Source organism: Phascolarctos cinereus, unplaced genomic scaffold, assembly GCF_003287225.1.
Source record: "Phascolarctos cinereus isolate Bilbo 61053 unplaced genomic scaffold, phaCin_HiC Scaffold_726;HRSCAF=1367, whole genome shotgun sequence".
NCBI lineage: Eukaryota > Metazoa > Chordata > Mammalia > Diprotodontia > Phascolarctidae > Phascolarctos > Phascolarctos cinereus.
Window position 1 is genome coordinate 8031769 of NW_027556098.1, and position 57548 is coordinate 8089316.

General features: G+C 39.8%; 1 protein-coding gene across 6 annotated transcripts; it reads right to left on the reverse strand.

The window, feature by feature from the left end:
- Positions 1 to 1464: 1464 nt before the first annotated feature.
- Positions 1465 to 25395, reverse strand: TLR7 (toll like receptor 7). 6 transcript variants are annotated; one of them, XM_021007481.2, is made up of 3 exons: positions 25313 to 25395; positions 24651 to 24753; positions 1465 to 7029 (listed from the first exon to the last, which is right to left on the reverse strand). In XM_021007481.2, the coding sequence occupies exons 2-3, from the start codon at positions 24708 to 24710 to the stop codon at positions 3880 to 3882; spliced, it is 3210 nt and encodes a 1069-aa protein (XP_020863140.1). In that variant the 5' UTR covers positions 24711 to 24753; positions 25313 to 25395; the 3' UTR covers positions 1465 to 3879. The 6 variants fall into 6 exon arrangements, with proteins under 6 accessions (XP_020863140.1, XP_020863138.1, XP_020863143.1 ...); XM_021007479.2 differs by having other exon boundaries at positions 25208 to 25321; XM_021007484.2 differs by lacking the exon at positions 25313 to 25395 and adding an exon at positions 25208 to 25306 and having other exon boundaries at positions 24607 to 24753.
- Between the last annotated feature and the right edge of the window lie 32153 nt (positions 25396 to 57548).

The following is a 57548-nucleotide window of genomic DNA, read 5'->3' on the forward strand; positions in this document are numbered from 1 at the left end:
CACAAGATCTCGGGATGCCACTGAGCTACAGGGACTTCTGACCAAAGCTAATACATTAATGAAAACATCACAGGTTTTGCTCATTAGCCCCAAAATAAGTATTTAAAAAATCCTCTGTATTTGTATTTTTAAATGTCTTTGTATTTTATTTGTAAATTAACATTTGAAAATATATTAATTGAATACTACTAGTAGCAAAAATAAAGTGTATGAGAGGGTGATTTTTTTTTCTTTCACTCCTTTCCATCATCTATGCATCTTCTTATGGTCTGGGCAGCTGGGTGGTTCAGTGGCTAGAGCTCCAGGCTTGAGTCAGGAAGACCTGAGTTCAAATGTAGCCTAAGGCACTCATTAGCTATGTGACTCTGGGCAAATCACTTAACCTCTGTTTGTCTTAATCCAAAGGAGAAGGAAATGGTAAACCACTCCAGTATCTTTGCCAAGAAAACCCCACGGACATCACTGGTGTACTAGGGTCCACGAGGTCATGAAATGTCAGAAACGTCTGAATGATTGAACAACAACAACCACTTATAATAAAATGATCTGTTTTGTCTACAGCCTCTCTAGTCATTTCTGAGGGAGGGTTTTGTGTGGTCTTTCCCTTGCTGGTACCATCAGGATTAATCTTTAATGTTCCAAGAAGAAGATAGTGGGCCAAATGTTGATATCTAGTGTTTTAACAATAACTCTCACTTGGTTATTACACACACACACACACACACACACACACACACACACACACACACACATACATATGTATGTATAGACAATATAATTGAATGCCACTATCTATAGGCATTTACTGAACTTAGACAGGACTCATTTTGGGTCCTCAGCCACTTTGATGTTCATTTTCACAACAGTCAAAAGAGCCTTTGTTGGCTTAGCAAGAATTCTAATGATTCAACCAGGGGTCTACTTTGTAAAATTAAAACAGTATTCTTTTCTTTTTCTTTTTCTACCAGTTCATGAAGATTATGCAGTTTGCAACTATTTGACAGTGGCAATAAAAAGAATTAAGCTTCCAAAAATTAAAATCTTATTGAATGGCATGTGTTTTGGAAGTATTACTGTCCCCAGAATGTTAAAAGCAAGGTGTATAAATGTCAATTTGCCTTTGAAGTTAATTTGTTCCTCCATCTGTCTCATATACTTGGTGTTGCTCTGAGGAATGGGTTTGATGCCACTCAAATATGCCTGTCCTGTTTTTGTTACCATACTAATTCTTCCAAAGAGGTCAGGACATTTGTTTTAAAGGTTCTGGCTTCTGACATAAAATTTGTATTCTTCAGATTGTTTGAATTTTTCTGACCACATTGAAGTATCCATATTGAAGTGTTGATTTTATTTTGTCATGTTGGGTCAATTTATCAGCTACAGCCAAATTCTTCACTTTGTATGGACTTGATAATGGCTGGAATTTAAATTGTGTTCTGAAGTTTATAAAGCACTTTATATGTGTTATTTTGTTACATACATTTATTTTTATTTCATATTCACAATTACCCTGTGAGAAAAGTACAACACGGGAAAATTAGATAAGAATCACACAGAATAGTAAGCTCCTCGTTGCAATCCCCATTTTACAGATAAAGAAACAAAGGTTCCAAATGATTAAGTCATGTGCCCTGGTCACAAAATTTGCTGGTACCATAGGCAATATTCATTCTGTTCTACTGTACTGCCTTCCCATAGTTCTCAGATGGTGTCTTTCAATTTTCTTCCTTAATAATCAGTCTCCATCAGATCATGAGTGTTCGATTAATCAGCCATAGAATATAAGCTTCTGGAGGACAGGGACTATTTTTCATTTTATCTTTGTCATCCCAGTGTGCCTTGTACATAGTAGCACTTAAATAAATATTGATCAGATTGGATTTGAACAACACTGCAAACTAATTTTGTTTATTTGTATAATTTCTTAGAAAAATATTTTAAAATTATACATAATTAGCTTGGGACTAGAACCCAGGTATTTACTGTAACATTCTTTCGTCTTCAGAGCCTGATTAAGACTGAGAGTTTTTCCACTTTTACTTAACTTCTGTATCCAAAGCACTAGACCTATCTAGGAGCATACAGTGAAAAACTTTGTTTTATAGAAAGAGCTAAACCCAGAGTTCAAAATATTCTTTTATTTTGTCATTAACAAGGTTACTAGATTTCTGTTGTTTTGAACTGAATTTTTAAAAATTCATGGGCTTGGGCATCTTGGTATTTTACCTATTACAATGTCCTTGGCCTCCCACTCAGGGTTGGCAAACTAAAAGAGTCCATTTCCATTTGCCAGAATCCTTGGTACTCACAGATGCACCACATTAGTTATCTAAACAATACTGATAATAGGCCTTTGGAGAGAGCAGTTTTTACTATGTGTATGTGGCAGCCCAGATAAAAATAATTGACAGGCAGATTCATCAAAGATGAAGTACATTACTTTGAGAAACAGCTGAACAGTGTCAGAAAATTTTCCATTTTAGCTAAGGCTGCCTCCATTAAGCATAGGACATCATTATATTCCCATGAAACTCTTCATCAGGTCATGAGGCAAAAGAAGATAGAAAAATAGAGCCACTCAGGCCTTTGGGACCAGAGGCCATATCTGCACGAAACAGACTGGGTGTCTATAGAATGCAGAATCAACTGGTCAAGAAAGCATTGAACCAAGGGGGCTATTTAGGGATAAATGTCTCTTTGGTTGACTTCTTTTTTTAAAAATGAATTTCTGGAGCTTCATGATTTCGGTATCAGGTAGACACAGCCAAGGTGGCAGAGTAATTACAGCACTGGAGCTAGAGTCAGAAAGACCTGAGTTCAAATCCAACTTTAGACACTTTCAGCGCATAGCACAGTGCTTGATAGGTAGTAGACATTTAATAAATGTTTACTGATTGACTGGTTTTATGACCGTGGACAAGTCACTTAATCTTTTTTTTTTTTGCCACAGTTTCCTCATCTGTACACCGACCTCACAGTGTTGTTTTAAGGATAAAATGAGCTATGATTTATAAAGCTCTTTGCAATATTCAAGCTAGCTTTAATTTAAACTCTGTGGATTCAAGTACATATTGGGTAGAGAGTAAAAGTCTTCCCAATTTGTCGAGTCAGCAATGTAATTTGATTCCCAGCAGAATCATCATTGTTGTGGAAGGAACAGAACTCTGGATTTCTGAGTCTTCCCTCCTCATAATATTTTGTGTAGGGTCATTGGATCGTAGGGTCACAGAGGTAGAGCCAGAAGGAGACTGAGAAACTATCTAGCCCAATCCCTTCAGTTGTTACAGATGAGGAAACTGAGGCCCAGGAGGTTAAGAGAGTTGCACCGAGTCACAGAGATCACCATTGGAGGTGCAATTTTTAACTCAGGATCTCTGACCAAAGGCAGTGTTCTCTTCCTCATAGGCCTTGAGGAATTGGGATGATTTGGAGATGAAGTGTGACTGACGAGCCAAAAGTTCAGGACAAAAATTGTGACAAAGGATCAAGAAGTAAAAGAAAATGCAAGATGGAAGATTGGAAAGTGACAGGGAATGCTGTTTATTCACTTACGTCCCCTGTGCCTTCCTAGGAGCTCCCAAGTAGCTTAGACAGTACATTCATGTGATCTTATGTTTTTAGGAGATGCCTCAACACTGTCTGGGTACAACTTTCTTGATAAGAGGTTGGCAAAGGGGGAGCTAGGTGGTGCAGTAGATAGAGTACTCACCCTGGAGTCAGCAGGACCTGAGTTCAAATCTGATCTCAGACCAGACACTTGACACCTACTAGCTGTGTGACCCTGGGCAGGTCACTTAACCCCAATTGCCTTGCAAACCAAAAAAAATTGCAATGGGGCATTCTCCCATATGAAACTCTGAAAACCTTTTCCACAGAGAGCTAGAGAGTCTCTTTAAACACCTTACTGTAGACTGTGTCATTGTCTGTGGCTATGGCATTTTTCAGACACTGCCAGAAATAAGGATGAGCCTGTGGGTTGGTGGGCCATTCGAGCACAGAGCCCTTGCACAATCTTTTTCTGAGTTGGAGGTACTTCGATCTCTGAAGAGCTTTTTCAAGAAATATCAGAATAATCACATCTAATTTTTCATCCATAAGCCTTTGATGTGACAAGTAAAATGCTGTCTTAAAGTTCCCTGACTTGACATAGGCATTCGTCATCACAAATACCGTTTTTTTGCTTAGTTGTATGCTCTGGGAAAGGTTTTCCAAAACTGGCTTTCCCGGCAACCAATCTCGTTCTTCAAGACATAAGTTAAATTGCTTATCTCCTTGGCTTTCAATGTTTACCATCAGTTCTTTGATAACCCATTCCCCCACCTTTGGATCACTGGTGTCGTAAATAATAAAAGCATCATAGCAAAAATCTGTTGAAGAGAGACGTTGATATCCCCTCAATTTGGCTTTACAGAAATGATAGCTGTACCACATATCCCAGAAATACAGGTGGTTCGTGACTGGAAAAACAATCAGGCAAAGAATAATGAATACTGAGGTACAGTACAGAACAAAATTAGTCAAATCTAACTCACACGTATATAAATTGAGAGAAATCAAGCTCTGGCCTTTGTGTGCTCCTGGTCCTGCACAGGTCACTTCAGTGGCCAAATAAGGAATAGTGACCTCTGTTTGGTTAATCCACCACACCAACCACACAGCATCACAATCACACAAAAAGTGATTGCCATGTAAAAGCAGCATATCAAGCTGGTCAAGGACATTTTCTGGGAAGCTAGACTTCTGAATGACACGAAGATTATTTGAACTAAGGTCCAGATATCTCAACTGAAAAGCATCCTGGAGAAAATTCTTTGTCAGGTGATGGATGTGGTTATGGCTAAGTATCAGTTTCTTGAGACTTTTGGAACAATTGGATAGTACTTGAGGAACAGTGGTCAGATGGTTATAACTGAGATCCAGTGTTTCTAGATTCTTAAGACAGATGAGCTTTCCCCAGTTGAAAGACTTAAGATTATTTTTGGACAAGAAGAGAGTTGTCAGATTCGGAGGCATGCCCTCAAAAACTTCAGGAGGCAAAAAACTGAGGAAATTTTCAGAAATATCCAATTCCTCCAGCTTGATCAGATTCCTGAAGAGTCGCAAATATCGGTTATCACCATCTCTCCATAAGATATCTAAGTGGTTTCCTCGGAATTCTAGAATCCTTAAAGATTCACTTTCCATTTCTGTGCTGGTGGAGGTGGAGATATCATTCCCATTCATCATCAATTTCTTCAACACAGGTAGGTTCTTGGTGAAATTAAGCATGTGAGTAATCCCTTCTGATTGAAAGTAGTGACTATTACCACTAATATCTAGAACCTCTAGCTCCCGTAGCTCCTGAAAAGCCGTTGGATTGAGCAAATCAAGTCTGTTGTTAGAGAAATCCAGGTATTTCAATTTTGCTAAAGGTTGGAATTCACTGCCATTGAGAGTCTGGCTAATGCTATTTCCTGATAAATTCAAGCACTTCAGGAAAAAAAGATCCTGGAAATCACTGGACTTGATAAAAAATATGTTGTTTCTACTTAAATCCAGGGTGTTTCCATAGGACTCACAGTTATTGCTGGTCAATGAGAGAGAAGGCTTCTCTTTGGTTTTGAACATGCAAGTTCGGGCAGACTCGTCGTATTTGAAATAATGCATGGAGTCATATACTTGGGAAGCACGGAACTCTGTCGAAGTCATGGCCATTGAACAAAATCCGTTTTGACTTGATTCTCCAGAAGGAGATATTTTATTAACAGAAAGATCAATGTTTTTCAGAGCTTGGAATTCTTTGAACACACCCAGGTCAGCAATTTTGATAAAGTTGGTGCCAAGATCTAACACTTCAAGCTGTGAGAGATTCCGTAAGGGTAAGAGGTTGGTACTTCTCAATTCCTTAAAGACATACCCTTTGAGCCTCAAGATTTTCAGATTTTTCAGTGAAGCAAATGCTTTTGACAAGTTCAAATAAGCACGATAGGACTGCGGTTCGTAATTAAAAGACAAGTCCAGTTGTATGAGATTGTCAAGAGAGTACAAAAACTTGGCATCTCCAATTTCATTGGCCAGGAAGTTTTGGGAAAGGTCAAGTTCTTCAAGTTTGTTAGTGTTTTTAAACCAACTCTTGGGTATATCCCGGAGTGAATTACTATGGAGACGCAAATATTTTAATTCAGTTAATGAATCAAAAGCATCTGGATGGATCTTTAATTGGCTATTATTTGGACAAGGGATACAAGGAAAGGGGACATTGAAACACCGAGGGCAATTTCCACTTAAGTCAAGAATTTGTAATTGGTAGAGGTTTTGAAAATCATCCTTTTCAATGCTTTGGATAACATTGTTATAAAGGTAGAGCTCCGTTAAACTGGATGGTAAAGTAGTGGGAACAGTAGTTAAATTGTTAGCCTTTAGGGATAATACTGTTAAATTCCTCAGACTCTGGAAGGCATCTTTTTCTATAAAAAAAGAAACATTGCAAGGATTACGGAAATAACAATTTTGGCCCAGATAGAGCATTTCTAGGTTGTCCAACTCAGTCAGGTTCTCTTTGGTGATAGAAAAGATGTGGTTTGCTTCAAGACTCAGCAGCTGTAAGCTGGAAGGAAGGCCCAAAGGTATTTCGGAGAGCTGATTTGCATCCAAGTACAATGACTTCAACTTAGTGAGATTTCTAAAGCTTCCAAAACTGATATTTGGCTTCTTGGTGCATACGTGGTCTTTTGGCCCTAGTCTGACAGGAACACAATTGCATCGGAAATCAATTTCCACCAGGTTTTTCAGGCCATCAAAGGAGTTTGGGGAAATTTTGGGGATGTGATTGATGGTGAGGGTCAGGTTGGTTGTATTGTAAGGAATTCCTTTGGGGATTTCTGTGAGATGTTTATTAGTGCAATTGACCATCACACTGGCTTCCATAATGTTCTGGGTGACGTTACAAGGCAAGGTTTTAGGAAACCATCTGGCTCCAGGAAGTTTGTACCATAGGAACAGATGAAAGAGAATAAGGAACGGTCTGTATAATTCTCGCATGAAGAATATCTGAAAGAACAACAGAAAGAGAGAGCTAACAAAGAATGGATTCTGTGCAGATCCTGGAGAGATGTCAAATTAATTTCCATTTATTACATCCATTTTAACAATAAAGATTTTAACCAAACACTTCCCATCTTCAAACCATCTAAGCCTTCATGGTGATAGCACATTCACATTTTAAACTTCTTGATCATTCTATCTTCCTTGATACTCACTTCTCTCTAGTTTTTGGAACACCACTCTTTCCTCGTTCTTCTCCTACCTGTCTGACTGCTACTTCTCTGTCTCTTTTGCTGCATTCTCTTCCAGATCATGTCTTCTAACCATAGCTGTCCCTCACGGTTCTGTTCTAGGCTCTCTTCTCTTCTCCCTCTACATTACTTCACTTGAAGAGCTCATCTTTAATGGATTTAATTATCATCTCTGTGATGAAGATTCTCAAATCTACCTATCCTAGTCTAGATGCTCTGCTGACCTCCAGTCTCACATCTCCAACTGCCTTTTTGACCTCTTGAAATGGATGTCTGGTAAACATCTTAAACTCAATATGTACAAAATGGAAATCATTATCTTTCCCCCTAAATCATCCTCATCTTCTACTTTCCTTGTTACTGTAGAGGGCAGCATCATATGCCTAGTTCTCTAGGCTCTCAACCTAGGAGTCATCCTGGGTTCCTCACCATGTTTCACCCCACCCATACCCAATCTTTTGCCAAGACCCATTTATTTCACTTTTGCAACATCTCTTGTATATTCTCTCTTCTGACTCTACCACCACTCCACTGCTGTCCTTCATCACCTCACACCTGGACTATTGCAATAACTGGTATATCTACCTTCTCTAAGTTCCCCCCCAAACCAATTCATCTTTCATTCAGCCTCTAAAGGGATTTTACTAAAACACAGATCTGACCATCTCACCTCCCTATTCGATAAACTCCAATGGCTCCCTTTCACTTCCAGGATCGAATACAAGATTTTCTGTTTGGCATTCAAAGCCCTCCATACTTAGCCCCTTCTCCCTTTCCAGTCTTCTCACATCTTTCTGTCTGCCACATACTCTTCAATCTAGTGACACTGGCTTTTTAGCTGTTCCACAAGCAAGACACTCCATCTCTCAGTTCCAGGTATTTTCCCTGACTGTCCCCAATCCTTGGAACACTGTCCCTCTGCTTTCCCTCCTCATCTTGGCCTCCTGGCTTCCCTGGTTTCCTAAGTCTGAACTAAAATCCCACCTTATGCAATAAGCCTTTCCCAACACCTCTTAATTCCAGTGCCTTCACTTTATTAATTATTCCCATTTTAATCCTGTATATAGCTTCTTTTGTATATATTTTTGCATGTTGCCTCCCCCATTAGATTGTGAGCTCTTGAGGGCAGGTACTATCTTTTGTCTCTTTTCGTGTCTTCAGAGCTCAGCACAGTGCCTGACATATAGTAGCCACTTAATAAATGTATATTGTTGCTTGAGTCAGGCCTTACAAATGGATAGTCTCAGATAATTCCATTGTGTGATTTTAGGTACATCACCACCAGTCTATTATTAATATGGCTGGGTCCCTATTAGTGCAGTTAATTAATGGGGTTAAGTGATAGCAAGATTTGAATTTTCATTACATATTTCCATTGGGCTGGAACCAATTACCATATTCCATACCTATATCTATATCTATATCTATATCTATATCTATATCTATATCTATATCTATATCTATATCTATATCTATATCTATATCTATATCTATATCTATGTCTATGTCTATGTCTATGTCTATGTCTATGTCTATGTCTATGTCTACGTCTACGTCTACATCTACATCTACATCTATATCTATATCTATATCTATATCTATATCTATATCTATATCTATATCTATATCTATATCTATATCTATATCTATATCTATCTTCAAAAAGTATAAATTCAAATAACACGACCTCTTCATGGCATTCATTTTTTTCTTTTTTCCTAGGTAATGGGGTTAAGTGACTTGCCCAGGGTCACACAGCTAGTAAGTGTCAAGTGTCTGGTCTGAGGCTGGATTTGAACTGAGGTCCTCCTGACTCCAGGCCCAGTGCTGTGTCCACTGGGCCACCTAGCTGCCCAAGCAACTCTTTCCCAAGAAGTAAGTGTATATAGCAGAAAATGAGAGAGGCAATAGCAGATCATTATTGATAAGGAGTGAGGTAGAAGGGAAAGCCAAGGAAGCGCCTAATGAGGAGGGAACGTCTAAATAGATGGAGACAGTCCAAAAGTGGGTGTAAACGTTGGGGAAGGAACAGAGATTAGGCAAGAAGAAGCTAAGAAGGGAAGCTCGATGAAAACAAAACTGCCTCCTTCGTGACTTTTCCAGGGCTCTCCCTGACTTGAGATTGGTTCAAAGTTCTATTTTGTCATTTAATATCATGATGTTCATAGGTATTTTACTTCCAAATAGTATCCGGAAAGGTAAAAGTTGTGACTACCCAAGATTTTTGGTTTGATTGATTCCTGTCGTTCTAAATGACTGAAATTAGCCAATTAGACAAAGCTAGGGATTCCTTGAAGCAGGGCTGAGAGGCAGTGTGTTCCAAAAGTAGGAGGAAGCCAGAGGTAGGAGATGGAATGGAGAGTAAAGGAAATGAGAATACTATGAAATGTGACCAGCAAAGCTGTGGTTGTTTGGTCAACTAGTCAGACAGCAGTAGTGTACGGCTCTCTGTGATTCCACGGACTTTGGCCATGGGGTTTTCTGGTCAGTGATACTAGAGTGATTTGCCACTTCCTTCTCTAATGAGTCTCCATCTTACAGATGAGGAACTGAGGCAAATAGGGGTTAAATGACTTGCCATGGGTCACCCAGCAAGTAAGTGTCAGCCTTGGTTTGAACTTAGATCTTCCTGACTCCAGGCCCGGTGCTGTATCCACTGTGCCACCTCGCTGCCCGACTGGCAAGGTAGTGAGAACCATATAGTGGAGGGCTTCGAATGTCATGTTGAGGTATTGGAATTTTGTTCTAGAAGTAAGAAGGAAGTACTGAAGTTTTTGGCTTGAGTTTCCAGAGAAAACTCTCTATTACCTTTCAAATCTACCTACCTAAACAGGGTCAGGATCAACCAGTCACTTGAAACACCCTTTTTGCTCCCCGATGCAAGGTTAGTAATTACAATAGCGTTTCCCTTGTTTTGCCACAGACAAAAGTATCCTACAAATACGAATTTTAAAATGTACTTTAGGGTTGCAAATTTTTGTGATGACTTTTAATTACTTTTGCAATTTATTGATGACAATGTGATAATTCAGTCTGGTAGAAGTGGGGGTGGTAAGTAAAATAAAATAAAATTCAATTGAGAAAACAAGAATTAGAAAGGTTGATTTAAGTCAGGCTGGGTATGATATTGTGAGAAACAGGGAAGATTTCACTGGTCCAGGGAAGTTACTCAAAAAGAAGACTTAATCACTGGGAGAAAGGGGCATTTTCCTGGTAAAGAAGGCCTTCAGAAAGGAAATTGGTTAAAAGAGCTTCTAGAAGGGGCAGCTAGGTGGCGCAGTGGATAGAGCACCGGCCCTGAAGTCAGGAGGACCTGAGTTCAAATCCGACCTCACACCAAACACTTGACACTAGCTGTGTGACCCTGGGCAAGTCACTTAACCCCAATTGCCTTAAAAAAAAAAAAGAGCTTCTAGAAAGATTCCAGGGCAGCTAGGTAGCACAGTGGATAGAGTGCAGGGCCTGGGGTCAGGAAGACTCAGATGCTTACTGGCTATGTGACCATGGGCAGGTCACTTAACCCTGTTTGCCTCAGTTTCTTCATCTGTAAAATGAGCTGGAGGAGGAAATGGCAAACCACTCTAGCACCTTTGTCAAGAAAACCCCAAATGGGGTCATGAAGAGTAGGACAGGACTGAAAGACAACACTGAGAAAGGCATTGTAAGATTACTTAGCTGCAGTTCTTCTGTGGCTCTGCATTGGAATCCTTTACAATGTGATAGGCCTGGGAGGAACTATATTCTTTAGGAAACCCAGGATCCACCTGTATGCCATAAGGGAGATCAGAGTAAGACTCTAGTGGAGGAGGTTTAAAATAATGAAAAAAGAAATAAGATGGTCTCCAGCCTTATTTCTAGCTTTATGACCCCAAATGTGAGAACAGGAATGGATCTAAAAAATCATCCAATCTGGGGGGGCAGAACCAAGATGGCGGGTTGGGGGCAGCCACCCAGTTCTACCAACATGCCCCTCCGAACAACTTTAATGCCTCAAATACAATTTTGGAGCGGCAGAACCAACAAAAGGTGAGGGTGAGACCTTTTTCCAGCCTAAGAAAAGTTAGGGAGTTGATAGGAGAGGTCTCTAACACCAGGATGGTGGCCTGTCTAGAGTGTATGTGGCAGCAGCAAGAGTAGCAGCTCCAGGAACTGTCAGCCTAGAGATGATAAGGGGGTCAGATAACTGCTCAGAAAGAGATTGGAGGGGACCCTTTGCTGGCACTGGGTACAGCTGGAGCTGATTGGCAGCTCTGTTGCTAATATTCTGGATTGTGGTCCCAGGTCTAAGAGGAGTTCTAGAGTTTGTGTCTGCAAGGGACCAGGGGCCTTTCCTGGATAAAAACCAGAGTGCAGACCAGGAGAGCAGCAACCACACCTCCAACCAGGTCACACCATCATGGGAACACCAAAAACTTGCAGACCCACAGAACTAGCTCTGAAAAAGCAGCTGGAAAAAGCCTGACTCTTGGGACAGTGCCTCCCACCCTTAGGTGAGCAGAGCCCAACTTTAATATCAAGTTCAAAGTCAAGAAATAGACTGAAAAAATGAGCAAATAACAACAACAAAAAAGAACCTGACCATACAAAGCTACTCTGGTGGCAGGGAAGATGCAAACTCAAAAGAAGATAACAATGTCATATCTATCTTTGGTGCCTTACGTGTGATGGATGGTTAATACATTTTTATTGGCTTTAATGGAATAAATTTTTGTTGATTTTAATTGAATTTACTGGTCCTGGCTTGTTCTCAAGTGTCTTAGCCCAACCAAAATGGCCTCAGAAATGTGATAAGCCAAACAGAAGCTGGATGGATGGCATTGTATCAGAAACCATGCTGAAAAATTAGCATTCAAAAGCTAATATAAGAAGGAAATCTGTCTAAAAAGGATGAAAGAGCCATGCAAGGAACTCAATCCAATTGACTACCAACAGTAAGATGAGTAAAACAAAATTTTTTAAAAAAGAGATTTTTAGATTTAAAGATCCTTTCTCAAATCTTGTTACTTTAAAAAAAGAATATAACTGAGGATTTAGCATTTGTCTCTAAGGAGATGTTTTGGGCTTAAGAATATAAACTTTTTCCTTTGTTCCACTGGGGATTTCTATATCTGAACATTCTGTCCTTTTCCTTTTCCATTTCAACCATCTGGTTGTTCACCTACTTCAGATAAGCCCCAAACTCTTAGTTTTAATTTACTTTTGGGGGGTAAATCAACTTTGAGACACTCCTTTTTTTTCTTTTCCTTTTCCTTTTTCCTTTTTTTCCCTTTAGTACAAATGATGCATGTTTTCTCAATAATTGCCAAATGACATTCATCTTGCGGTAATTTGATTTGTAAGAAAAGAACACACCATTACATAGGGAAGGCTTTGGTAATGAATCATAGCTAATTCCACATGCAAATACACTGACTAAATTTGGATGCTCAATTAGAGAATTAATTATGTTGAAAATAGGATTGCTCCCTTTGAATGCACAGGTGTTTCTGTCCCTACTCTTAAGCCCTGGATCCTTTCATCCTGGGAAAGCAGAAAATGAAAGTGCCTATTGTGAAACCACTTAGCCCAGTCATCTCTATGCTGTCTTATACATATCTATCTACAAGATAAGTGTTTATGGTGAAGAAAGGCCTGCTTCTTGTTAATTTATATTCCCTTGCAAGGTGATGTTTCCCGAAACTCTCTTATTTTAATGTTTAGGGTTTTTTTCCCCCTGTTTTTCATTTTGTTTTGGCTATTGTTTATATTAATAGATTCACAAATATTGAAAAAGAGTAGGAGAAGCTTATGTTTGGTACCTGGGCACTGTGAAAGACCTAAATGTTTTATGCATGTTATTTAATACTTAAACACTGAAAAAATGAATGTTTCCACATATGAAACAACAGAAAAAGAGGATTATATGCAAAACTGTGAGTGTAAGTTCAGCTTGCTTTAAAAAAAAAAAAGGTATGCAAGATGTGGGTTGGTAAGCTCAGTGTGTCAGCCCTGATGTGGCCCGCAGCTCCCTCTTTCTATCCCAATATCTAAAGCAGGGCTCCGCATATAGCAGGCATTTAATTCATACTTGTTGCCTTAGGCTGCATCAATGTAGGCATAGTGTCTAAAGAGGGAGGTAATGAGGTGATCAGATCACATCTAGGGTAATGTATTCAATTCTACTTGGCCCATTTTGAGGAGTTGCTAAGTGCTTTATGGATGCTTTTTGACTTATTGATAGACACACATATGTCTCCCCACAACCTCTTTTTTTTACATCACAGTAATTTCCTGGCAACCCTCCCCCCATGCACACACCTTAAACCCTCCCTTGACACACATACACACAAAAAAAATTATGCACAACTGACTGATAAAGCAAGTGTGTTTGACAGTGTAATAAGTGTGTGATATTCAATACCATAGTCACCTACTTCTCTTCTGAGAGGTGTTTCATTCTCTCCTCTCTGAAACTAAAATTGTTCATTGTATTTAATCAGAGTTCAGCTGCCATTCAATGTTGTTTTCATTGTAATTATAGTCATTGTGCATGTTACTGCCTAGGTTTTGCTTTCTTTGCTTTTAACTCTCCTCTTTTCATGTTTCTTTAAATTCCTTATACCAATAATTTCTTTCGGAATAATATTATTCTCTTACCTTTGTGTACCACAGTTTGTTTAGCTATTACCTATTTGATGGGTGAATCAATTTGTGTGTGTGTGTGTGTGTGTGTGTGTATGCGAATACATCTCTGTGTGAATCTTTAACTAGTACAAAAACTGCTCCTGTGGTAATTTGGTAACGCAGTAGAACTTTCTTTCTGTCACTGACCTCCTTGGGGCATATACCAAGTAATGAATAATTTAGTGACATCATTTATAAAAAGGCCAAGTTGTTTTCCAGGATGATTGTACCACTTTACAACTTCTCAAACAGCATATTAGCATACCTGTCTTCCCACAACCCCTTGATTGACTGTTTTACATTTTTTTTAATCCTCTTCCAATTTGATGTTTTTGTGGTAAAAACCTTCAAGTTGTTTTACTTGGCATATTTTTTTTATTAGTGACTTAGAGTCATTTTTCATATGGTTATTGGTCAGACTATCTTGGGAAAGATATTGAGAAACTGGGATATATGCAGAAGATAGTAACGAGGATGTGGTGAGGGGACTGAGATTGTGCCAGAGCATCAGTGGAAGAGAGTGGGGAGTGTTTAGCCTTGGAAATATAAGACTGGATGTGGAAGGTTGGAGGTGACATGTCTTCAAGTATTTAAAAGACTGTTCTGTCAATAAGGCATTGGTTTTATTCTGCCTGACCCCAGAGTGGTGGACTAATAACATTCAGAGGGAAATTCAGAAGCAGACTTGGGCTTAATACAAAAGCAAACACACACACACACACACACACACACACACACACACACACACACACTAATAAGGGGCAGCTAGGTGGTGCAATGTCTAGCTCGCAGTCAGGAGGACCTGTGTTCAAATCCAACCTCAGATACGTACTAGCTGTGTGACCCTAGGCAAGTCACTTAACGTGATAGCCTCCAAGCTAACAAAAAAAGAAACCAAACTGAAAACAACAACAACAACAACAACAACAAAACGTGGACTACTTGGGGAGGTAGTGAGTTCCCCTCTGTGAGAACTCTTCAAGCAAAGGCTTGTTCATAAGATCATAGATGTGGTGTTGGAAAGTATCTCCATAGCTTCTATTTTCCAACTCCCTTATTTTACAGATCAGAAAACTGAGTTCCTCAAAGTGAAATGACCTGACCAAGGTCATACAAATAGCACTTGGCAAATCTAGGATTTAAACCCAGGTCTCTTTGATTCCTTTCCAACTGCACCACGGTGTCCTTTCTCTACCCTGACTGTTGGGATTCTTGTCTGGGTATGGGTTGGGCTAGAAGACCACCCATGTCCCTTCTGTCTTTGGCATTCTGTGCTCCTCAGCACATGGAGTTCCTACTTGTGAGAGTGGTGTACATCTTCCCACAAATTCTGATATTGGGGTGAAATCACTTATTTGATATAAGTCCTATATCTCTTTTAAAGCCCTTCACAATCTAGCTCCAGCTCCCCTTCCATGTTTATTATATATTATTCTCTTTCATACTGTCTACATTCTAGCCAAAATGACCTGTTTGCAATACTCTAGACACTAGGACTCATCTCTTGTCTCCATACCTTCGTACTGGCAAAGGAATATGCTTCATTTTTACCTCTACCTCACAGCACCTCGTGGTAGAGTGGTTAGAGCATTTGATCTAATGCTCAGGAAAGGCCTGAGTTCAAATCTAGCCTCAAATGTATACTGTGCGACCTTGGGCAATTCACTTAACCTCTGTCTACCTCAATTGTAAAATTAGATCATTTAAAAAATGGGATCAGTTTGCAGCACCTACCTCCCAGGGTTTGTATGAGGATTAAATGAGGTGACATTTGTTAAAGTACTTAGCTCAGTGCCTGGTACACAGTAGGTGCTACAAAAATGCTAGCCATTATTATTATTAATAAACCCCAGTTTACTTCAAAGCTCACCCCAAGTGCCACATCCTACAGGAATCCTGTCCTAATACCCCTAGTTTGTTATACCTTTTCTCTGGAAAATGCTTTGTATTTTGCATTCGATTTTCTACATACATGTTTTTTCTCCAGTAGAATATTGGCCCCTTAAGGGCAGAGGCTATTAGATTTTTGTCTTTATATCCCCAGCATCTAGTACAGTGCCTGACACATAGGAGGTAGTTAATAATTATTTGCTGAATTTCACTGATATTTCAATTTATTAATTACTTTTTTTCCCCCCTGAGAAATGTTTAGAACTATTCTCTAGAACATAGATAAGTATTCCAGCATTAACTGGAGATCAGTATTAGGGGATTTTTCTACACTGTCTCATGCAAGCTAATCTTTCTTTCAAGCACTAATCATCTGCTCTCCTTGATTAAGTGCTTTTTCCCATTATTACTGCCACCATTTATTTTTGAGGCCAGCTGTCTTATTTATTGCTCAGGAGGAAAGGACTTTGAAACCAAACCATGAGAAGTAATGGGGTTTTACTCCTCCTTCATGAAAGGGAACAACACGGGACAAGCAGGGGAGTTTCTTCATGGGGTGGCTTTATTATTTTGTTTCCAAACAACAGCAACAAAAGCATTAGGGATAGAGAAACCTGGATCAACTCGTGGTCTTGATTTCAATTCCAACGTACCCTGCCACTTGGAACATACATAAATGGTTGTTGTGTTGATGTGAATTGGCGCTCATTCAAAGCATTCTTCCTACTGTAATCGGAATTGAAGGTGCATTAAAAAAAGGGTAAGCTAAGCAGAGAAATGAATACATTTTGTCAGAGTTCTGTAACAAATACTCATTGATTTATCTGTTCCAGGAGATTTTACGCAGCTGAGGGGTGGGGGTTCAGGCAATAGAGAGCTGGACCCAAATCAGGGAGGTGGGAGTTTGAATCCTACCTCAGACATTAGCTGAGTGATCATGGGCAAGTCATTTAACCGAAGTCTGCCTCAGTTTCCTCATCTGTAAAATGTGGATAATTATAGTACCTTCCTCCCAGGGTTGTTATAAGGATCAAATGAGTTAACACATGTAAAGTACTTTGCAGACCTTGAAGTGCTTTGTAAATGCAAGGTAATTATTATTTCAAAATTTTATTCCCTGTAAATGGGAAAATGCTTAGCAGTAAGCATTTTCCAGTAATGATATATCATCAGACTCTAAATATTTTTTATTAACTCCATATCGTTTTTCCTTTTTTTTTTTTTTTTGGCTAAGCAATGGGGTTAAGTGACTTGCCCGGGGTCACACAGCTAGTAAGTGTTATGTGTCTGAGGCTGGATTTGGACTCTGGTCCTCCTGAATCCAGGGCCCATGCTCTTATCCACTGCACCACCTAGCTGCCCCCTCCATACTGTTTTTCTAACTAAAGCTACACACACACACACACACACACACACACACACACACACACACACACACACACACACACACACAAAATCTTAGAGATAAAACAGGTGAAAGTCTGACCAGGTGGGGTCCATTAGTGCCCAATCAGGAGACTTTAGTGTGAACCACCTTTCCCATTATATAAACTAACAAACTTGTGACAGGACATTACCCAGTGGATAAATGTATTTCCTATGGTAGTATTTATTTCCATGGGCTCGCAGAAGGGACTTTACATATTGCCTAGTCTAACTGGTCATTTTACAGATCAGGAAACTGAGGCCTAGAGAGGGGAAAGTGACTTCCCTATATCACAGTCTTAGTACAAAGCCAAGATTGAAATCCACATCTTCTGCCATGTTGTGTGATGACTAATGTTGATAGACTTAGCCCTTCTCAGCAATGCATGGGTCTAAGACAGCTCCAAAAGTCTCATGATGGAAAATGCTACTCCATCCAAATGGCGTTTGAATGCAGATTGAAGCATACTATTTGCCTTTTTTCTCCTTCTGTTTTGTTTTGTTTCCTCTTTCTTGTGGTTCCTCCTATTGGTTCTAATTCTTCCTTACAACATGACTAATGTGAAAATATGTTTAATAAGAATGTATATGTAAAGCCTATATCAGATTGCGAGCTATCTTGGGGAAGGAGGGGGAGAAAAATTTTAAACTCAAAAGCTTATGGAAGTGATTGTTGATAAATCAAAATAAATTAATAAAAAATTAAAAAAAAGAAATCCACATCTTCTGACTCCAAATCTAGTGCTTTTCACTAGACTTCTTTGCTCTTTAGAAATTAATGCTCTTGTGGAACATGGTAGTGGCGTGTCTATAATCCCTGCTGCTGGGGAGGCTGATGCAGGTGGATCCCTTGAGTTCAGGAGTTCTGAGCAGCAGTAAGGCTAAAGCCAATTAGCTGACTACTGTAAGTCTGGCACCAATATGATGAGCTCCCTGGGAGCAGAAAGCTGTCAAGCTGCCTAAGGATGTGGGAACCAGCCCAGTTTTTTAAAAAATGGAGCAAATTAAAACTTTTGTGCTGATCATTATTGGAGTTGGGCTCATGAGTGGCTGCTGCATTTCTAACCTGAGTGAGGAAAGAAGGAAGGAAGGAAGGAAGGAAGGAAGGAAGGAAGGAAGGAAGGAAGGAAGGAAGGAAGGAAGGAGGAAAAGAATTGAGAAAGAAAAGAAGGTAAGCAAGGAAGGAAAGAAGAAAGTAAAGGAAGGAAGGAAGAAATGAAGGAAGGAAGGAAGGAAGGAAGGAAGGAAGGAAGGAAGGAAGGAAGGAAGGAAGAAAGAAAGAAAGAAAGATGGAGGGAGGAAGGACATTAATGCTCTCATCTATAAGCCCCACTAACTTATTTTGTTTGCCAATTCATAGAGACATCATCAAGCTCCTGACCTATTGCTTTATAATTGTTATATTGTTTATCAGTAAAGTCTCACAAGTGTGGGTCGCCTCAGATCTATAGATACAGAGGATATAAGTTGAAGATCTTTCTGAGCTATAACCTAGTCAACAGATGGTAAAAGTGAAATGAGGTTAAGCGATCAGGGACATGAACCATGTTAGAGGAAGAACAAGGGTGAGCCAATTTGTCTTCTTATTTGTTCCTTGTGTTTATAGGTTTATAGCTCTAGGCCTGGAAGGGGCCTCAGGGATCATCTAGTCCATCTTCCTCATTTTTTAGATGAGGGAGCCAAGGCCTGGCATAGTTAAATGACACATGTACAAAGTTTGCTCACCAATAATTGGAGCACCTGCTCCCAAATCATGTGTATTACGACGTATAAAACTATGTAAAAAGTTCAACTTTTATCAATTACCAATGTAAGTGAGTTTATGTCTGATAAACACCCATGTCTGGCCCAGATCAGGTCCTAGAAAGATCATTGCTAAGTACTGTACTTGGCTGTAAGCTGATATCCTTGACCCTGACTTGGACCAACCCCAGGGCCACCTGGTATCTGGCCCAAGGTCTGCACACTGACAATCCCTCCATTGTGGTTTGCAACCTCAGCTTTAAGCATCTGGTTTCCCAAGCATGGGTTCAGAATGAGGTTGCTAAGGGTTCCTTCCATCTGATAAGCAAAATGAACCCAGTATATGGCTATCTTCTCTATAAAGTAATTCTCTGGAAAACCAAAATGCTCTCTCTCACTTGAAATTACTTTATATTATTATTTACACTCTGAATTTATCAGTTTTATACTAGTGAACATAAACTCCGTGAGGGCCAGGACTGTTCTGTCACTATCTTCCTGTTTTCAGCCTGGCACAAAGTAGGCTCTTTAATAAAGAAAACCAATGGTACAAGAATGTGGACAACTTCTTGTGCTGTTTAAGAAGCTAGACAGGCCCAATGCTGGTTAACAGCTAAAAAAAAAAAACTGCGGTCAACTCATGAATGCAGTGGGATATTACATAAGGAAAAGAGTAATATTGGAAGATTTATATGAAGTAATACAGAGTGAGCAAAGCAGAATCAAACGACCATTATACACTACTATACACCATTATAACTAGATGCTTAATGATATGGTTGTTGATTGATTACAACTCTGTAACTTTTGAAGGCAACAAAACTCAGGCTAAAAACATCAGATAGGGTCAGCTAGGTGGCGCAGTGGATAGTGTAATGGACCTGAGTTCAAATCCAGCCTCAGACCAAACACTTGACACTCATAGCTGTGTGACCCTGGGCAAGTCACTTAACCCGAATTGCCTAAAAAAAAAAGATGCTTGAAAACATTAGGTGACACTGGTATTAACTCAGTCATCCACATGTCCTTTAAATATATTTTGCATATATATATGTATATATGTGTGCAAATAAAAACTGCTAAAGTATAAGGACGCAAAACTAATGGTCATGCTCTTTCTTTTATCTTGTTTTGCTTAACTATTTGGGAGGACTTACATGGAGGTGATTTCATCGGAAGTATACTGGGAGTCTTTTGATGTGTTGGAAAAATTATCAATAAAATTAAGGAAAGGATGAGAAGAAAGTATGGAGGAAAGGATAGGAAGGCAAGGAAGTAAGGAAGCAAAAGGAGAAGGGATGGAAGAAGCAAGTATTTATTAATACTTGTGCTAGGTACCAAGCAAAGTACTTCACAAAAATCTTATTTGATTTTCACAACAACTCTGAGAAACAGATACTATTATTAGTCCTATTTTACAGTTGAGGAAACTGAGGCACAGTGACTTGCCCAGGGTCGCACAAGTTAGTATGTGTCTAGAGGCTAGATTTAACTTAGATCTTCCTGACTCTAGGCCTAGCACTTTAGCCTTTGTACCACCTAGCCACCTAGGATGGAAAGGAAGGAAGGAGGGAAGGAAAGAAGGAAGGAAGGAAGGAAGAAGAGTCAAACAACAACAAAAAAAAGATAGCAGCCCAGCATAGGGAGCATTTGCTTATGCTGGAGGGTTAAAGGGAGAATTTTCCTTCCAGCTCATGGGCACAAGAACCCAGCACATGGTAGTACTGCTCCTTGAGACATGTACCCCTTTATTTCTCAGGTCATAAAGGTGATAGGGCTTTCAGGAGTAAGGCTGTTGAAGTAGAAAGAGCACTGGATTATAGACAGAAGGCCTGGGTTCAAGTCTCATTCTTTCGCTATGTGACCTTAGAAAAGTCACCTAACTTTTCGGCATCTCAGAATATGATACTTGCACTACCTTCCTCACTGTGTTGCTGTGAAACCATAAAACATTGCATAAATTTGAGCAATTCTTATTACTGGAGAATGGAAAGTATTTTAGGTTGCATTAATGGCAAAATATAGCCACAGGATTAGTGACTGCATGGGGAATAGTTGAGACGCATTTGAAAATCAGAAGACCTGTTTTTGAATCCTGACTCCACTGGATAATTGTGTGACTTTGGATAAGTCATTTCTCTGCTTGGATCCTCTGTTTTTTCATTTGTAATATGAAGATAATAATACATACACAGCTGTGGTGAGGAAAACATTTTGTAAAACTTAAAGTCTTCTAGAATTATGGATATTCTTAGAATACATGAAGTAGAAAATAGCAGATAAGGTAGTAAAAGTACCAGGTGGACAATGGGTAGAAAGCTGTGAATGTTCTGCCATTTAGACATTTTACACAGGCTGATTAGAATTCAGGGGTGGGGAACCTGGGGCCTGAAGGCCACATGTGGCCTTCTAAATCCTTAAGTGTGGTCAAAAGGCTGCATGTAAGGATTTAGAAGGCCACACGTGGCAAAGCCCCAGGATCCCCACCCCTGGATTTCATAAATACACATTCTTTTCATCGCTAAGTAAGCACTTTGAATAAGAGAAGAGGCTATATATGTGATATTTTTATATTTCTCTGTTGTGACTAATAGATTTCCCTAAAAGAGAAAAGCAACTGCTATTCTTTCTCTGATGGAGGAAAAAAAATACAGAACGGAAGCCAGTCCTCTTCCCTTTTCACAAACATTGAAATATATCTAAGTGCATGTTAAGTTCTCTGGCAAGAAATACCACAAAACTGTAAGACTTATTACACCATAGATTTGTGTACTATTTATATAATCATTGAATCTCAGAATGGATAAGGATCTTAGAGGTCATCTGTCCCAACCTTTAACATTAACAAAATTATCTAGGGTCTGCTTGAATACTTTGGGGGCAGGGATCTTACTATCTCATAAATAAATGTATTTAATTTTTGCAATGACAGTTGGTTAAAAAAAAAGTCTTTTACTCACTTTAGGTTGGAATCTGCTTTTCTGTAACTCCCAGCTGTTGAATTTTTTACTCTTACTTTGGAGCCAAATAAAATAAATTTAACTAACCCACTTTTATATGACAGCCCTTAAAATATCTGAAAATTACTACCATTTTTTTAAGATAACTTTTTTTTTCTAAACTAACTAGCTTCCCTTCCCTCAAAGAGGCCACTACGTAGTGCCATGAATAGAGATCCAGATTTGGAATCAGAAAAACTAGTTCAAATCTTGCCTCAAAATGCCCATTATCTCTATGACTTTGGGCAAGTCACTTAACTTGTAGATTAAACTTAAAAAGTGTAGCATGATTATACTTTTTTGCCTCCAGAGAACTGGTTGTTAAATATTTAACTTTTTTTAGGCAATTGGAGTTAAGTGGCTTGCCCAGGGTCACACAGCTAGTAAGTGACAAATGTTTGGTCTGAGGTCAGATTTCAACTCAGGTCCTCCTGACTTCAGGGCCAGTACTCTATCCACTGCACCAACTAGCTGCCCCTGGTTATTAAATATTTAACAGCAGTCTGGCTAGTCTGGTCTTCAGGTAGAGACACACACAAAATTTTTTTGAAGAAGGCCGCTTAAAAAGTCAGAGTCCAAACTTAATATTGTGATTTAATATAGTAAGAGTATGTGTTAGTAATATGCAAGTCTGGAGGGGAAAATCCAGACCAAAATTGAATAGCCCTTGTAATAAACTTTACAAAATTTTTAAAATTCAAATTACTTTATTTAAAATAAGCTATGTTTACTTAATTTCACCCCACTTGTGTGTGTGTGTAAAGATCATCTTTAACTGTAAACTTTTATCAGTCATTGCCTAGGCATAGGGTACTGTGCTAGGTATTAAGCATACCTTAACAGGTAAAAAGAGGTTAAAAAAAAGTTTTAAAAAAGAGGTAAAAAGCATGATTCCAACCACCTGTATCTTAAATGCTTGCCTAATAGTATCCATCTATCCACACACCTATACATACACACATATCTACCCATACATACATACATACATATATCTAGACACATGTAAAATAATTTTTCAGACACAAATATGAGATTATATCTACATTTTGGAGAGGAAGGAGTGCCAGAATTGGCATACAAAACTTCTGATAAGGAAATTCCCTCTACCAATATAGATTAATACATGCTCTGCAACTTTCAGTCTTAGAGATTTGCTTGGGCCACTGAAAGGTTATGAGACTTGCCTGTGGTCATATGTTCTGTATCAGAGGTGGGATTTGAACCCAACTCTTCATGATTCCAAAGCTAGTTGATAGAGCTATTCATTATACCATGATTCCAAGAGAGAAGGAGTCAGAGACAGACAAAGAGACAGAAACAGAGACAGAGATAAAGAGATGTGTGTTTGAGAGAAAAAGAGAGAGAGATGACTGTTTTCATCTAAATTTGTGTGTCATTGCTAACAAAGTAAGACATCTGTATTTATACAGAGATTATGTTAGCAGTTTCTAAATAGATTTGATAGTCTTTTTTTTTTTGGTTTTGGTTTTGTTTTTTTCTTTTGCTAGGCAATGGGGTTAAGCGACTTACCCAGAGTCACACAGCCAGTACCTGTTATGTGTCTGAGGCTGGATTTAAACTCAGGTCCTCCTGAATCCAGGGCCGGTGCTCTATCCACTGTGCCACCTAGCTGCCCCCTAGCTTTGATATTCTTTCAAAAACCTTTGGGACCCTCTCTTTTAGAGTAAAATGGAGCATTGACCAATATCTGTAATACATGAATTCTTGTTTACAAATCAGAATACTTTTTCTATATATCCTTATATATGTCTAATACATAGGTAACAAAAAGATGATCAAATATTTGACTTGCTGCATGGTAAAAAAAAATAGATGAAACAAAGATCACTGCCATTTTTTTTTTTGCCATTCTTGATCTGTGTTGTGTATATGTATATACATGTGTGTATATACACATGTATGTCCTAGGTGTGTCCCCAAAGTTTTAGTCCAGTTTTAAACTATTCAACTATATATAGTTATTAAAACTATATAATTATATTAAACTTATTTTATATCCATATTTGTGTGAATATTTATAGATATGTACATCTACATATGTATATGTGTATGTGTATATGTGTGTGTTTAGTTTGTCACACACAATATTGCAAAAGTGTGTAGTTTTGAAATATTAAAACTATGCATAGTAAGTCACTTAACCCCAATTGCCTCACAAAAAACAAAAACTATATGTAAGTATATTAAAACTGAATATATGTATATACATTATATATGTATGTAAATTAAAGCTTACAACTGAACTAAGATTTTGGGGCACACCATATCCCACATACACACATACAGAATAGAGATGCCACACATTTTGACCAGGTATCAGACTAAATTCTCAGACTCACCGAGCAACAATATTATTTTAAGAGCTAAAGGGTTAAAAACAAGAAGGAGGGAACATGGTCATTCATAAAGGTCATTTCTCCTACTCCAAACTCTATTCTTAAGCTAAATTCACATTCATTCTAGCAGAGATTTAGAATAAGCAACTATTCTCTGCCTCTTGATTCTCAGATTAAAAAAAAAAGAGCAAATCACATTCAAGCCATTTTATATAACACTCAACCAAATTACAAAGTATTGAACAAGGCGTTTACCAAAACATTTTCTTTTTTCTTAGGAAGCCAGAGTTTGATCCTACCATTTTTGGTCTTGTTTTCAAAGTGGGATGTAGCAGTCTGGCTGGAAGAGAGCTGGACATCAAAGAAGCAGAGATCAGACTGACATCGGTCCAGTAGCTTCAGCTGAAATAAAGAAAAGGAAAAGCATCAGGTTGTACCGCCCCTGGGGGAGAAAAAAAAAAAGCTTTGTTGTCTTCACTAAAATTTTTCAAAAAGTACTACTGAGAGTAACTATTAATAGTATGAACTTCCTCACAGTCATTATAGACTAGAAACATTTTCTTTCAGAACACCATTTAAAGAGATTATAAAAAGTCTTACTTCTCCTCTGCTGTTCTTTCTAGGAATTTTCATTATAGATATTTTTTTCCCTCATTAGCTTTCATTCTACTCTAATATCATTTTGGTGTATATAAAATATATATATACACACACACATACATGCACATTATATATATATGTGTGTGTATATATACATATATATATATATATATATATATATATATATATATTTCCAGTTTACAGATTGACAATTCAAATGAAAAGTAATATTCATCCATATCAATGCTGTAAATACCTTTTGAGTTTTTTCTCTGCTTCTGCTCGAATAAAGAAAAATCGGTGCTACATGGGGAGGAAGTGAAAGAAAGATTAAATAAAATAGGAGGAAGTATCCACTTACTGAGCAAAGAGCAGACAGTCTGAGACACAAAGTTTTGCAGAAGTATAAAAGTTTCCTTTGTTTTCTGCTAATTTAATTGTGGCTCAGGAAAAACAAACAAACTCCACCACTTAAAACAATTGAAAAACATCAGTTCAAAAGAATGCCCATTGGAATATGGTATCCTGCTCTTCTTTCCTGAGGTTACTTTTATACATTCCTGTTCTGTCTCCTTCTCTTGCTTTCTAATTGATATTGTAGGTCCTGCTGGTCTGGACAAACAAAACAAAACAAGAAAACACCAAGACCCAAAAGAAAGAAATCAGTTAGTTCAGTCAATTCAGTGAAGAAATACAGACACTCAGAACTTTTCTGAAAAAGGAGGTTAGGTTGTAGGGCAGTATCTTTTATTTGGCACTTAGCACATACTCCCTGTAGTGTTATTTATGATTTTATGTCTCCACCCTGAACTCCCTCTGGAGAGTGTAAATCTTTCCAAGTCTTCTACTTCTTTGTATCCCAGGTACTGACCCAGCATCCTACTTACTTATCCATTTGAAAAACAAAACAAACAACACATTAATGACTGACTACTTTAACATTTTGTGAGGCACCAGAGGAGAAAAGGTGCTCAGTAAATGTTGGTGCTGATGGTAATCAGTACTAGTAATGGGGTACTGGATAACCACTGTCAGGAGAACAGCATTCTAGTCCCAGTCATACTAGGGTTGCTACGTGACTATGAGTAATTCACTTTATCTGTCTGGGGTCCTCAGTTGCTTCATCTATCAAATAAAGAACTAGTGGACTAGGGCAGAGGTTCTGAACCTGGGGTCTTGAGCTTTTTTTTTTTCACATTATTTGATAACTATATTTAAATATAATTAATTTCCTTTGTAATTTTGTGCATTTTATTTGATGCTTAAAAAACAAAACTAGCTATTATTCTGAAAAGTAGTTCATAGGCTTCACCAGACTGCCAAAGCTGCTCTTGACAAAAAAAGTTTGGAATCCCTGGACCAGTGGTTTCTACTTCTGATGTTACATGGTGATAATTAATCAGATATCTGATCAATTCAGGGACTAGGGGCAGGGGAGAATATTTTAAAAAGCAAATCAATTGAACTGACTTACTGTTTGGTCTCAAGTGATTTTTAAATGGACTAATTAATTGATTAGAAAAATATCAATCCAACAGCCCAGGAAATACAGCCTAAATTTTTTTGACTCAGAAAGAGTTATCCCTCTTTTTTAGATGAATTCAGCAAACTCATTAGCATCATGGAGTAACACAGCACTCTCCTATGTGTGAGATGTTATATTATTTCACTTTTCATTATAGATGAATGAATGAATAAAGACATTTGTTAAGCACCTACTATATACAAAGCACTCTGCTAAGCTCTGGTGATACAAATAGAAAAGTAAGACAGTCCCAATTCTTAAGAAGCTTACATTGTAATGACAGAGATAATACATATGGAAAATTTCATCTACAAGGCAGATGGAAAAGTCCCATGGTCCTTTAGGGAACAGAAGTGAAGCAGACAGTAATGTCATTGCCATTGATAAAAAAAAAAACCCAAAAAACAAATGGCTCTGATGTTGAACCATTTAATAGCGCTAAGGACCTTGGTGCAATAACTTTTTTTTAAGTCTTCAAAAGATGTAGTTGTATCATCTATAGGATCAGCTGCTGGACCATGATTACACAAGATGCAACTTCCCAGGATGATGGCTTTGGGGACTGGGATAGAAGCATGTCTATTCCCAAGGCTCTGGGGTTCAAAGTCTTGAGCTATCTGTGTCAGAGTCTGAGGGAACATAGCAGTCAAAGTTGTAGTGGTGGTTTCATTTGCTTGGCTTGTCCTTCCATCCCTCCCACCCTCCCCCCAAACTCCCCACCTCAACCCTTCACCCTTCCCTATACCCACACTTTGCTTCTTAGACTGGCTTAGACTACCTTGTGGGTAGTCAGTTAGTAGTTGATGAGGATGATGAGTGGCCCCTCCCTTCACAGGAATTGCTACCCTAGATGATGGCTGTGAGGGCTAGGTTGGAAGTAGAATGGTTAGACTAGGGGATGCTGCTACACTCTGGGCTCCTGGGACCATCTGCCTGGTGGTTGTAGTTAGGCAGCAGTTGCTGCTGGTGGTAGGAGGAAGATAGCCCTTCCTGGCCCCTCCCACCTCTTTGCAATGATTTCTTTGCTCAATAATGTCTGTAGGGGTTGGGCTAGAAGCAGGTAAAAAAAAGTATACAGTTTTAAAAAATCTGATTGTGATGTTAAGAGGCCTGTTTTTAACATTAAAAAAACATGTTAGTGAGATGACTAATGTTGATAGACCTGGAAAGATTTGTATGGACTGCTGCTGAGTGAAGTGAGCAGAACCAGGAGAATGTTGTACACAGTAACTGCCACAATGGGCAACGACTGACTTTGATAGACTTGGCTCTTCTCAGCAATGTGAGTATCTAAGACATCTCCAAAGGCCTCATGATGGAAAATGCTATCCATATCCAAAGAAGGAACTAAGGAGTTTGAATGCAGATAGAAGCATACTATTTGCTGTTTTTTTCTTCTGTTTTGTTTTGTTTCCTCTTTCTGGTGTTCCCTCCTATTGGTTCTAATTCTTCCCTACAACATGACTAACATGAAAATATGTTTAATAGGAATATATATGTATAACTTACATCAGATTGTGCACCATCTTGGGGAGGCAGGCGGAAAGAGAAGGGGAGAAAAATTTTAAACTCAAATGCTTATGGAAGTGATTGTTGATAAATTAAAACAAATTAATTTAAAAAACCATGTTATTTAGAAAATGCAAAGAAAAAAGGGTTATTTGTGTTTTAAAACTTTATATCACAAGTTTTCAAGGTGCCAACAAATATACAGCAGCTATGGAACCTATATTAATATTAATTTTTAATTTTAATTACTATTTAATGCTGTTATTCTAATCATATGTTGCTACTGTTTCCCATTTCATGACACTGTCTAAAAGAACTTCCTTCTGGTGACCTTTAAGAAATAAAGGAACTTTTTAGTTCCTCAAAGCATCTTTGAAATAAGTGGAGCTAGCCGGGCAGACAGTGTGATTTCCAAATTTCTATATTTGAGGGACCCGGGCCTTAGTTGGTATCATATCTCCCCACATGCCCAGACTGCACCTCTGAACCCTATACTTCCAAATGACAAGAAGGAGCAGAAAAGAAGAGCAGCTTTAGTTAGTATGCCCAGGGAGAAGAAGGTCCATTACACTAATTTTTAAAAAATTTGCCGTTTAAGGCAGACGAAACAAAAAACCAAAGCCTTTTGAAGCAAGCCTCTATAATCAAAGCAATTATCTGGGCAATTCTGGTCTGAAAATCAGTACCTGGCTTGGTCACACATTACTTGTGCATCTCCGGGCAGTGACTAAACTCTGGAGCTCAGTTTCCTCATCTGTAAAATGTTGAGTTTGAACTAGATGGCCTTTGAGCTCCTTCTGACAATATAGACTTAGAGCCAGAAGGAGCTCAAAGGCGGTCTCTGCTCATACGAGTTCATCTATCCTCACCACTCCTTCCTTTTTGCTGTGTCAACTCAGTCTGAGAGAAGACTTACAGTATAATTTACAATGATGATAAATCTCAATTCTTTCCTCTCTTGCATATCTAGCCTGCAAGGAAAGACATAGGAATGTAACCTCCTGAAAATCATATTATTAAGTTCTTTCCCATCCCCTTATGGAATCATAGGGTCGTAAAACTGGGAGAGACCTTACAAGGTCATCTGGTCAGAGAATAATTTGTGAAATAATAGCAACGTTGTAAAGAAAAACAATTTTAAAAGACTTAAGAACTCTGATCAATGCAATCATCAACCATGATTCCAAAGTACCCTAATGGAGCATGCTGCTAACAGAGTAGCGAAGGACTTAAGACACAGAATTAGACACACATTTTTGGATATGGCCATCATGGAAATCTGTTTTGTCTGACTATACATATTTGGTATGGAACATTTATTTTCTTCGCAATGGAGTGTTGGTTGCAAAGAAGTGGGTAAAGGAGGTGCCTTTTTATATATACTTTTCCTTGGAGTTAAACTTGGTCTTAGTAATTTTGCAATATTCATTTATTAAATTTTTATTTGTTTTATTCTGAATTTATGGAATAAAACAAGCATTTCCATGACATAATACAATAAAAAAAAGATTGCACATGAAACCGCAACTCTATCATGTACAATTTGTTATTCCTTTTAAACACATAATAAAGTTATCATCTAAACTTCTTTTTTTCCTTTTTTTCTTTCCTTCTCGCCTCTTCCCCCTCTCTCTAGAGATGGCTACCATTAGACACAAACATGTATATTTATGTAAAATCATTCTATACATACTTTTATTTATCAGTTCTTTCTCTGAATGAAGATAGCATCTTCCTTTATGTGTCCTTGTAGTTAATATGGGTGTTTATACCAGTCAAAATGACTTTTTCCACTCAAAGCTGTTCTTGAAACAATGCCCGTTTTCATTTGTTTTGTGGTTGTTCTTTCTGTTTGTGTTGTTATAATATATTATTTTCCTGGCTCTGCTTGCTTCACTTTCCATTAGTTCATGTGAGTCTTTCCATGCTTCTCTGTATTCATTCATGACTAATGTTTCCATAGCACTTTATTATTGCCTTGTGAGATACGCATTTCAAGGATCCTTACCCCCATTTCACAGACATGGAAACCAAGGGTGAGAGGGTTTAAAGAACTTGCCTCTAGGCAGGTATATAACTAGTTGGAAATGGAACTTGAACTCAGGTCTTATAGCTCCAAGCTCTCTGCTCTCTTCTCTTAAAAATGAATTTAATTGAATTTAATTTTTTTAATGAACAAAAATCTATTTTATCTCCCTATCTCTGTCCTGCCTTGGGGTAGGGGTAGGGGGAGAAGAAAAACAAAATCCTTGTAACAAATATGTGTGTGTGTGTGTGTGTGTGTGTGTGTGTGTGTGTGTATATATATATATATATATATATATATATATTAAAACACACACACACACACACACACGTATAAACATACACGTCTCAATCAGGACCTGAATTTCACCCCCTCTCTGTCAGAAGCTGAGTAGCCTATTTCATCATAGGTCCTTTGCAATCATGGTTGGCACAGTATTGTTTAGAATTCTTCAGTCTTTCAGAGTTGTTTTTCCTTACAATTTCATTGTTACCATATAAGTTGTTCTCTTGGTTCTGCACATTTTATTCTGCATGAGTTTATACAAGCCTTCCCAGGTTTCTCTGAAATCATCCTCTTCATCATTTCTTATAGCACAATAATATTCCAGTATATTCACATACCATATTTGGTTTAGCCATTACTCAATAAGAAGACATCCTCATTTTTGGCTAACACAAAAAGAGACATTATAAACATTTTCTTCCTTCTTTAATCTCTTTGGGGTCATAGTCCTAGTGGTGGTATAGATGAGTCACAGTTTAGTAACTTTGGGCTATGGTTCCAAATTATTTTCCAAAATGGCTGGACCTCACTGCTCTTTCCATGACGTCTATCTGTGGACAGAGACTCCCCCAAGGTACTTTCCAAAGGTTATATATAAAGTAGAGGTGGGAGGTGTATGCCAAGAAAATCCCCTACCTCTCAGACATTGTATTTGGGCAGAGTGGAGTTTCACAAGTGGCTTCTAAAGGAGTGGGGGGGACTTAATCTATAGCCATTTGGAAGCTCTTCAGTTTCTTTCAAATAACATTGTTTTAATCTCTAAGATTCTTTCTACAATCCTGTGACTTGTTAGCCGTTGCTATACATCACAAAGGAATGGTAGTGGGTATGGTTGATTGATTCTCTGGTGCCACTGGACTTGAATGTAGGTATTACTTTGGGAATGTAGTTGCCATATACATGCATAGTAGTATCAAAGTCAGACTGCAGGGAGGAAATTTATAAATTTATAAAATTTATAATTATATATATATATGTATATAAAATTTATAAATTTATAAAATAAACTTGTTTATTGTTGACATAGTGAGCTTCCCCTATGTCAGGAGGCTCACCAAATCCTCAAATACATAGTTAGAGTGGCAGAACATGAAACAGTGAGTAGGTTGGCAGATTAATTTCATTTTCTTTATAAGGAGACAACAGGGCGCATGTAGGTGGGCAATGCCTTTCAGCGATATGTAGCTGTTTTGGTTTTTTTTTAATCTAAAATGACTTTCTACATGAAATAATTTCCACGTTAGTATTTCATGTCTGACCACAATGTTGACTCCTCTTCAGCTTTTGATTAACTGTGTGGGATTAGTAGCCTTTTAGTCCAAGTGAGAAAATCTTAGAAGTGGGAGGGATGTGTGTGTGTGTGTGTGTGTGTATGTTAGTTATAGCAAGAGCACATGTACTTTAGGGACTTTTTGTCCCTGCATCCATCAAACATCCAACAAAGTTATAAACAACTGGATAAAAGCAGAAAAAGTTAATGATTCAAAAACGTCCAAATATCTACTTTGGGCCCAGGAGTCCACTTTGACCAGAATTTGTGCAGCTCTCTGGAATTAATCAGGACTCAAGAGAAAGTCTGATGATCTAGGAGATACCACAGTAGAATTAAAATTTATTGCTAGCCCCTATTACTACAAAGAGGCACTTAAGATAGGACCTGCCTTAGGTTCCTAATCTCTTTTCAAAGCTGGCTATAGGTGATCAGCACTTTTTTCCCCTAGAGTTCCTGAGCTCAGCTGAAGCAATTAGGTAGCTACAGTACTAATCCTGGAAGGAGGAAGACCTAGGTAACAAATCCCTCCTTAGAAATACACTAGCTATGTGAATTGGGCAAGTCTCTTTTTACCTCAATTTTCTCAACTGTAAGATAGAAATAATAATAATAGTACCTACCTCCTAGGGTTATTGTACAGATCAAATAAAATCGCAAATGTTTGTTCCCTACCCCTGCTCCAGAGTACATGACTGAAACTCTAGTCATATTTAAATAAGCAAGACTTCCCACTTCGCTGCAATAGCCCCTTCATTGCCAGGCCTCTTCACTAGCCAAAACTATTGAGTTCAGAAATTTTTACCAGGCAGCTCCCAGGGTTGCATCTAGCTATTTTCCCCTTTTGTTCAGGCGGGAATCAGTGGCCTTATAAGATTCCAGCAGAAAAATACAAATCCTAAGACAACCCTCTTCCTTGACAGAAATGGAACAAGACAAACCCAGAAAAATATAAGTAAGTTGCTGACACAAATCTCAATAAGGTGAGGCAGGCAGACCCTAAGAAGATCTGAAAAGTTGCTGCAGCAACTTTTCAGGAGTGTAATTCATTTGCAGTACTGTCTGGACCTGTGATTTCATTTCCATATGGAGCTCCCAGATATGAAAACTCCCCCTTCCAAAGCAGGTCAACAACCTCCTTTTCACCTTTTAGTATCAGAGAATTGTCAAAAGTTCCGCTCAAGTAAATGACTTGACTGACTCAAGCAGTCAGTATATATCAGAGGCAGGGCTTGAGCCCAGATCTTTCCAGCCACCATGCTAAGCTGCCTCTCCAAGGGCTCATTACTCTCTCTCTAATTAAGGCTTTCAAATAACAGTAATACTTTGTAACCTTCTGAAGATGAGTATTTCTAACTAGCTGGCTATGCTACTAACAGCTCACATTTATATATTGCCTTACTGTTTATAAAGCAATTTCCTTACAAACCTATAAATATGTGAAATCACCCCCATTTCAAAGAAGTGGATTGGTTTCGTAGTATGTAAGCAGCAGGTCCTGTACTTGAACTTGGGCCTTTTGAGTCCAAACCTAGTATTTTTTTTATTTAAAAAAAAAACAACAACAAAATAACAAACCAAAAATGGTTTGTGTTCTTAAAAACGACAACAATACATCACTGTTCCTTCCCAATGACACCCTTAGAACCCTTCCTTGTAACAAATTAAGTACAATCGTGGAAAACACTGACCATGTCTGAAATATCAACACGTTGGCCAGGCAGCTATTGGCAGCTATCGTCCACCAGCTCTTGGCTAAGGGAGAGGGGCCTGCTCGCCTTCAAGTTTTCTGAAATCAGGATTGTTACTGTTGTTCAGTCATATGTGACTCTTCATGACTTTTTTTTTGGTTGTTGTTTTTTGACAAAGATGTTGGAGTGGTTTGCCATTTCCTTCTCCAGATCCTTTTCCAGACTGAGAAAACTGAGGCAAACAGGGTGAAGTGACTTAACCAGAGTCACGCAGCTAGTAAATGTCTAAAGCAGGATTTGAACTCATGATGAGAAATCTTCCTGATTCCAAGGCCACTGCTCTTCCATTATGCCACTTAGCTGCCAAAGTCAGGCTTGGTGACTTCATTGATTAGAGTACTGAAGTCTTTTGGTGTCGTTTTCCTTTATATTATCGTGGTCAATGTATAAATAGTCCCTCTAGTTTTACCTGTTTTGCTGTACATCAAGTTTCCTTGGGATTTCTGGTGCCCTTTCCACAAATAATAGTAATAATAGGATTTTTCGTTGATAATACCTTTTTTGGTTCAGAAAGTAATTTATACGTACTATCTTGTATAAGCTAGATTCAGAAAGAACATTAAAATTCAATTTATAAACAAATAGACTGAAGTTAAGATATGAAAAAGCAGAATATTAAAGTCTCAAACTTAAAGGTAAAATAGAATTAAAAGACTATTTTACCAATAAAAAATTAAAATTAAAATGATAGAGCAGCTGAATAACTATGCCACCAACTTAAGCCACTATCCATTGATCCCAATGGACTAACATAAAACAAAATATTCAAAGACCTCTGAATAATTTTTTGATTTTTTGGATCCCTATAATTTAGAGCAGTTTAATTTTATCCTGGAGTCCTTGAAGGCATATATTACTTATTCATTACTATTAAATGTGATAACTGCATCTTTGACTTGTTTTCACTGTTTGTTGGAGAGACACTGTTTATGACTGGCAACTATAATTTATATAAAACTGAGCAGTTGTAGACAACTGCTTAGAATTTTCTAGAAGTCCCTTGGAAAGTCATATAAACCATTGAATCCAGGGTTAGCCATGAGAACTTCAATTATTTGAATCTCAGTATTATCATTAAAATACTTTTCTTATACTCATAATCGTGAAGAAATTGCTTTATAGGATAGGTGAGGTGGCTCATGACTATAACCCTTAGCAACTGGAGAAAATGTGATAAAGAATATCCGAGCAAAAATCAAAGGAAGGAAAAACAGATTATTTTTTTTCATTGGAATATACTGTAGACCAGAAGTTTCAAACGCAGGACCTGAATTAGATTAAAATGTAATTGGGAAATATTTAATCAAATAAATAAAAATATCATAAAATATAGGTAATATTATACCTTAAAACTAAGTAAGTAAATCCTGCAGGAATACTTATGTCTGGTTTAGTAGCCTCCCCTTTCTCCCCTGCCCCTTTTCTATTGCAGTTTTATACCACTGGGCTAGATGTTCCTTCCAGTTCTAATCGTTGATCCTAAAAAGCTTGAAAACCATATTCCTCATCAAATTTAGAACTAGCCATATGAATTACTCAAATATTTTCTTTCTTAAAAAATGGATAAATACCCAGGGTCTGCCCTTCACAATGCAGATTATAAAGGCACCATTTCAATGTGATTTAAAGAATACTTTTATACATAGTTTTCATATTTTAAAACACTGGTATTAATAATTTATTATCTTCCCCCCCCCCACTCCTTCTCAATGCTTTTTTAAACTCAAGGGAAAAGTCACACTCTATTTAACACTGTAAGTTTCACTTCTCTGTAAAATGAAAGTTCTGAAGATGTCCTTGACAGGAAATGCAAGCTTATTTGAAAAAGGAAAAAAAGTCTATTTTTGTCAAGAGCTGATCCAAAGAACAGGGTAGAACTGATTAGAAGATTCCATAGGGATCATTGGCTTTGAAGAAGGCCACTGATATGAAGCATCGAGTATGTGACCTGCTTAAGAAGAGAACTGATTAAAGTCAACAGGATAGCATTTGTCCAATTTCCCTGTTATGCTTAGATCAGATGGGTATTATGAAAGATTTCCCAGGTCCTATGTGGGTATGTTGACTATAGAACATTGACATCTCTATACTTGGAGTAATGAATAGCCCCCTAAATTTATTTAGTTGTTGTTTAGTAATTTTTCAGTCACGTCCAACTCTCCATGATCCCATTTGGGGTTTTCTTGGCAAAGATACTTTAGTGGTTTGCCATTTCCTCCTCCAGCTCATTTTACAGATGAGGAAACTGAGAGAAAAGGGGTTAAGTGACTTGCCCAGGGTTGCATAGTCAGTAAGTGTCTGAAGCTGGATTTGAACTCACAAAGATGAGTCTTTCTGATTCTAGGCCCAGCTCTCTATCTACTGTGCCACCTAGATTTAGAGTCAGGGTTCAATCCTACCTCTGATACTTACTGCTTATGTGACCATAGGCAAGTCACATGACCACTCTGAGCCCCACGTTCCTCAGCTGCAAAGATGAGGAGGTTGGCCTATGAGGCCTCCAAGGTTCCTTCCAGTGTGACCTTATGATGCTTGACAAAAGGAGTGACTGCCCTGCTCATCTTCCTAGCAAAATGTCTCAGAGCACTGCAGGTACGATCATGGAACATCTGTTAAATGCTCAGGAAGCTGTGTCCCTGATTTCTTCATCTGTATAATGTGCTTGACGAAATCCGTAGTACCTACCTCACGGGATTGTAAGAAGGCTCGAATTGGTACTTTGCAAACCTGAAAGTGCTAAATAAATATCAATGATGATGATGATGATTATTATAGCTAGGTCCCTATTGGTACAAATAATGAATGTGAAGTGATCATATTATTCAGATTTGTACTGCACATTTCTATTGAGCTGGAACTAATGACTGTATTTTACATAGTTATAACTTCAAACAGTGTGGATTAGACTGTATGCACAGGATTCATTATTTGCATTATTTGTCCTGATTAAGACCTAGCTGGATTTGAAATCCAATGCTTAGCACACGGTACCTGGCACATAGTAGGTACTTAATAAATATTGATTGGTTATTGATTGATTGCTTCATTTAATAATTTCAAGAAATTCCACAACAATGGAATCTAATGCTTCTATATGAAAATTATAAATGGCCGGATGATACCTCCGTTCAGCTCTACACGGGTCTTGGAAATGTAGAGAAGTTCCTTGAAGGTAAGCTTCAGACAGTCAGACTAATGGAACTAGTTTATTTTCATGATATTTTCATTACACAGGAACAGATGTCACCTGTAGAATGTTTTAAGGTTTGCAAATCTCTTTACATAGATAAACAACAACAAACCTTTGGAGTATGGGTGCCACTATTATCCACATCGTACAGATAAGGAAACTGAGGCTCAGAGGTTGAGTGACCAAGGTCACAGAGCTTATAAGTGTCTAAGGTGGGATTCAAACCAGTTTCCTGACTACAAATCCATCAACCATTTTATCCAATATGTGATTCTGCCTCAGTCATTCTGCAGCATAGGACAGTGGAAAGGACACTCACCTGAGAATCAAAACTTTTGTTCTGATCTTACCACTAAGAAGAAATGGGCAAATCACGCTTCTCTAGATTTCAATTTTCCTTTGCAAAATGAGTAGTTTGACTTAATGAACCCTAAGGTCTTTTGTAGAACCAAAATTGTACAAGTCTAAGTATTTCTTGGATATGTGGCAGGCACTGAGAGATATAAAAGCAACAAACATATCTCTTACCCTCAAGTAGCTTAGTATTTGTGTCAAGTTCTATTACAGTCTATGAAAGATTTGTTTTTAAATCTAATTCCTTGTTGTTGTTTGGTTGTTTTCAATTGTGTCTCACTCTTCGTGACTCCATTTTTTTTTTTTGGTGAGGCAATTGGGGTTAAGTGACTTACTCGGGATCACACAGCTAATAATGTCAAGTGTCTGGTCTGACCCATTTGGGGTTTCCTTGGTAAACACATCGGAGTGGTTTGCCATTTCCTTCTTCAGCTCATTTTACAGAGGAGGAAACTAAGACAAACAGGATTAAGTGACTTGCCCAGGGTCACACAGCTAGTAAATGTTTGAGTCTGGATTTGAACTCCAGGCCCAGCACTCTACCCACTGCACCGCCTAGCTGCCCATAATTCCTTGTTGGGCCTGTCTTATTGGCTTTGTTTTATAATGCTGTACACAACAGCAACATTTATGAGAAACAAAAGTAGGCTATGGTCCACCAAGAGGGGAAACAGGAGGATTGCTGCAAGGACGGTGCCTGAAATGTAGAAAGACCTGAATTCGAATCATGACTCCAACACTTACTAGCTATGTGGATGTACAGAAATCACTTAACCTCAATCCTAGGGTAGCCACAGGTAACCTCTGAGTACAAATCTGGTGTGGTAGCCCATTGGAGGTGCTAAGGCCTGTCCTTGGATAAGGTGAATCCAGTGTCATTCAGTTTGGGTCCCTGCATTATTGTGGAAACTATAGATGGATAATGCCGAAGGGAAACGGCTCATTGAAAAAGAGTCTTAGCAACAGTGATAGATTTGGATTTTTATTAAGAGCTCCAGGAAGTCAAAGGCTTCTGGGTATCGTGCGAATTTCAGGGAAGGGATTTGCCATCTAGTCATTAAAAGAGGACTGACCTTAATAAAGTGGCAAAAGTTACCTGTAGAAATGATTAGGGAGGAATGAGCCTTTTTGTTTAGTTTCAGAGGAGCCAGCAAACCAATTCCCTGTCTCGAATAGGACTGCACTCCAGTATCAAACATGCTTAATGAAAGGGTTCTAACAAGGCTCTAAGATGGGTTATTGGCTTCATCCTACATTTCTGCAGGGAACCTTCCTTCTTAACTCCTCCTGGAAAGGCAGATGCAATGACAAGAAGCTAGGTTTGATTCTGCAGCAGGCAGGTAGCCTGTTTGTGGAATGTTACACTGGCCCTAAAATGAGCAGATCTGCTTTCAAATCCTACCTCTATGCTTGCCACTTACATGACCTTGGCAAGTCCTTGGACCAGCATTTTGCTCCTCTGTCAAATGAGGAAGCTCAATTTGATGACTTCAGAGGTCCTGCCCGGTTCTAAAACTATGTGTGATCCTATGATCTATGATCCTGTGACAGTGACATGATATATTTGTGATTGTATGAAAATCACATAAGTTTGTGGGCTTCTGTTTCTTCATCTGCAAAATAAGGATAATCATGTTTGCAATACCTGACTCACAGGGTATTGTAAGAAATGTGCTTTTTTTTTTAAGCCCTATATACCTGTGTCATAGTGGGACAGTGCTGGGCTTGGAGCCAGGAAGACTCATATTTGTGAGTTCAAATCTGGCCTCAGACATTAAAACAAAATACACATGTGCCAATTATTTAGAGGCAGCTAGGTGGCACAGCAGATAGCGTGCCAAGCCTCTAATGGCTAGAAGATCTGGGTAGATGGTAGAAGACTTGGGCTCAAGTCTGGCCTTAGACACTAACTGTATGACTCTGGGTGAGACATCTACTCTGTCTGCCTCAGTTTCCTTGTCAGTAAAATGGAGATCATACTAGCACCTACCTTGCAAAGTTGCTGTGAGGATCAAATGAGACAATATTTGTAAAGTGCTTAGCACTGTGCCTGGCACATAGCAGCCACTCTATAAATGCTTATTCTCTTCCCCTAATTATTGAATGGTCAGCTCTTGGCTCTTCCCACCAATACTGTGCCATTCTCTGTGTATTTACTGCTACTACACATACTACTAATTATATCTTCATTTTCCATCAGCTGCTTTACTTGGTTTCAGCTCCACGAGCATCATGTCCCCACACCAAGTACCCCCTGCTGTCCCCCTGATGAGGTCTAGAGGTTAGGGGTCCTGGAATCCCAAAATCACGATGTGTGGGTCCTGTCCAAAAGAATTCAACCCAAGCCTTCTTTCAGCCAAAAACAAGGTTTATTGAAGATTCGCCATATTAACCATCAAGAAATCTGAGCATATTGGCTAGATTTTAGCAATCAGAGCCTCTTAATGGAGAGAAGATGGACCTTATATACAGAAAGCCTGTGGGAGGGATCTAGGAATGACCACGTAGTCTATGAGGTAATAGAACTCCAGGGGTGGCCAAAGGAGAATGGAGCCTGGATAGGATTAAGGGTGGGAAGTGGCCTGGGGCCATAGGGAAGTACGGAATTATAGCCTCAGAAAAATGCCAGAGATTTGGCCATGTGGAAAAATCCAGGATTTCCTTTTTGGGGTCTAGATCCCATCCTCATCAACCCCACTTCTCATCCCTTTTCAGCTTCCTTTTTATGTATTGTTTTCTCCTATTAGATTGTAAGCTTCTTGAGGGCAGGGGCTGTCTTTCTTTTTCTTTTTGTATCCCCAGCACTTAGCACAATGCCTGGCACATAGTAGATTATTAATATATGTTCATTGAGTTAAATGGTATCTGTAAGTCTACCTGAATTTCGAATGGCAGATTCAGGACCCTAAAGTTTTAATATTTATACATACAAACCTGAGAGGGAGGATGGCATAGTGGGTAGAGGGCTTCAGAGTCAGGACAATCTGGGTTCCAACTTCTCTCATCTCTGGCACATAACTGTGGTGAGTCACTCACCCTGTCAATGTCACTCTCTCAGACTATAAATTGTTGCTGTTTCAGGTGTTGACTCACAATGGTAGAGGGAATGTCATCACTTTAAGCATCCTTATACCAGAGAAATCGAAGATCTAAAGTAATAGCAACAGAATTCCCTTAGATGCTTGTATAAGCAATAATAATAACAGCTAGTATTTATATAGCACTTTAAGGTTTGCAAAGCTCTTTCCATGCATTATCTAATTTCCTTCTCACAACCCTGGGAGGTAGGTGCTATTATTATCCCTCTGTTACAGAGAAGAAAACTGAGACTAATTAAGTCTCAGTTAAGAGAACTTGTCATTTGCCCCAGATCACACAGCTAGTTAGTGACCATGGCAGGATTTGAATTCAGGTCTTTCTGATGCCAAGGAAAAACTGTTTATGCTCTTGATCCATCACTAAAAAAGATGTTTCATCTATGAACTTTCTTCAGTCAGAGACTCAGAACATAGGAGACATGCCCTCCACCCTTCTTTTGTACTGAATGAGCACCACCCTAAGGTTATTTGATTGGAGAAAGTATTTGTCCTTCAAAGCCAAAGTGAGGTTACCTCCTCTTTCAATTCCAAATTACTCATGAGATCTCTTTTTTTTTTTTAAAGCTTGAGTAAGCGACCCTCTCCCTCCTTTAGTACACATCCTAAGGGGTTTTCTTTTTGTTAAAAAGAAACAAACAAACAAAATCTGTGGATAGAGCTGCAGGGCCTGGAGTCAGGAAGACCTTATCCAATCCAGGCCTCAGACACTTACCACCTGTGTGACCCTGGGCAAGTCACTTGTATGTGATAAGTAAAAGTTTCTCATGTAAGATGCCTCAGCCAATGAGGATAAAGAGATTCAGACAAACAGGTGGGGAGGGAGGCTTTTTGGAGTGGTTTGTCTAAGACCATATATACTGCTTGCTGTTGTTTGTGCTGGGCCTCACTACTCCTGTCTGCCCTGGGTAGGAGACGCCCAACTCTCTCGTGAGACTTGCTAGAATAAAACCTTCTGTTTTCTACCTAGAGATACCTCTGAGTTTTTATTTGGGTAACTGGTCTCTATCCCACTCAACTGGGGACTCATCCGGTATTTTTTTTTGATTAGGGAGGGGGCTTCCTTGCTGGGGTCAAGACTGAGTGCGCATCCAAGATTTTTCAGAGGTCTTGAGCCCTAGAGGGAGGTTACCCCTCAGTCATTGAAATAAACCCAAAGAGAGGGACTTGGAGAAACAGAAGGTTTGTTAGGGCTCTAATGATTAGGGATGAAACTGAGAAATTCCGGCTGGCCGGTGGCTGAGAGCAGTCACCTAAGTTGTACACGTGCAACCCAGAGGTAAGCACTCAGGGGTTTGAAGGTAATTGGCATGTGGTGAGGGCCCTTTAGGACGGACTCTAGTTTGGGCGGAGTCCGGGACTGGTCAAATTTTGGAATAGTTACCTCATCGAAAGGACGCCGCTGAGAAAGCTTCATGGGTAACTGGTGAGGAGTGGGTGACCCTCCTTGGTAATTCAGCTGAGTCTATCTTTAGACTTGGGGGGTTTGGTAAGGGCCTAGGGGTTCCCTAAGAATGGGAAAGGGACAATCTAAATCTGCGCAGTTGGAGCACAAATGTGAGGTACCTATAGACAGTCCTTTAGGCAATAGATTGCAGAATTGGAATGGACTACCAAAATACAGAGGAAAGAATAGGAAGAAAATGATTAAATATTGTTGTTTTATCTGGGGTAGAATGGATATGGGGCGGCACTGAGTGGCCGAAATTTGTATCCTCTGAAGATTGGATATGCCAAAAGCTAAATTTGTATGTGAATGCTAAGGAAACTTTCAATTCAGAGGAGAGTTCCTATGGCACTTTGGATGCCTGAGGAGCAGCAGATGTTGGTGACAGACAGGGAGGCAAAGAGGGAAGAGATTTGGCCCCACCCTTGGGACCCTCTCCGTTCCCTTCCCCCTCCCTATGTTACTCCTCCTCCAGAGGCTGCTGCTGGGGCTGCTCCTCCTGATCCTATACCAAGCCTGGCTGCCCCGAGGAGGAACCAAAGGGCGATCTTATCGATTTGCAGGAGTATCCCCGAGGGCCCTTAAACAGGGAGTTGAAGCAGCTCCTGAAGGACCAGGAGAACCCACCCCTTGAGCCAAAGCAATTAAGCCTGTTCCCTTTAAGGGAAGTTCCTCTGGCCCAAGGGGGTTTTGGGTTTGTGAATGCTCCTTTGAGCACCACTGAGGTCAGGAGCTTTAAGAGAGAAATGAAAATCTTGATGGAAGACCCAAGTGGCCTTTCAGAACAATTAGATCAGTTTCTGGGCCCAGATATGTATACTTGGAGTGGACTAATATCCACTATAAATGTCCTATTCTCTCAGGAGGAGAGAGGGATGATTAGAAGGGCCGCTATGGTAGAATGGGAATGGAAGTACCTGCCTGTGGCTGTGGTGATACCGGCAGAACAAAAATATCCAACCCTTGACCCTAGGTGGGATCATAATAATGCAGCTCACAGAACGCATTTGCAGAATTTGAGGGAATTAATTATTGTTGGAATCAAGAATGCCACCCCAAAACCCCAAAATATGAAGAAAGCTTTTGAAGTGGTTCAGAAAAAGGATGAGTCACCAACAGAGTTTTTGGAAAGATTGAAAGACGGCATGGGAAAATATTCAGGCTTAGACATGGATGATCCCTCCAAGGAAGCAATGTTGAAGTTACATTTTGTAACTAATGCCTGGCCTGATATCAGAAAAAAAAAATTCAAAAGATAGATAGGTGGAATCATTGAACCTTAGACAACATACTTGAGGAGGCTACTAAGGTTTATGTGAGGAGGGATGGGGAGAAACAGAAACAAGAGACCAAGCTCATGGTCCAGACAGTCCAAAATGTTACTCAGTCAGTAGGACAGTAGAAAAAACCCCAAAACCAGAAAGAAAGGGGAGGAAGGGGAAGGAGAGCACAAAGGCAACGGGAGAAGAAAGGGAGAGGGAGAGACCCTCTTACTTGCTGGACGTGTAAGAAGGAGGGACACATGATGAGGGACTGCCCACAACAGCACTGAACGAAAAGTCTGCTTTCTGATGGAGTTAGAGGATTAGGGATGTCAGGGGTTCATAGAAACAGCCCACCCGGAGCCCTTGATAAATTTAAGGGTGGGACCAGAAGGGGAAGAGATGGGGCGACTTTGATAAGTGACTCAACTTATCAAAAGAAACCCTCACTATTTCTGGAGTAGAAGGTGAAAATTTTGCTGTCTCCTTCTCTCAGGTTCTGGAGATTAAATACCAAAGAACGACCTCTCGAGTGGGTTGCTTCTGGTCCCAGAAGTGGGAATAAATTTATTGGGAAGGGATTTGATTACGAAATTAGGTATTCAGTTGGTAACTAGGGGAACCTGGATAGTCCCAGTGAATGTGTTGGTCTTAAGAGAGGAAGAAGAACAACAAATTCATCCCAGTGTGTGGGCTGGACCAACCAACAGAGGGAGGGTTAACATAGCCCCTCTTAAAATCAAATTGAGGGAACCCACTACAGTGGTGAGAGTAAAACAATATCCTATATCTTTAGAGGGGAGGCGAGGACTTAGATTCAGGGGCTATTGGAAGGGGGACTTCTCGAACCCTGTATTTCCCCCTTCAATACCCCCATCTTGCCAGTCCGGAAAGGGGATGGAACATATAGACTAGTCCAAGATTTAAGGGAAATTAACAAGGTTGTATTACCATCCCACCCAGTGGTCCCTAACCCCTACATGATTTGGGAAGAGTAAATGAAGGCAGTAGGTGGTTCAGTGCAATTTCAAAGATGCATTCTGAGCCTGTCCCTTAGACCCTAGTAGTAGGGATATCTTTGCCTTCGAGTTGGGAGGATCCTGAGACTGGGAGGAAGCAGCAGTATAGATGGTGCATCCTGCCCCAGGGGTATACTGAATCACCAAATTTGTTTGGACGAGTCCTTGAGAGAATCCTGCAAGGGTTTAAAGCTCCCCTTGGGACACAGGTATTACAATATGTAGATGATTTGCTGGTGACAGGTAAAAAGAGAATAGAAACCAGTGAGGCTTCGATCAAATTGATAAACTATTTGGGATCAGAAGGTCTGAGGATTTCCAAACATAAATTACAATTTGTGGAACTAGAGGTGAAATATCTGGAACATTTAATAAGTGAGGGGCAGAAGAAGCTGGACCCAGAGCGGGTGGCAGGAATCCTTCAAACTCCCCTCCCCAAAACTAAAAGGGAACTCAGAAAGTTCCTGGGGTTAGTAGGATACTGTAGAAATTGGATTGATTCGTATGTGTCCCTCACAAAACCCTTGTACCAATACTTAATGGAAGAAGAACCAGAACAAATTAGATGGGGCCCTGAAGGGGAGGGGGATTTAAGAAGTTAAAGGAGGTCCTCCCCTCCCCTCCTGTTTTGACACTCCCCTCACTGGAGAAACCCTTTCACTTATTTGTGAATGTGGACAAAGGGGTGGGGGTGGGGGGGCGGGCAGAAGAGACCTGTGGCTTTCTTATCAAAAATCTTGGATTCTGTGGCTAGAGGACGGCCGACCTGTATTCAAGCAGTGGCCGCTACTGCTATACTAGTGAAAGAGAGTAGAAAGCTGACCTTTGGGGGAAGCTTGATAGTGAGTGTTCCCCATCAGGGAGGAGCCATCCTGAACCAAAGAGCAGGGAGATGGTTTACAGATTCCAGAGTTCTCAAATATGAAGCCATATTATTGGAAAAAGATGATTTAATATTATCACAAGATAACTTGAGTCCTGCCTCTTTTCTGACTTCAAGGGGCGGAGATGCATCTGAATTAGAGCATTATTGTATTGACTTTACTGATCTTCAAACTCAGGTTCGGGAGGATTTACCGGAATCCCCGATTCCCGGAGGAATCAATTTGTTTATTGATGGTTCCTCTAGGGTTGTGGAAGGGAAAAGAAGGAACGGATATGCCGTCATTAATGGGGATCAAGACTCCCCGGTTGAGGCGGGAAGTTTACCGAAAAATTGGTCTGCCCAAATGTGTGACCTATATGTCTTGAATCGGGCGCTGAAATTATTAAAAAGGAAAGAGGGCAACGTTTACACTGATTCAAAGTACGCTTAGGGCGTAGCACAAATTTTTGGAAAAATTTGGGAGGAAAGGGGAATGGTTAATAGTAAAGGGAAGGAATTGGCACATGCTACTTTAACTAGTCAAATCTTAGAGAATCTAATGTTGCCCGAGGCCATAGCAGTAATATATGTGGATGGTCATCAATCTGGGCAATCCTTTGAGGCCAGGGGCAGTCGCCTTGCAGATGAGGAAGCAAAAAGGGCAGGTATGGCAGAACCTGAACTGCTTAGTCCCGTGTTAGTTCTGATCCCCTCTTTTCCTCTGAATCTCTCTTCTCCCTCCTATACTGAGGAAGAAAAACAGAAGGTGCTGGCATTGGGGGCACAGGAAAAAGATGGGTGATGGCTCCTCCCAGATGGAAGAGAGGTACTAACCAGAGCAGGTATGAGGCGGGTCCTTCAACATTTTCATTGGGATGTCCAGAACCTGTGTGATGCCATCCTGATGTGATACGTGTCTCCTGGTCTTTATACCTTGGCTCGGCAGTTAGTAAACGGGTGTCTTGTATGTGGAAGGACAAACAAGTCTGCGTTGCTCCAGATTCCGGTAGGGGGAAGACCTCCAGGCCTGAGACCTTTTCAGAGCATCCAGGTAAATTTCACCAAACTACCCCCTGTAGGACACCTCAAATACCTACTGGTCATAGTGGACCACTTAACCTTCCTGGGTAGAAGCTTTTCCTTTGCCACATGCCACCACTCCTGCGGTTGGGAAAATTTTTACTAGAACAGATAATTCCAAGGTATGGAGTGCTAGAACCGATTGATTTGGACCAGGGGACCCATTTCACAGCTAAGGTTCTGCAGGCTCTAACCCAAGCCTTGGATATTACCTGGGAGTTTCACACCCCCTGGCATCCTCCCTCATCTGGTAAGGTTGAAAGGATGAATCAAGAGATTAAGAAGCAGTTTACTAGATTGGCTTTAGAAACCCAATTACCCTGGATTAGATGCCTGCCTCTGGCCCTCCTCAGAATCCAAACCAAACCCCACAGGGATATAGGGCTCTCCCCTTATGAACTTTTGTATGGACACCCTTACCCTGGGGGAGAGAAAGGGAATTTGGACCCTCTGTTTGAACAGAGGGATAAATTCTTAAGAGAATATGTATCTACCCTGGCAAAACATTTAAATACTCTTAAGATGAGAGGACTAATTGCTCAAACCCCACCATTGGGATTCACAGTCCACAGGTACCAGCCTGGAGATTGGGTCCTGATCAGAGTCTGGAAGGAGGAGAAGCTTACTCCCACCTGGGAAGGTCCCTTTGAAGTCTTGCTGACCTCAGATATGGCTATTTGTACTAAGGAAAAAGGTTGGATTCTATACGAGGGCGAAAGGACTGTTGAATCCAGTCACCCTGAGGAGCTGAGACTGCATCTCCAGCACAGACCTCCTAGAAGACCAGACTCACGAACGATAAGGGGTGGAATGCTTGGGTGGTGTGATCATCATAGTTTTTATTCTGTTGCTCCTTTTCATGTTGGGTATTTTTATCTGTTTGGGAACCACACTTTTTGACAGAGAATATTTCCCCTCTCCCCTCTGCTGGTGTAATCAGAGTGTGACACCATGGGGCTTCCCTTGATTATTTTCTTATTGAACTTGCCCTCCCTTTCCTCTCCAGCCCCAATCACCTAGCTCCCCTGAGACAATAGCTTCCACAGCCTTATTCAAATCATAGCCAATACCTTTAACCTCACTAATTGTTGAATATGTGGAGGGCCACAGCAGTTGGAGTATTGGCCTTGGGTCCCAGTCCCACTCAGTCTGGCCTGGATTTTGAGCAATAAGTCAGAAGTACACAATGGCACTGGTTTTTGCTTAGATCAGGAGGAGCATGAATGGCCTCTAACTGCAGAGGTACAGGGGAAGTATTGTCTAAGACAGGCTGGGGAAGGAAAACAACTGGGTAAGAGTACCTGTGACTATACCTATACTTACCAGGTCAGTTTTGTAGAATTTGATTGTATCCTATTTCTAGGCAGATGGGATGACACGCATGTTGAATGTGATGATGGAATTTGGCGGCCATGTAAAAATCTAAAAGCAGATGAACTTAATCATGACAACTATCATATGGAATGTATGTAGGTATTGAAGGGAAGGGATCCACCCTGCAGTTGTAAGCTTCCACCAAGATATATGAGGGAAGCCAAGAGGATGCTTAGGGGTAAGCAAATGAACCTCAAGGGGAAAACTCAGCTGCCTTACTATAACTGGAGGTGGGAAAATGCAACTTGGGCAGGGTGCTTTCAAGATTTTGGAGTACAGACAACCAAACACGGGGATATATTAAAACATGCAAATGGAAAGAGGCATTTGGAGATGCAGATACAAAAACTCTTGCTGGGGAAGGCTTCTGGGAGGGGAAGACCTTCAGTACTATCCCATTGTGTTTAAGAAGACTCAAATTTTCACCCGGAAGTTACCTGCTCTGAAGGGCATTATTGGATTTGTGGATCCACTGCATACACCCACCTCCCAGTAAATTGGGCTGGCACTTGTTATACAGGGCTAATTAGGCCCAAATTCTCTTTCCTCTCAGGACAAGGGGGCAAAAATTTGGGGGGTACAGGTATATGATGATTTATTTATTTTTTTCTTTAATATAAATTTATTTATTTTTAGTTTTCAACATTCACTTCCACAAGTTTTTGAGTTCCAAATTTTAACCCCATCTCCCCCCTTCCCCCACCCCAAGATGGCATGCATTCTAAATATCCCTTCCCCTAGTCTGTCCTCTCTTCTATTTCTCTCCCCTTCTCTTATCCCCTTCCCCTTCTATTTTCCTGTAGGGAAGGATAGACTTCTGTACCCCATTTCCTGTATTTCTTATTTCCCCGTAGCATGCGAAAACATTTTTTTTAAACATATGTTTTTAAAACTTTAGGTTTCAAATTTTCTCTCTTCCTTCCTCCCCACCCACCCTCATTGAAAAGGCAAGCAACTCAATATAGGTTATACATGTGCAGTTATACAAAACACTTCCATAGTAGACATGTTGTGAAAAACTAACTTTATTTCCCTTAATCCTATCCTGCCCTCCCATTTATTCTATTCTTTCTTTTGACCCTGTCCCTCCTCAGAAGTATTTACTTCTAATTACTCCCTTTCCCAATCTGCCCTCCTCTCTATCATCCCCCTGCTCTCTTGTCCCTTTCTCCCCCTATTTTCCTGTAGGATAAGACAGATTTCCATACCCAATTGAATGTGTATTATTCCCTCCTTAAGCCAAATCCTATGAGAATAAGATTCACTCATTCATCTCACTTTCCCCTGTTTCCCCTCTACTGTAAGAGACTTTTCTTTTCTATTTTTTTGTGAGATAATTTACCCCATTCTACCTCTCCCTTTCTTCTTCTCCGAGTATAATCCTCTCTCATCCCTTAATTTTATTCTCCAGATATGACCCCTTAATCTTCAGCTTACCCTGTGCCCTCTATCTATCTACATATACATACATATAATTTTTTTCCTCCAACTACCCTGATACTGACAAAGGTCTCATGAGTTATAAATATCATCTTTCCATGTAGGAATGTAAACAGTTCAATCTTAATAAGTCTCTTATGATTTCTCTTTCCTGTTTACCTCTTCATGTTCCACTTGAGTCCTGTATTTGAAAGTCAAATTTTCTATTCAGCTCTGGTCTTTTCATCAAGAATGCTTGAAAGTTCTCTATTTCACCGAATAACCATTTTTTCCCCTGAAGGATTATACTCAGTTTTGCTGGGTAGGTGATTCTCGGTTGTAATCCTATCTCCTTTGCCCTCTGGAATATTACATTCCATGCCCTGCAGTCCTTTAATGTAGAAGCTGCTAAATATTGTGTTATCCTGACTGTGTTTCCACAGTACTTGAATTGTTTCCTTCTGGCAGCTTGTAATATTTTCTCCGTGACCTGGGAACTCTGGAATTTGGCTATAACATTCCTAGGAGTTTTCCTTTGGGGATCTCTTTCAGGAGGAGATCGGTGGATTCTTTCAATTTCTATTTTGCCCTCTGATAATTTCTTGAAAGATGATGTCTAGGCTCTTTTTTTTGATCATGGCTTTCAGATAGTCCAATAATTTTTAAATTCTCTCTCCTGGATCTATTTTCCAGGTCAGTTGTTTTTCCAATGAGATATTTCACATTGTTTTCTAATTTTTCATTCTTTTGGATTTGTTCTACTGGGTTGTGATTTCTCATAAAGTCACTATCTTCCAATTGCTCTATTCTAATTTTTAAGGAAGTATTTTCTTCAGTAATCTTTTGGACTTCCTTTTCCATTTGGCCAATTTTTCTTTTTAGGGCATTTTTCTCCTCATTGGCTTTTTGGACCTCTTTTGCCATTTGGGTTAGGCTATTTTTTAAGGTGTTATTTTCTTCAGTATTTTTTTGGGTCTCCTTTAGCAAGCTGTTGACTTGTTTTTCATGATTTTCTTGCATCACTCTCAGTTTTTCCTCTACTTCCCTTATTTGTTTCTCCAGATCTCTTTTGAGCTCTTTCAAGGCCTGGGACTGATTCATATTTTTCTTGGAGGCTTTGGATGTAGGAGCTTTGACTTTGTTGTCTTCTGGTTGTATATTTTGATCTTCTTTTTCACCAAAGTAAGATTCTATGGTCTGACTCTTTTTGCACTGCTTGCTCATGATCGTGGCCGATTACTTGAATTTTAAACTCTTTGTTAAGGTATGAATCTGCTTCCAATGTGGAGAATGTACTGTCCCAAGCTTCAGGGGGTTTGTACAGCTGTTTTCAGAGATACTTGCAGGGACCTGTAAATTTTCAGTTCTTCCAAGGTGGTATGATAAGGGGAGAGGTGTTTACTCCTTTCCTGGCCTGTGACCACAAGTATTCCTTTCTGTCCTGTAACTGTGAGGAGGGGTTCCTCTCCACAGCCACTACAAGCTCCACAACGCCAGCACTCCTCCTCACCTCAGCACCGCTGCCCAGAACTGTGGCCCAGATCCAAACACGGGCAAAGCAAGAGATTCCTGCCTCAACACTGGCAAAGAGATCCCTGCAATCCCTCTCTGATCAGCCACTGGATTCCCCCTCAGTCTGTGGGCTGGAAGCTTGGAAGCAGCTGCCCCCCTCCAGGGCCGTGCTCTTGGGGAATGGAGCTGAAACCCTGTCTTCCTTTCTCAGCACTGACAGAAACAGACTTTTCCCACTGACCTTCTAAGTTGTCTTTGCCATTGGTGGATTGAGGAGTCTGGAAACCTCCACAGCTGCCCAAGATTCAGTCCTCTGAGGCCTGTTCCAGGTTTGCTGGGGCCTGTGTGCACATGCCACACTGTGCTGCGCTCCCAGCCCGGCGAGATACACCTTTCTGATCAATCATCCAGGTTGTCTTGGGCTGGAAATTTGTTTTTTTGTAGGTTCTGCTGCTTCAGAATTTGTTTAGAGCCATTTTTTATGAGTATTTGGAGGGCTTTGGAAGACAGCTCAAGTAAGTCACTGCTTTCACTCCACCATCTTGGCTCTACCCCCCCCCCCAGGTATATGATGATTTAGAAAGAAATAAGTGAGCCATTGATACCTCTATAGCTAGCATGGGAAATGTGAGTGGGTGGGGAGATACTTGGCCCCCTGAAAGGATTATAAAGGACCTGTTATTTGGGCACAGAATGGGAGCTGGGGATATCGAACTCCCTTAACAGGATAATTAGATTCCAAGTGGTGGTGGAAATCATTACTAACCAAACCGCTATGACTACTGACCTCTTGTCCGTTTTTGTAGACCAAAGCAGGGAGGCTATCTTATAACACAGGTTAGTTTTGGATTATCTCTTAGCTGAGGAGGGAGGTGTCTGAGGGAAGCCGAACCTGTCCACTTGTTATATGAAAATAGATGATGTGGGACAAACCATTAGAGATATTAATAAGGAAATTCGAAAGATTGCTCATGTTCCAGTTCAGACCTGGTCCCCTCCATTTAATACTCCCTTGGGGGCCTTGTTTGGGGAATCTTGGTGGAAGCAGGTATTATGGTTTGTGTTAATAGCAATAATGGAGTCATACTACTCCCACTGTGTGTCCTTTGCATGGTGCAATTAATTACTACTACTGTACAAAAGACCCTCTCTAGAATGATTACATCAAAAGACCCTGTCAGTGAGTCTATTAGACTAATGATGTTAAGGAATCAAGGGTGGATGACAGTCAATCAGGAGGAAGGAGGGCCCAATTTTGATGAAATAGCAAACAGGGAAACTGAAGAAACTTACCAGTTTTGGTGTGAGAAACCTTCAGCTATGAAAAGAGAGGGGGGAACTGTATGGGACAAGTGAAAGTTTCTTGTGTAAGATGTAAGCTATGCTCCATAAATGTAGTAAGGCTTCAGCATGAGCTGGCCCTAAGTTTCACTTTTGTTTCTGGGGAAGGGGGTTGTGTACCAGCTGCCCACTCCCCTCCCTTGTTTTGTAGCCCCCCCCCCCTTGTTTTGTGCCTTAACTTTGCCAAATAAGGCAATCCTCTAGCTCCCAAGCCTGTTTTGAGTAAAATGTATCTCTTGGGTTCTAAATACAGACTGTGAGGTCTCTTGCCTCAGCCAATGAGGATAAAGAGATTGAGACAAACCGGTGGGGAGGGGGGCTTTGTGGAGTGGTTTGTCTAGGACTGTATATACTGCTTGCTGTTGTTTGTGCTGGGCCTCACTGCTCCAGTCTGCCCTAGGTAGGAGATGCCCAACTCTCGAGGGAGACTTGCTAGAATAAAACCTTCTGTTTTCTACCTGGAGATACCTCTGAGTGTTTATTTGGGTAACTGGTTTCTATCCCACTCATCACTTAACTTTGTTTGTCTCAGTTTTCTCATCTGTAAAATGAGCTGGAGAAAGAAATGGCACACCCCCATGCCATGCAAACCCCAAATGAAGAGTTGGACATGACTGAATACCAACAAAGTAAAGCAATTTTAGTGTGGATTGGTTATAAAAAGTAATGAGGAAAACTAGTTACCCACCTTTAAATGGCCCCCACCCTTGAAATGCTGCTGCTGCTACCCTCACTTCCACTTCTTAGAGGAGGATGTTTGTGAGCATTGGTGGGAAGGAACACTGGAGAAAGGCACTCAGTTGATCCCGCCCTTCAGTCTACTTTTTTTTTAAAGTCTTCCATTTTAGCTTAGGGGAAAAAGGACTGCATCCACTAAGCTTGACCTCTTTTTGCCTTTGAGAGATTTTATCACAAGTAACAATTGATTAGATTCTCTCTCTTACAGCTCCTGAGCCCCCAGTAAGTGGGAAAGAGAATATGTTTTTCTGCCAAGATGATTGAGATACTGCATGTCTTCTGTCACACATCTGCTACTGTCCTTCCCTTTTTTGCAACTCCCCAGTGGCAAAAAGAAAATACATAGAAACAAAAAAAAATTAAAAATACACAGAAACTAAAGCAGTTACAGCATGACTGATTAAATTTTTGTCAGTCATTTAGTTATGGTACTAATTAAAACAGGAAATATAAATTAAACTTAAAGAATAGGAAAACTAATATTATTACTCTCTGCCCTCTCAAACAAAGAGAAGGAGAGGGGACAGGAACATTTATTTCACTGAATGACAGCCATCATCCACCAGCACCTCCAATGCTCTGACTCTCCCATCTGGCCATTAAAGGTAGCAGGGGCTGTAGTGCCCGGTTAGTGACCAAGCAGGGGGTCTCATAGCAGCCAGGCTGTCCTGGCACCCAGCTTCTCTGTCCAATCTCCCTCAGTTTTTTGACTTGCATCCCAAACCAAAAGCAAAAACACATTTCTCAAACGGCCCCAACCAGTGTACAGATCAAAACTCTGTATCCCTGAGGAACTGTGTCTGATCTTCTCTTGGAAGAGCCTCTCTATCTCTTCCAGGGCATAGCAAAAAGCAACAGTGTCCCTTTAAGATATCTCTCTTTTAGGTCTTTTGGATAGGACATACAAAATAATTATGTTTTATCAGCCTATCTTTGTTACCTTTATTTTTGCATTCGTGAGCTGATCCTACTTTTAATTTAATTTGGGGTATAGGGGGAGAGAGAGACACACGCACACACAGAGACAGGGACAGATAGAGAGAGGAGAAGGAGGAGAAAGAAGAAGGAGAAGAAGGAGAAGGAGAAGGAGAAGGAGAAGGAGAAGGAGAAGGAAAAGGAGAAGGAGAAGAAGGAGGAGAAGGAGAAGAAGAAGGAGAAGAAGAAGAAGAAGAAGAAGAAGAAGAAGAAGAAGAAGAAGAAGAAGAAGAAGAAGAAGAGAAGGAGGAGGAGGAGGAGGAGGGAAGGAAGAGGGGAGGAAGGGTGAAGAAGAGGAGGAGGAGGTGGCAGTGGCAGGAATTTGATAGAGGAGATGTTTATCTGAATCATCTGGACAGAAAAAACTTTTTCTCTTTCCCACTTGCTGGAGGCTTAGGAGCCATAAGAGAAAGAATCTAATCAATTGTTACATGTGATAAATCTCTCAAAGGCAAAGAGGGAACAACTTGGTGGATGTAGTCCTATTTTTCTTTAAGCTGAGACTAATGACTTAAAGAAGGAGAAGGAGGGAGAGACAGACAGACAGAGACAGAGAGAGAGAAAGGGAGACACAGAAAAGACAGGGAAGGTGGGAGGGAGACAAAGGGGGGTTCGGGGGAGGAGAGAGACAGAGGTAGAGACTGATGATTTAAACTGTGTCAGGCACTAAGCTAAGCACTAGAAATGCAAATACAATTACACAAGATAGTCTTTTCTCAAGGAGCTCAGAAGACACACATAACAGGGAGATAGAAAGTCACAAAGAGAGAGAGGAGAGAGAGAGAGAGAGAGAGTGTATGTGTGTGTTGTCACCCATCTCCTCCCACCTCCTCACAGTGAATTGAGCACAACTGGGACTCATCACAATAATGGTTTGTAATAGGGAGTCACCAATGCAGAGAGCAGACATGGGGGATGGGGGAGGTTTCTAATTGCAATTTTTCTTATTTACCTTTGAGAAAACTCAGTTATTAAACAGAGTAGTGCAGGGGGGAAAGCGTTGAATTAGGAATCAGAATGCTTGTGTTCAAAAGCTGCTCCAATGGACCTTTCTCAGGCATTCCTCAGGGATTACTTTTCTGGACGATGAAAATAGGATGGGCTGGAAGTAGGTCGTGTATATATGTGTGTGTGTGTGTGTGTGTGTGTGTGTGTGTGTGTGTGTGTCCCCTCATGTTTACCAACCCATTGGTGGTAGCTGATCAGCAGTTGTGTTGTTGGGGGTAAAGATGGTGGGCTGAACAATTCAGTTCACTTAAATTCAATAAACATTAAATGTCAACCAGTAAACAGAAGGGGGAAAAGTTTGAAATTTTTATTTTAGTTGTATTGGAACCATCAGCTAAATTTGAAATTGTTATTCATTATGTACCTTCCAATAAACAAAAGACTGTATCTTCTTCCCAATAAAAGCCTCACTCCAAAATATCTGATTTATAGAGCAAAATATAGGCCATGCTTTTATTTTAGGCCGTGAATACTGAAAATAACAAGATCCAGCGTGGTTTCTAGGAAAGGAAACATTCTTCCTTGTTAAGCTGACCTGCATTTCTGTTTTAACAGCTTCACTCTCTTGCTGCCTGGACTAGAACCATTGCAGAAATAATCACAGATGGACATCTGTTGGCTGCCCCACCTTGTTGCTTAAAATCTTCATCTGCACCCTAGAGTCTTACTGGGAAAAACACAGTAAAAGGGGTAATTTTAACTCACTTTTAGAAGACGGAGTTAGTATAAAGAAGAGCAGCCAGTGGCCAATTTCTATATGGTAAACAAGTATTCTCGGCCCTCCTATGCTCTGACCATTGCCCATGGTCCAGGAGCTTAAATGAGCACCCTCATTGTTGTGGGAGGGTGAGAGCAATCATAGCACAGACCTTTGTCAGGAAGAGGAATTGTTCTATTACTTAACTAAATAAGTACTTCCCTGGAAAGCTCCAGCCAGTTTAGCATATGAGATTTAGATTACAATTTGGATTACAGATGCTTTTCATGCAACCTTTTCACTCTGGCAAGAAAAAAACAAATAAAGAGCATAGTGATTAGTAGTCTGCATAGCATGTTAAAAATGTGTTATTTAAGGTCCACAGTTAAGATGTATAACCTAAAATCTAGCCCCTTTGGTTTGAAATTGGTTGTGTAATTACATTTCTTGACATAAAAATTCATGTACCCTTCCAATGTGAGATCATTAAAAACAAAACACTTTTTTGGGAATCAATAAAATGTATATAACTTGGAGTAGGAATTTGCTATAAAAGGACTTGGCCTCGGGTTACCAAACAGCTTGTGGGGCCCTGATAATCCTGAACTGCTGATTATGAAGATGGCTAGGTGGCTCAGTGGATAGGGTGCTGGGCCTAGAGTCAGGAAGACTCATCTTCCTGAGTTCAAATCTGGCCTCAGATACTTAGTTGCTGTGTGACCCTGGACAAGTCATTTAACCCTGTTTGCCTCAGTTTCCTCATCTGTAAAATGATTTGGAGCAGGAAATGGCAAACTATTCCAGTATCTTTGTCAACAAAACCACAAATGGGGTCATGAAAAGTTGGACATTGACTGAATAACAAAAGCTAGTTATGAAGATGAGGAAGATTGGAAAGGAGAGCAGATCTAAAACTAGAAGGAACCTCTCATTAATCACCTCTGACTCCAGAACTATTGTTTTTTTCCCTCTGCATGTTCGCTCTGCCACAGCTTGCTGTGTGAATTTGTTTAAGTCTCTCACCCTCTTTAAGATTCAATTTCCTCATCTGTAAAGTGAGTAGGCTGGGCTAAATGATCTCTGCAGAACCTTCCAGCTCAAGGAACTAAGACCCGATGCTGCTGACTGAAGAGAGGGGAAGCTCTGTCCATTGACACATCTCAGACAAGCTCCCTGTCAGAGGGTTCTATTCCATTGAGTCTGACAAAATCACCCAGCCAGTCAAGAATCATTTATTAGACTATATAATAGACACTGTGCTAAACTATATGTATACAGACATACTTCATTTTATTGCACTTTGCTTTATTGTGTTTTTTTACAAATTAAAAATGTGTGACAGCCCCACATCAAACAAGTCTATGGGCACCATTTTTTCAACAGCATGTGTTCATGTAGTGTCTCTGTGTCATATTTGGTAATTCTCACAACACTTCATTATTATTAAATCTGTTTTGGTGATTTGTGATTAATGAACTTTAATATTATTGTTGTATTTGTGTCGGGGGGAGGAGTTGGAGGGTAGCTAAAGACCTTTGCACTGCTGTATAATCTGAGCCAAAGTTTGGGGCCCATTTCTTTTCCGATCTCCTTTCCCCCTTTTTACCAATCCTTTTCAGAAAAATGTGGGCCTCTGGCTAGAAGGCTGGGTACCTGCAACTAGCTCCTAGCCTCATCTCCGTTTACATATTAATCTGCCTCATTATAGTCCTGGGCTCTGCCCCTGGCCATGTTTACATGATCTGATGTGCACCCATATAAAATGGTGAACTTATTTGATAAATGCTGTGTGTGTTCTGACTGCTCCACCAACAGGCTGTTCCTTCATTTCTCTCCCTCTCCTTAAACCTCCCTATGCCCTTAGACACAACGATATTGACATTAGGCTTCTTTTGTAGGTGTTTCTAAGTGTTCTAGTGAAAGGAAGAGTTAATCCATGAGGCAAACTTCATTGTTGTCTTATTTTAAGAAATTGCCACAGCCTCCCCAACCTTCAGCAGCCATCAACATCAAGGCAAGACTCTTCACCCCCAAAAAGATTATGACTCACTGAAGGCTCAGAGGATGGTTAGCACTTTTTAATAATAAGGTATTTTTTAATTAAGATATGTACATTTTTTAGACATAATGCTGTCACATACTTAATAGACTACAGTACAGTATAAACATAACTTTTATATGCACTGGGAAACCAAAAATTTCTGTGACTTGCTTTATTGCAATATTTACTTTATTGTGGTACTCTGGAATTAAACTCACAATATCTATAAGGCGTGCCAACAAAAGCAAAAAACGTGGGTCCCTGTTTTGAAAGAGTTCACATTCTAAACTGGGGAGTCAATATGCAAGCAACTACATACACATAAGATATATGCTATGTAAGTGGGATATAATCGTAAAGGGAAAGCACTTGGGAAAGTAGAGAAGACTGGGAAAGGCCTGTTGTGGAAGGTGGGGTTCAAGGTGAGTCTTTTTTTTTCTTTAATTAATTTATTTTGATTTATCAACAATCACTTCCATATGCTTTTGAGTTTAAAATTTTTCTCCCCCTTCCCTCCCTACCACCCTCTCCAAGATGGCACACAATCTTATATAGGCTATACATATAATTCCTATTAAACGCATTTTCACATTAGTGATGTTGTAAGTAAGAATTAGAACCAATAGGAGGAACCACTAGAAAGAGGAAACACAACAACAGAAGAAAAAAAATAGCAAATGGTATGCTTCGATCTGCATTCAAAGATGTGGACAGCATTTTCCATCACAAGGCCTTTGGAAATGTCTTAGATCCTTGTAATGCTGAGAAGGGTTCAGTTTAACAATCTTAGTCATTGTATAACATGGCTGTTATT

What these genes read in the sequence shown, in the direction of transcription:
- TLR7 (XM_021007478.2), bottom strand. Translation starts at nt 24,984, where the DNA reads ATGAAAATTCCTAGAAAGAACAGCAGAGGAGAA. An exon ending in GAAAGAACAGCAGAGGAGAA is followed by an intron (nt 24,754 to 24,951) that starts GTAAGACTTTTT and finishes TCTTTATTTCAG; the next exon opens with CTGAAGCTACTGGACCGATG. An exon ending in AGAAAAAAGAAAATGTTTTG is followed by an intron (nt 7,030 to 24,606) that starts GTAAACGCCTTG and finishes TTGTTCTTTCAG; the next exon opens with ATATTCTTCATGCGAGAATT.